At 40.4% G+C, this 61,844-nt stretch overlaps 3 protein-coding genes across 4 annotated transcripts; 1 reads left to right on the forward strand and 2 right to left on the reverse strand.

Moving 5' to 3' along the window:
• Positions 1–2,524: 2,524 nt before the first annotated feature.
• Positions 2,525–26,566, reverse strand: LOC139473178 (GMP synthase [glutamine-hydrolyzing]-like). The gene is made up of 17 exons (XM_071255694.1): positions 26,495–26,566; positions 25,208–25,305; positions 24,086–24,177; positions 23,369–23,483; positions 22,600–22,697; positions 20,965–21,068; positions 20,400–20,593; positions 18,797–18,962; positions 17,689–17,840; positions 16,346–16,406; positions 15,243–15,355; positions 14,488–14,593; positions 13,550–13,665; positions 11,976–12,101; positions 10,757–10,872; positions 9,673–9,976; positions 2,525–8,610 (listed from the first exon to the last, which is right to left on the reverse strand). The coding sequence occupies exons 1-17, from the start codon at positions 26,556–26,558 to the stop codon at positions 8,509–8,511; spliced, it is 2,127 nt and encodes a 708-aa protein (XP_071111795.1). The 5' UTR covers positions 26,559–26,566; the 3' UTR covers positions 2,525–8,508.
• Positions 26,567–28,092: 1,526 nt separating this feature from the next.
• On the forward strand, positions 28,093–39,413 carry LOC139473203 (uncharacterized). The gene is made up of 6 exons (XM_071255726.1): positions 28,093–28,200; positions 30,435–30,543; positions 31,107–31,344; positions 34,998–35,147; positions 36,444–36,648; positions 37,776–39,413. The coding sequence occupies exons 2-6, from the start codon at positions 30,445–30,447 to the stop codon at positions 37,810–37,812; spliced, it is 729 nt and encodes a 242-aa protein (XP_071111827.1). The 5' UTR covers positions 28,093–28,200; positions 30,435–30,444; the 3' UTR covers positions 37,813–39,413.
• A 2,450-nt stretch (positions 39,414–41,863) lies between these two features.
• LOC139473103 (inhibitor of growth protein 4-like) lies at positions 41,864–59,886 on the reverse strand. 2 transcript variants are annotated; one of them, XM_071255627.1, is made up of 7 exons: positions 59,830–59,886; positions 57,859–57,930; positions 54,228–54,394; positions 52,796–52,907; positions 51,967–52,045; positions 51,553–51,703; positions 41,864–49,882 (listed from the first exon to the last, which is right to left on the reverse strand). In XM_071255627.1, exons 1-7 carry the CDS (start codon positions 59,864–59,866, stop codon positions 49,781–49,783), a joined length of 720 nt encoding a protein of 239 aa, XP_071111728.1. In that variant the 5' UTR covers positions 59,867–59,886; the 3' UTR covers positions 41,864–49,780. The 2 variants fall into 2 exon arrangements, with proteins under 2 accessions (XP_071111728.1, XP_071111727.1); XM_071255626.1 differs by having other exon boundaries at positions 51,967–52,051.
• Between the last annotated feature and the right edge of the window lie 1,958 nt (positions 59,887–61,844).

A 61,844-nucleotide genomic window follows, 5' to 3' on the forward strand; every position in this document is an offset into this window, starting at 1 on the left:
GATGTCAATCACTGCATTGTCTGGTCCAGGCTTGATTATTTACAGACCGCCATCATATAGCTGAGTGCGGCGTTACACAACAAACAAACCAACCAACCAGTGATTCAAGAGGTCACTTGTGTGTTAACTCCCACTGCAGAATGACTTTCATATCAATAAATAAATGACATTTATTTTTATTTTATTCCGACCAGCGGAAAAGCTGGATTATGTCCATGAAACATGAAATTAAAAAAGTGTGGCCTTATGGTGTAGTGTGGGCATTCTCATGTCTTCCTCCCTTAAGCGAGACATTTGGGTAGCCTTGTGGTTTAAACGTTCACTCGTTACACTGAAGGGCTGTGTTCGATCCCTCACATAGGTAAAATGTGTGAAGCCCATTTCTGGTGTCGCCCCATGCAGATCACAGCTAGATTTTCTTGTTAATAATATAGAAGTCTAATTTCATCGCAAGGCCATTATTTGAGTTATTACTTCTTCAGGATCATGAGGTTCAGTATCAGATTCTTGCCATTATAACACCCTATCAAGTTTGGGGTTAACCATCGGATATTCGTGGAGGAGGGACTGGGATTAAAAATAATAACAGCTCCTGAAAATGCCGAAACCAAAATTGTCCTCATGTTTGTTTACATAGAACACATTCACTAAATATTCTGGATATTCTTAAAAAACTCCATGTCGCAGAGAACATAATTTATGTTCTGACGCTCTGACTGAAAAATTGTTCTCCCCCTAAGACTATAAAATGGTCACTCCCTTGCTCATTGGAATCCTGCACCATACATCATGTTACTACGAAGGTCGTGTTGAGTAAACTAGCAGAGATTGAACACGAGGTCAAGTAATTCGGATACCCTGGAATACTGTAATCATTTGTCATTGAACACGATGCATGGTATTACGTTTTGTCATTAAGCTAAGTCTTTAGACAATGACTACTTATGCTTAAAGGGCAAGTTCACACGGAAATGAACCTTTTTTTCTTGTACTTTTTCCACATTAAAAGTGTTAACATAGAAGTGTCATAGACAAAAATATAAAAACATCATATTTAATTAACATATTTTTGCACTAAAACGATTTATATTTTTCACATTTACCAAGTGTTCTATTTCCATAACAAAAACACCATGGCTTATGTCCCTTGCAATATGACGTCATTGGTGCCAATTGATAAACATTATGACGTCATCATGCTTTGTTAGAGCCGCTTCACGTGGTGTAGGTACAGTTTTGTGATTCTAGCATCTCAGATGCCAGCCAGAATTGTGTTATGCTGAGTCACCACTGCGCCGGAGTGTGTCGTAGACAATGTTGTTTTACCGCAAACTGGTCCTTGATATCTTTTGCGTTGAGAATAGACAGGGACCCAGTTGAATTGGCACCAATTACGTCATAATCTAAGGGGGATAACTCAGGCCTATTTCGCTCGTAAAACGAAGGCCTCATAACGGCATATCACTTTCACACTATTGTGAGCTTCCTACTTTCACTGTGAAAAAAATGAGTGTATATTTTCAAACACAGATACTAACTAATTCTAAAATTGCGTTTTGTTTAGAAAAAGAAAGAAAGTGATTTTTGCGTGTACACTTCCCCTTTAAGGGGCAGTGGGGTAGCCTAGTAGTTAAAGTACTCACGGAAATGAAAAAAACCTCTTTTTCTCAATTCAAAAATCGACACAAATTGTTATGTAGCTGTAAATACGAAATAACAAAACAACTCGAAAAGTACTAGTCTGGATTTGCTAGTTTGATCTCAGTGAACAATACAAAATGTACTTTACAGGAGGTAATTTGTCGGCACTTTCAACATTCGAAAATAAAACTAAGTCCAAATTGATATAGCAGAAACAGACTATATAGGCATTACGTACCTGTTCTCACCTGTCGTCAAGGTGTCATAGGTCACCTTGATCTACTTACACCTGGTTATGCCCTGTTTCACAATAGTCTGTTTTATACACATTTTTACACACTTTTACGTGTAAAAAGGCATAAAAACATTTGATACGCTGTATTTGTGCCACGGCCCAATTAGTACTAATTTAGTTGATTGAATATTTACATATTTTGTATATTAACTGCAATAATTTAAGATCTGAGGTCGAAAAAACAGTTTTTTTTCATTTCCGTGAGTACTTTAGAGAGTTCATTTGTCATGCCGAAAGCTCAGGTTTGATCCCCCACATGGGTACAATGTGTGAAACCCATATCTGTGTTCTACAAGGTCTAAAATTCAATTGGTTTAATGATTCAGACAGACACAAGTGTTTGCGTCCCATGAAACTCACAGATAATGTTGCGTAGTATATACAAGCCCTGAATTATAGACAATAGTGCCTCGAAAATGGACCTTACCGACCATCAGTTGACGGAAGTATTGACAGTAGTGCCTCAGAAGATGGACCTTGATATCATCAGTTGATGGAAGTATTGACAGTAGTGCCTTGGAAGATGGACCTTGACGACCAATCAGCATGGAAGTATTGACAAAAGACAAATTGTTGAAATATCACCGCTGCATTTATTTCAGTTCAATCACAAATAACTTCCTCACGGTTCCTTTTCCCATGACAAGCTTGAAAGGACAAACAAACCAAGAGATGATGTATACTACTCAAAAGAAGTTAAAGAGCACCTGATTTGTTCACACTGCCATAGTTAATCTGTCATAGCTGGTGGATATCAACACACAGCTATCCAGATTCCAACTGGGGGTGTTCTTTTACTTGTTTTTAGTAGTGTATATAGTTAAAAGGTACACTTCATTCCCAATACAAAAATATTTTATATACATACTTACAGCATGGCAGTCAACTACTTGGTTCATGACCTAGGGATCTATTGGAGTGAGTGAGGATGGTTTAACGCCGCTTTTAGCAATATTCCAGCAATATTCCAGCAATATCACGGCCGGGGGGACACCAATAATGGGCTTCACACATTGTACCCATGTCGGGAATCGAACCCGGGTCTTCGGCGTGACAAGCGAACGCTTTAACCACTTGGCTACCTGACCGCCCCAGGATCTATTGGAGTGATTGAGTGAGTAGGTATGGTTTTACGCCGCTTTTAGCAATATTCCAGCAATATCACGGCGGGGGACACCAGAAATGGGCTTCACACATTGTACCCATGTCGGGAATCGAACCCGGGTCTTTGGCGTGACGAGCGAACGCTTTAACCACTAGGCTACCCGACCGCCCCGGGATCTATTGGAAATAAGGGTTTGAAGTGGCAGAGGTTAAGGAACAGATACATGCCTCCTCATCCATCTTTCCCATTTCCAACGTGAACATTGACAGACAAAAGAAGGAAATATACAGAGGCCAAAAAGTTAAACACATCTTTATTTTCATATACCCCATGTATCTTTCAGAAACATCACGACATGCATCTCAGTTTAATAAAAAAAACATCTGAAACATTACTGCACAAGTACTGTTTCTCCAAACATATATCAGATCAGGCAAAGAAGCAGGAGTAGTTCAAGAAATTAGAACTGGGCAAGATTTTTAGAAAAGCCTATTTCACATGGAAATATACATGACAAACAGTGCTTATCCTTTATCCAGCTCTATATATAGAATTCCTAATTTTCTTCAGCAACCAGTGTGAGTTGGGTTTAACGCCGCTTTCAACAGTATTCCAGTTACATCATGGCGTGTCAGCTTAATGTGGGAGGAAAGCCAGAAGTGATGCAGGTCTCAGACGTTTACCACTTCAGTGAAACCCACGAGCACAGGTATGGTGCTGACAAACCTAGAAACAATATCAGGGTGAACCAGGATTCAAACACACAATCATAGGTTTCTGGCGTGCCCAAGACACACAACTCTGCCCAGCGAATTGCAGCGACTGGGCCACCCGTGCCCCCCAACCAGTGTGAGAGACCCATCATCATGAATATATTGATCCGCAATTACTGACTTTATCTTCCTTATTCTAGCTTGTGGGCAATCATCTTTTAAATGCTCAGTTGAACATTACACAAAAGCAAATATAGTTCAGACCCATTCTGAACAAAACAAATCATATATTGTAAGTTTTTTGTGAAGACTGAGCACAACTTCATAAAAAACATCCCCCAAAATATTTCTTTTCGTTCAGCATATTTACAACACAATTTCAAAACTGCTGGCAACTATTGCAATATAATTCAAACATGACCTCATTCCATCACCTGAGATTGGTTGTCAGGTCGTTAGTGTGGAAATGGTACTTGTAAAGACTGAGCTTTGTGTCCATGAGTTTGAAGTTAATTTGCAGCAGATTATGAGTGAGTGAGTGAATTTGGTTTTACGCTGGTTTTAGCAATATTCCAGCAATATCACGGCGGGGGACACCAGAAATGGGCTTCACACATTGTACCCATGTCGGGATTCGAACCCGGGTCTTCAGCGTGACGAGCGAGCGCTTTAACCACTAGGCTACCCGACCACCCCCCGCAGCAGATTATGAAGAGTATTGACATACGACTTCAACAGCAACACCATTACCAACCTACAACTGACCTGGACCCAGCTTCATTTTTGTTTAACGCCACACTCGACAATATTCCGGCTCTGTGATGGCTCCATGTAATTAATCAAATCTGCACTAAATGAAACAACCAAAATTAAATACTGTTCAATACTGGTACAAGTGTGAATTTTAAATATCTTTTTCTTAAATAACTTGTTAATATTTGCAAAGAATTTAACTTCAAATCAACCCTGACACAAACAAATATCTTCAGAACAAGAAACAAATCTGGAATAGTTAACTGAGTGTGCCACACCTCTGCAGGAAATGGGAGACAACTCTGTCTGAATTCTAAACAAACCATCTCACTGTGTCATGTAGGATTGAGCTGTAATACTAATATAATCACCACCAAAAGAAACGCAAACCATAGAAACATGTACTTGGTTAGGTTGGTTTGTTGTTTTACGCTGCACTCAGCAATATTCCAGCTATATGACAGCTGTCTGTAAATAATCGAGTCTGGACCAGACAATCCAGTGATTGATATCATGAGCATCAATCCACACAATTGGGATCGATGACATGCTTCAACCAAGTCATCAAGCCTGACCACCCGATCCCGTTAGTCGCCTCTTACAAAAAGCAAAGTTGCCTTTTACAGCAAGTATGGGTTGCTGAAGACCTATTCTAACCCGGATCTTAGAATCATATAGAGAAGTATGTACGTTAAGAAGAGATGTTTCCAATGTGTACCGATTAATGATAAAATTAACAACCAGTCAAGGGGTACCACAGTATATCTTTGTTCTTATCACGATATGCTGCACGTGATTTCAAAACTTACACCAGTTTATTGCTAATTTTTTTTGTTACCCTTTTGTTCGTTAGTCTAGAAAATTCTGGACTGGGAACATATTATCTGGTCTGGTAACTTTGCAATGTTGCCAATCCGATCGTCTGACTGAAATTTTGGGGAATCTCATACACGGACTACACATGCTCAAACTGTGCCCAAAGATCAGTTGAGTCATCAAGCCTGAACATTATTATCTTAGCATTATCTTCAGCAGATCTTAGTGTTATTATATGACTTTTATTAGCTTTTACTAGACTTGGGCTTCGGTCTAAAGCCACATACTGCATGCTGGGCATGAGAATCAAACACCAGCTGTGCTCCAAGACAGATATATCAAGCGTATCAAGATCGAGTTGCGAGAACAGTTAGTGAATTAAAGACAAACCCCATGTCTACTACACAACTCCTCCTGTCCTGTTACATTCTCTGGTGGATCTTGAAAATCCTGTTAATTTAATGATACCCATTCCTCTCCTTCAATGACAATGTTCTCTCAACAGCTTGGTGTGATTTGGCAATACTCCCATTGCTTCATAAAGAAATTACTATCTTTTCAAATGGACCATGGTGCCATTGTATGAAGCGATCTTAGCGCTAAGGTGGTCGTCGCTCCCATACCTTACCATAGACTTACGACAGTCGTAGCGCTAAGGTTGTTTTGTACAACGGCACCCCTCAATGCTATATACATGATATACAGGATGATGTCAAAATAAATCTCTTTATTTACAAATATTCACAGAAAATAACCATTCAGCATGAACACGAGATTATTATTCAGTACTTTCATCAGTTTGCAAAATGGAATCAGTAAATGAAATATGTCAAGATTACAGACTTGGAGTTTCAAGGTCATGCAAGGTCAGCCATCAACTCCTCCCCCATCAGCAGACATGATGGACTGAAACACCCTCATCACAAACACTTCTCCCCGACAAAATACGTTAGACACCATAACATAACGTGACTCTTGTCTGATATTACCTTGCCCAAGAGCAGTATTTCATGATCAGACTGTGTGCTTACAGGAATAGGAAACTTATTTTAAAAATATCCAATTATTTAAAAAATATAAATTTACTGATTAATTTCACATTTTAGCATTAAAATGTCATGGCTGTGTCAGCCAGACGCCGGTTATAAACATTTTATAAAACCATGTTCCTCAGCTCCTGGACAAGTATATATATATACACACAGCACTAGACCGTTGGGCAGGAACACCTTTCTTCGTATTTCCTGGTGAACAGACGGTTATCACATAAAGGCCAATATGAAAATAATGACAATCTTTGAAAATATTTTAACAGTTAAAGGAGAAATAAAAAGGAAGAAGGGAATTTGTTTTTTGGAAACATGATTATAATAAAACTAATCTGTCATCAACTTACACAAAAGTCCTTGTATTGGTAAAACGAAACAATTAAATCAGTAAACCAAGTTGTTAATTAAAAAGCAATATAAAAAAAATGCAGTATCCCACACTCTACACTTGTGGCGTTGATACAAAAAGTCTAGAGTGAGACAATCTTATCAGAAAGGTGTTTCAAGATATTACGAACTAGACATACATGCATATATCTGCATTAAGTAAATATTCAGTCAGGAAAATGTAAACACCTCTTTATAAGGTTTTTAAAAAATAAAAATTGGTTCTCAGGCAATGACTTTTGACAAAATAGTATGGGCGGGCAGTGATATCTTTGTTGTTGCTTGTTCAAACTAGTATTTACCCAAATAAACAGTTGTGTACCATCAACCTGGGAAAGGGCCTCCCTACATAAAAAGCATGTCCCCAGTAACATAACACGAGATGTGCAGTTAAGTAACTGCATGCTATATTGGATTGCATTGTTTTTAAGTATTAGGATTTTGATATGTTTTTAAAAAATAATAAAATAAAAAAGAAACATGCGACAGACTTTATGATGATGCGGGCTGCGCCGGAGAACCAAGACTTATTTTCTTTAGCCTCACATGAATAAAATTCTCAAACCAGTCATGTTTCTGTAACATTTTTAATATGTTGTCTTGTTTTTGACCCTCGGAAGGAAGGTAATTCCGTGCAAACAGAATTACTTCCCTTTATTGCTGTAACAAAGCATATATGACTCACAGACTGTGTTAAATCTTGCGTTAGTTACAATACGTTGCCTTGATGGATTACTTTCTACCATATTACTTTGTGGGTTTCTACAAGACTGCAGATGGCAAACAGTGGAAGTCGGATTCCATAACGGCTCAATAATGCAACAATGAAACAAGTGCTTCCTGACCCTCAGTTGTTCAATAGAAGAAGGTAACAAGATGTGGTGAAAGGGAGACAACTCTCCATCCTAACACCAATATTCATCACAAATACATTTAACCATAAAAAAGCATCCTTGTAACATTTTTCTAATTTGTGTCTGCTGACACATATTTCCAAATGTCAGCCGATGAAATATTGAAGATAGGCACACAGTCTGTCAACCATTCGTCTAAACATGCCTTCACACAGGCAATGTGAGTGAATAAGTGAGTTGGGTTCAACACCGTTTTTAATAGTATTCCAGTTATATCACGGCATGTCAGCTTAATGTGGGAGGAAAGCCCGAAGTGATGCAGGTGTCTCAGATGTTATCATTTCGGTGACACCCACGAGCACGGTATGGTGCTGACAAACCTAGAAACATAATCTCGTCGAACAGTGATTCGAACCCACAATTTTAGGTTTCTGGCATGCCCAAGGGACGCAACTCTGCACAGCGAATCGCGGCGCCTTAGAGGACTGGACCACAAATGCCCCCGGGTATTGTAAGAACACTAAATGCTGAGTGGGGACAAAAGGGACCAAGGTTTTCAATGTGATCACCAGTTTGCTGAGAGTTATCTCCCTTCAATTGGCAGAGAGTTATCTCCCTTCAGTTTGCTGAGAGTTATCTCTCTTCAATTTGCTGAGAGTTATCTCCCTTCCGTTTGCTGAGAGTTATCTCCCTTCAGTTTGCTGAGAGTTATCTCCCTTCAGGAAGTACCTTGACTGCTGCATCAGTTCTCCTGATCAGCAAACACAAACTTGTAGACATTTGATGCTGGTTAACTATAACCCTAGTACCATAATCCCAAAGTCTGTTGTCTAGTTTAATAAAACATGATAATACAGACAGCAAGTCCACAATAAATAATGCCGACATCAGCTGATCACTCCCATTCTGTGGTCCCCGGGGGTTTGGGCGTCAGGTCGTACATGACGCGGGAGATCCCCGGCACTGTGAGTATAGACGTCACCATGTCGTCCACAACCTGCCGGAGAAGAAACATGAAGGTCAGCTAATCAGTTACATCGGAACAGGAAATCATGTGACCCACAAAGTTGAATTTCAGTGAGTGAGTGAGTGAGGTTGGGTTTAACGCTTTTAACATCATTCCAGTGAGTGAGTGAGTGTGTGAGTGAGGTTGGGTTTAACGCTGTTAACATTATTCCAGTGAGTGAGTGAGTGAGCAAGCGAGCGAGTGGAGTTTTACACTTTTAACATTATTCCAGTCATATCACATAAGAGGAAAGACCATGTGATGCAAGTCTAAGATGTTTATCACTTTGGTGAATCCCTCGATCATGGATATGGCGCTTAAAAACATAGAAACATAATCAGGGCAGACTGGGATTTAACCTCCCTATATTCGGTTTCTGGTGTGCCCAAGGGAAGTAACTCTGCACAGTGAATTGTGGCACCTGAGACGACTGGGCCACCCACAGCCCCTTCAAGTTTGAAACAGAATGTTAACGAAGGGGTAGTGCTTTTGTGCATTATTCACAGCAGCAGAGTTCATGTATTAGTCGTGAGGGACAAAATTCTGCACAGCATATTCCAGCACCTTAGATGAACAAACTCTCCATGACCTCCATACCCTCAACATGGCATAGCTAGTCCGTTCCACTTTACATGGAAGCAAGCAGACAAGAAGGCTTCAAATATTCAGTGTTCCCATTAACCCGTAATAACCAGTTGTTTACCTGTGGACCAGCCTTTAGTACCTTATAAATATTTCTTGTTGAACAAAACATTGACGATAATCCGTAAAGTAGTCTCCAACCAAAGTGAAATATTCCAGGGAAAAAGAGAAAATATTTTGATTGAACTTTGTGTGAATGACGTGTACATCTCACTCAATCACTTCAGAGATGGCATCATTGAATTTGTCAGCCATGAACATTGAACACTCAGCATTGTTGAAGATGTTGAAAGAATTGAAACAAGGTAAAAGGTGGGACTGACAAAAATTAGGGAGGGACTGGTAATTTTTCAAGAGAGTATGTTCATCATATTAGTAACTGAAAAATCACCAAAACAAGAAGACCCTCACCTTTGTTGTCAGCTGTTTTCCAGGTGTGGCTGGGACCCCTGTCATGAAATCATTTGTAACAAATGTCCGTATGACAACAGATCGCTGACATGAGGGGTGGTGTGAGGTGGGGTCCCTGTCGAAGTGCAGTGGGGTGATGATAACTGGCATCTGGCTGATAGTCCCAGTTTCCCCCGCGTCGTGAAGGGTCTTGGTTGCTAGGTGATCTACTTGTCGTAATGTACTCAAAACACCCTCGGATAAAAATGTCGGTGTGACATCTTCAATTGGGTGTTTGACGGATTCTCCAAAGGTATATACAACTCTGGAATTTAAGAAGTCATCTTAGTATTCAAGGCATTGATTAATCTCATACAGTTGTTGCGTGAGGTGAGGTGAAATAGGACATTCAAGATGCATGAAACAGTGTCTCTGCTTGCAACAGTCCCAACTAATCCCAGTTTGACAGTACTATAGCCAACTATACCATGCCTCAGTTTTAACATGGATACACCACTTAGACTTTGTAGACAACCTTCCCTTGTTTTATTCCCTGTTCAGATGTCAGCTTGTATCATCTTAGCAAGGATCACCCTTTAATACTGTGGTGAGGTTCGTAGTATCATCTTAGTAAGGTCCACCTATTAATATTGTGGTGGGTTCATAATATCTTAGCAAGGCTCACCTATTAATACTGTGGCAAATTCCTGGTATCATCTTAGCAAGGCTCACCTATCAATACTGTGGCAGATTCGTGGTATCATCTTAGCAAGGCTCACCTATTAATACTGTGGTGGGTTCATAATATCTTAGCAAGGCTCACCTATTAATACTGTGGCAGATTCGTGGTATCATCTTAGCAAGGCTCACCTATTAATACTGTGGCAGATTCGTGGTATCATCTTAGCAAGGCTCACCTATTAATACTGTGGCAGATTCGTGGTATCGTCTTAGCAAGGCTCACCTATCAATACTGTGGCAGATTCGTGGTATCATCTTAGCAAGGCTCACCTATTAATACTGTGGCAGATTCGTGGTATCATCTTAGCAAGGCTCACCTATTAATACTGTGGCAGATTTGTGGTATAATCTTAGCAAGGCTCACCTATTAATACTGTGACAGATTCGTGGTATCATCTTAGCAAGGCTCATCAAGTCCCCCCAGTCCGGCCGCGTGTCTGAGGAAATGGCTGCCACGTAACTGTACGTACGACTGTCTCCCTGCAGGAAATGTATTCATGAACATGAAAAGACAGATATCTCGAAGAACGAAATTCATTCATAAATAGACGGCTATTCATGATGTGTTCATTAATATTGAAATATCCCACTGTAAATGTTTATTAAAAGTCAAACTCACTATTAACGAATGTATTAATTGGAAGTATTCTGGTCCTGAAGATAATTCCTGACTCCAGTTGATGCCTGTCTCCAACAGTTCACCATCTGACCGCCAACTCCATGAAGAGTATATCTCATGCGCATAAGAAGTGAGCGGGTTACGTTAGACTAGTTTCTTGTTTTATACCAGTCATCAATATTGCAGTCAGATGACAGCAGTCTGCAGTTCATACAGACTTGGTCGGACAAACCAGGGAACAGGTGAGGTGTGTGCGTGCGCGCGCGTGCTTGTACTAGTCCGGACTGATGCCGATTTATAGTGCTAGCTCAATGAGATACCATGCCGCAGTTTAACATGAATACCCCACTCAGACACAGTATACTGACTCTGAGTTGACCAGTCCTTGTTTTAGCCCCTTAATGCCGAGCGCCAGACAGGGTAACAACAAGTACCATCATTTAACGTCTTTAGGTAAGACGCGGCTGGGGATCAAACCCCGGACCTTCCGCTCTCCGGGCGGACGCTCTACCCAGGGAACATGGACAAGCCAACAATGTCACTAAGCCTGACCACCATATTGAAAGTAGTCGCCTCTGATGACAAACAATAGAGAGACCTATTCCATTGTCAGTACTTCACGACTTGCCCACACCACGTTCCCCCATCTTCCATGAATACAAAGTCAAATGAGACCTATTCCTGGCGTGAACTTTCCGCAAACCCTACCGTTGCCTGATCCGACGCATTTTGAACGAGAAATATTGACGATGCAATGTGAACACTCATTGATCAGGGCATATCCTGATTTCAATAGCTGCTTCGTTGGTTAAAAATGGTGACTACATATCTTATCTTATTCTTGGGTGATCATGGAGGGACGTTGTGTTACAAACCTGCTGAGTATTGACAATGGGCCTATTCTAACCCTGGTGCCACCGAGGTGAGGTGAGGTGAGGTGAGGTGAGGTGAGGTGATGGGTTACCTGTACTCCGACAGTCTTGATGGGCAAGAGCGTGGCTGTCAGCTGGGCTTTGGCCGTGATGACCTCGAGGCGGTCCTGCTCATGCTGAACCATGCAGTTCTTCACCTTGTTCAAGAGGGAGTGGGGCTGCACAGACAACAACATTTGTATTATTATCATATTAGTACTTGTTTGTTTGTTTCTTTGTTAAACACTGCACAACACTGCAACTTTATGGCCCTAAGGCAGTGCCCGTGAGTGGTTGAGTGAGTGGTTGAGTGGTTGAGTAAGTGGTTGAGTTGTTGAGTGAGTGAGTGAGTGAGTGAGTGAGTGAGTGAGTGAGTGAGTGAGTGAGTGAGTGAGTGAGTGAGTGAGTGAGTGAGTTGACTGATTGAGTTGACTGATTGAGTGGTTGATTGAGTGGTTGAGTGAGTGGTTGAGTGAGTGAGTGAGTGGTTGACTGATTGAGTGGTTGATTGAGTGGTTGATTGAGTGGTTGAGTGAGTGAGTGGTTGACTGATTGAGTGGTTGATTGAGTGGTTGATTGAGTGGTTGAGTGAGTGAGTGAGTGAGTGAGTTGTTGACTGATTGAGTGCTTGATTGAGTGGTTGAATGAGTGGTTGAGTGAGTGAGTGAGTGAGTGAGTGCTTGAGTGAGCAATCGAGTGAGCGAGTGTGCGAGTATGGTCTTACACCACTTTTAGCAATATTCCAGGAATATTATGTCAGGGGACACCAGAAATAGGCTTCACATATTGTGCCCATGTGGGGAACCAGTGTGACAAGCAAAAGCTTTAACCATGAGGCTACCCCGCCCCTCAACAGTGGGATGTCACACCAGTACAGCATCAGTCTCATGTAGCGATATTTCAGTCATAATACAATATGTCTTGTTTGTTTGTTGTTTAATGCCTCACTCAGCAATAGGCCTATTCCAGCTATTTAACAACTGCCTGTAAATAATCAGACCAGGTCAGACCAGGTGATTGTGAGAAACAATCCCTGTGTTCGGGGAATGATGACTCCCTATCAACCACCGAGCCTCACCACCCAAGCTATCAAATCTCCTCTTACGACCAGCATATAACCCCAAATCCCCAGGGGTGAGACATGATAAGTGTAACGATACTTAATATGTGACCTTGATATGCAGAGTAAGAAATTGGCCCCAATGGAAGTGTTAAATCAATTAAGTAAGAAGAAAATGAAAATAATTTGTAAAATGACAGGGATTGATGATTAACAGGGAGTTTGCAAAAGACAAATAGCATTGTGGCGTTGTCGAAGGTTACTCTGATCATACTATTACCAAATTTATAAAAGACATTTTGGACGAAAATCAGGTCAATGTCCAAGAACCCATCTGAAACGTCATCCACACTAGAGTGTCATTAATGGTTCATTGTAGCCAGTGGTAGAAACTAACAGTCCTTATAATGATAACATATAGCGAAAACCCTAAAAATGGCAAATTTCTACTAGTCCTTATGATACCTTTACTATTGGGCAGTTTTCAAGGACTACAGGACTAGTGCCAAATTCTAACGCTATTGAAACATCATACTGCTCTATTGAATTGATGCAATCGTCACTCACTGTCTTCAGTGCAGTGGCAAAGTCCACGATGATCTTCAGCAGGATGTTGGTTTCAGCGAAGTCTTTCTCCATGTAGGGCTCGTCAGCACATATAACTCGGATGGCTAGCCCTGGACCTGGAACATCACAAAAGAATTAGTGAGTATGTTTTCACACAGAGGTTAGCAAGATTCCAGCAAGTGCATGCCAGAAATGTACTTCACTCGTTACATCTCCGCAAAGGGTAGTAATACAACAAGATAGATAGTTTGTTTGTTTGTTGTTTACGCCGCACTCAGCAACTTTCCAGCTATAAGACAGTGGTCTGTAAATAATCGAGTCTGGACCAGACAATCCAGTGATTGACATCATGAGCATCGATTCACGCAATTGGGATACAATGACATGTATCAACCAAGTCAGCGAGCCCGACCAGGTGGATCCTGCAACAAGATAGTATTCATTTACTTCAATCTCATTAAAATCAGATCCTAGTTCTCGCTATCGCTAAACAGAGATCTGAGGACATCCCATTATGGGTCACGTCAGTACGACCTTTCATCCAACCAATCAGGGCGTCGCTTACCAGATTATGAAAGTGACAGTCGGAATGTGTTTCCTAATCATGCAACCTCGAAAACATCAACATGGGGTATTCCGAACGACAGTTACGACCCGTACGACTCATTCGTCAAAATTATCGTCTATCTCTCGCTACGGTGGGATAAACATTTGAACGGAGGAGGCGTTAAACAGTATGTAGGAAGCACTGCCATACAATCCCAACCATATATTAGACATTCCGGAATGTTCGTTTGTTCAGTTTTCAAAATTTTAATCGAGAACTGTGTCAACATATTTTTCAAACGTAATCTGAAATGGAAGTCGCCAGGTTGAAACAACGGGTGTTAAGTTTGTTAAAATGCATGCAGCAGTGATCACATGACAGCCTGACTCACCGGGAAACGGATGTCTGTTGACGAGTTCATCTGGCAATCCAAGGTCTCGACCAATATTTCGCACCTCGTCTTTGTGAAAATCTTTTAAAGGCTCCACTACTCTACCCTGAAATACAACACAATACACTCACTGATAATGGAGCCATTCGCCATTGTCACACAGCAGACAGCAGTATGGGTGTGGGTGGGGCAGGAGTGGAGGGAGTGTGGGTGGGGTGGGGGTTAGTGGAGGGAGTGTGCGTTGGGGGGGTGGGGTGGGGGTGGGGGGAGGGGTGTTACACCAAGTTTACAAACAGGATATCAAGCACAATCTTCAGCATGACTCAGTCAATCATGGATGGTGGACACTGTACCTTTTTGGCATGACGATCAAACACAATAAACAGTGGGCTTACCCACGCTGGTCAGTCTTAGACCTAGGATACAGATCGATTCCGTTCAGGAGATAAACATCGAAAGAAATCACTGCATCACTTATTGGCTTGTTGTTTAATGCTTAACGCCTCATCCAGCAATATTCCAGCTATATGATAGTGGCCTGTAAACAAGTCTGGACCAGACAATCCAGTGATTGATCGCACTGATATCAAGAGCAATCTCCCAAGTCACGTACAACATCATGTAGTCAACAAGTCTCAAAGTCTGATCAACCCAAACCATTTTTGTCTCCTCTGTAGACTAGCATCAGTCATAGGGGACCTATTCTCTCCCGAATGGCAACGAGGCCATACATTCATTCATGTACAAAGACGTACCTGTTTCCTGAGTTCGCGGACTAGATCAGTATCATTGTGGTGTGTCTTGATAGCATCAGCTTTTCCACTTGCCAGCTCGGAGGCGCTTTCAATCAGGTCTGGACGTAAGGTGCCTGAACAAACGACCTGGGGTTAAATAGGATTCCAAACTTGGTGCCCTTGGTAGGTAAATTGATATGAAAAAAGGAATTATTTCAATTCTTATTTTCTGGACCTGTTTATCAACGAGATACAAGTCACCTCTGCAATGCCAAACGTTAGTTCACATTATAATTAAATAACTTGGAAACTTTTACTGACATATGCTGCAGTCTTACACCCAGAAAATGGCTTCTGAACAGGATTTCATAATTCCCTGAAACACATAGCTGACAATGCCATTAGCATGTTCAGGTGTGGAGTGAGTTGGATTTTATGCCCCTTTTAACAGTATTACAGTTATATCGTGGTGTGTCAGCTCAATGTGGGAGGAAAGCCCGAAGTGATGCAGGTCTCAGATGTTTACCACTCCGGTGAAATCCACGAGCACTAGTATAGTGCTGACAAACCTAGAAACATAATCGGGGTGAACCGAGATTCGAACCCACAATCATAGGTTTCTGGCGTACCCAAGGGACGCAACTCTGCACGGCGAATCGCGGCGCCTTAGCTGACTGGGCCACCTGTGCCCCCGTTCAGGTGTGGAAGATCAGTTAGGAGCTCTCCCAGCAGTAAACACAATGTGGGCACTTGTACAGAAAACAGACACAACACCAATGAGAAGAATCAATTCTGTGCAAACAAGGTCACTGTTGAAGTAAGACGAGTTCTATGGCTGAACAACTTCTTTATTACAATTAGTGCGACGTTTCGGTGTAGATCCTAACACCTTTATCAAGCAATGATATCATTGCTTGATAAAGGTGTTAGGATCTACATCGAAACGTAACAACTACTTTATTACAATTAGTGCGACGTTTCGGTGTAGATCCTAACACCTTTATCAAGCAATGATATCATTGCTTGATAAAGGTGTTAGGATCTACACCGAAACGTCTAACCTATATATGATGTCATTGGACACAGCTAAACAATCTTCCTAAAAAATCACAAAAACAGTTTACCTTGTCCCAAAAACACTTCTTCCGGTTTTAGTTTTAGTTCCTCTATCACCTCGTTAGCTACCTGAAGAATAAAAGGTAAGATTATTTGTTTGTTTGTTTGTTTGTTGTTTAACACCATACTCAGCATCATTCCAGCTATATGATGGTGGTTTCTAAATAATCATGTCTGGGCCGACAATCCAGTGATTGACATCATGAGCATCGATCCACACAATTGGGATACAATGACATGCATCAACCAAGTCAGCGAGCCTGACCACCCGATCCCATTAGTCGCTTCTTTTGACAAGCTAATCGCATATTATGGCAAGCATTGGTTGCTGAACTTGGGACCTGGTCTCCTGGAATCGGTCACCCACACACAACCAACATCTATGAACGTTAGGACTGTTACGATTCACTCACGCATACATCAAATGGAACCGTATCCATTCATGATTTGAATTCGTTATTCGTAGGCACTAGAATCGAAGATTTATGAACATGCAATCATGTGCATTTACATAAATATATCCATAAGAACATATTTTATGCATAGATTTCTTCAAAAGACAACACTCTTATACTATTTGATTTGACAGTATTGTGGTCACTGGTCATTGTTGCATTTGAGCAGATGCTAGCACCTGGATAAGTGCAATGTAGAAATTTATAATATATTAATAATTAACAAACCATGTAAAATATTTTGTATATATTGCTTCACTGAACATAACAAACAATACATCAAATGCTGACTTGTTATTGTATTCTTGAATTCGTATTCGTTTCCCAATATTCGTGATACACATTGTATTCGCCTCAAAGAGTACCATATTTTCTTGAGTATAGTGCGCACCCATGTATAATGCGCACCCCCCTCTAGCTGGTTCAATTTTTTGGAAAAAAAGAAATTTGAATATTATGAAAAAATTTACACCGTACCCTTTCAGCGAAGTTCGGCAAACGAACGGGTGCTGAGAAACTTCGTCAGTACAAATTCGAAATTTGAGATAAAAAATCACCAGACATGTTTATTTAATAGTTTAAATAGTATTTATTGTTCTGCTAGGCATTGTTTTATATCTAGGGATTAAGATTACCTTGTGTATTTTCTCATAAACTAAGCCGGAAACAATTGTTGACATGGTATTTCCGGTGTTTCGTGCTCACGGTAATGTCTTTCCATGGGGGAAAAAAACATCCAAACTCATAATTCGTGTAAAATGCGCATCCCCTTCTACACAGCTGTGTTTTTTTCGAAAAAAAGTGCGCACTATACACAAGAAAATATGGTAGTCGTTGCAGCCCTAATGAACGTGGTAACTGATCTAACTGGAACAGGCCACCCTGACAGAACCAACCTTCATAAAGGTATCTCCAATGATTTTTCGCTTCTCTTCGGGGTTGGTAGTGGTGTTTAGGGTGTTTGTCCGGCGCTTCCGGGAGTTGCAGTTATATTTGTCGATCGGCACTGAGGTAGTTCCATTATAAAATGTGTGTGCAGAGTGAACCACTGACGAAAAGCAAACATGCAGAGAATAACGTATTAGGCTGAAAATATAAAACAATAACTTCTCAAGTACATTAGCATCACATTTTGTTTGTTTGTTTCTTGTTTAACACCGCACTCAGCAATATTCCAGCTATATGACGGCAGTCTGCAAATGATAAGAGTCTGGACCAGACAATCCAGTGATTGACATTATGAGCATCGATCCACTCAATTGGGATAAGACGACATGCATCAACCAAGTCAGCGAGCCTGACCACCCGATCCTGTTAGTCGCCTCTTACGACAAGCATGGGTTGCTGAAGGCCTATTCTACCCCGCATCTTTGCGCGTCCATTAGCATAACAGTGCGGGCAGGCAGCGATGGTTTCATCACTCCAGTTAAGCCTCCCTTGACTCATCTCTAAAGTTCTAAATGAACAGTGAATATTTTGCAGAAAAATCACTAAATAATAGCTTAAAACACAATCACAAAAGTGAACACACGATGCATGTTGAAGAAAACCTTGACCAAAATTTTGAAAATTTCAAATTTTAAAAAATCGCTAAAACCTATTAAACATTTTAAATGTTAAATGCTAAAAACTGCTAAACAATACAAAAGATATGATCATCAGCTGATCATGTTGCGTTGGACAGAAAACCAAATGAACCATGCATCATTTACAGATGCAACAAAAAAAGATAGATGATGTTGGATTTGGACAAAATAGCTTCAGTAACCATGGTAACTGTCACATTGATTCTCCAGCATCAATACAAGCCAACTTTGGAAAACAAAAACATTACCAAGGTATAATAATAACCTGATTTGAGAAATTTCTATTCCACATATGGACCTATTTACCAAATTTTGAAGTCAGCCTGAATTGTGTATCGACCAGTAAGTCCTGATAAATCTCAGCAGTTTGTTTCAGAATCTCATATTATACTATGCACCTCACAGTTACCCCCCTTACCTCGAACTTTGAGGCCCATGCCACTCAGAGACTCTTCGACTTGACGACTTTCGTGTTTGCGCATGAATCCGTTGTCGATGTGTACAGCGATGACCTGGTCGTCCTTCAGGGCCTTGTGGAGCAGGGCGGCACACACAGTGGAGTCCACTCCCCCACTCAGCAGCATCTACACATGGCAGGGATGCAGCTTTAAACTGTGCTTCAATTATCAAGTCTTTGATAGGCAATTAGAAGTTGGGAATACATCAATACATGACACGTTTTAATGGATAGCAACTTCTTTTATTCTTTGTATGACGCTTCAGAGCTACTTCTTGTTCCTTCATCAGGTGATCTGCTAGTGAGTGCATAGAGAACTACATATATATAATAGCAACCTTTTTTAGTCTTTATATGAAGTTTCAGAGCTACTCACATATATAGTACTCCAAAATTGAGTGAGTGAGTATGGTTTTACACGTTTTTAGCAATATTCCAGCAATATCACGGCGGAGAACACCAGAAATGGGATGAAATGACCGACTCCCATAACTGCTCTTGATGCCCTGTAGGTACAATAAATATCATTGTGCTTCTGAGACCTGAATCACTTCGGGCTTTCTTCCCACATTAAGCTGACACGCCGTGATATAACTGGATTACTGTTAAAAGCGATGTGAAACCCAACTCACTCATTCACTACCGAGGGATGCAGTATATTATACTTATGCGTTTGTGCATACGGGATGCACATTTGTTCCGTTGCATAGAGAACTGCAGCATCTTAGACAGGGCCGTCTGTACCACCACACAGGGATCAACATACCATACAGAATGGACGCAAACAATATCCCTTGCAAGCAAAAGTATGTTTGTTTGTTGTTTAACCCCAAACTCAGCAATATTCCAGCTATATGACAACAGTCTGTAAATAATCAAGTCTGGACCAGACAATGCAGTGATTGAAAACATGAGCATCGATCCACACAATTGGGATACGATGACATGCATCAACCAAGTCAGCGAGTCTGACCACCCGATCCTGTTAGTCGCCTCTTACGACAAGCATAGTCGCCTTTTACAGCAAACATGGGCTGCTGAAGACCTATTCTACCCCGGATCTTCACGAGTCGCAAGCAAAAGTGTATGGATGGCATTGAATCTTGAACTTATAAACTGAAGCATATACATTATGTTCATCTAACATTTCTGTTCTCATAAGAAATACAATCAATGCACATCACGTCAGATCTTTTTTATATATACCAGGGTGAGCAATTCCACATCTAAATTCCGGGATAAATTCTTGGCCCCTCTTATTTATGAAGCCATTCAACCAACATTTATTTGTTTTACCAAGAGTGTCATCATTTAAAGGACATTTCATTATATACAGTAAAGTATGGTTTTTACGAACTCAAGGGGACTACTAATTTTAGGTCGTTATAACCGTAGTCGTTATAAGTATATATACAGCACAACTACAGCAAATAGTCGGGACCAAAAAAGTAAGTTTGTTACATCCGTCAGTTCGTTATAAGCGTGTTCGTTATCACCATAGTTTACTGTATATTCTTTGCAGGCAATGATAAGATTGTTTTAGTCCCTAGGACATGTTACTCACCAGGACTTTGTGTTCTCCCACTGTTTCCTTGATGTAGTCGACGCAGGCCTTCTCCCGGCACTTCATGGTGAAGGCGCCGTGACACTCCACCACATTAAACAGGAAGTTACGCAACATCTGTCGGCCATTTTCTGTCAGGTCAACTTCAGGATGGAACTGGACTCCATACAGCTTCATTTTCTCGTTGGCGATACCTTCAGGAGTGAGCGGGTGAGTTTATCGCTGCTTTGAACAGCTTTTCAGTTATATCTCAGGGTAGATTTAACAACAAATTTGCCTCATTTCATGGTGATTAACGAGTAAATAAAGAAGTTGTTGTACACAACATTACAAAATGGTGGCTGGCTGTCATTTTACCGAGATGAACATACACAGAGAACAGGTGAAAATTTGTCTTTCTACTTATGCCTACTATGTTTCGGCAGGCCCTTTGTAATTGAAACTGGCCACGGGCCAATCAACCCCTGAGTAATCTGTGGTATTTGCATCCAGGAACCCACTAAATTTCAAAATGTTATTGCTTTTACACACGTAATTTCAAACACTGAAGTGTAACCTGACTCACCGGCAATGACGCTGCCGGACCGGGCAATAACTTGAAAGCCTTCCGCTGTCTCAGTGAGGCTGTCTCCGTGGGTCAGAAGCACTGACTGCTGCTTCTCCAGGCCCCTGCAAACACATGGACATCAGCGACATGACCACAAGCCACATGGATGCCAACAACATCAGCCACATGGACGTCAACAATGTCATCTACATGGACGTCAACAACATGAACACCAGCCACATGGACGGCAACAACAGCAGCCACATGGACGTCAACAATGTCATCCACATGGACATCAACAACATGAACACCAGCCACATGGACATCAACAACGTCATCCACATGGACGGCAAACAACATGAACACCAGCAACATCAGCCACATGGACATCAATGTCATGAACACCAGCAACATGGATGTCAACAACGTTATCCACATGGACATCGACAACATGAACATCAGCCACATGGATGTCAACAACATCAGCCCCATGGACATCGACATGAACATCAGGCACATTGACGTCAACAACATGAACACCAGCAACATCAACCACGTCGACATCGACAACATGACTGAGTGAGTGAGTTTGGTTTTACATCGCTTTTAGCAATATTCCAGCAATATCACGGTAAGGGACACCAGAAATGGGCTTCACACATTCTACCCATGTCGGGAATCGAACCCGGGTCTTCGACGTGACGAGCGAACAATTTAACCACTAGGCTACCCGACCGCCCCTCAACAACATGAACACCAGCAACGTCATCCACATGGACGTCAAAAACATCAGCTACATGGACATCAACAACACCAGCCACATGAACGTCAAAATCATCAACATGGACATCAACAACGTCATCCACATGAATATCAACGTCATCCACATCAACCGTTAATGTCATCCACATGAACGTCAACAACATCAGCTACATGGACATCAACATCATCCACATGTATATCAACGTCATCCACATCAACTGTTAACGTCATCCACATGAACGTCAACAACATCATCAACATGGACATGAACAATATCATCCACATGTACATCAACCGTTAACGTCATCCACATGAACGTCAACAACATCATCAACATGAACTTCAACAATATCATCCACATGTACATCAACCGTTAACGTCATCCACATGAACGTCAACAACATCATCAACATGGACATCAACAATATCATCCACATGTACATCAACGTCATCCACATCAACCGTTAACGTCATCCACATGAACGTCAACAACATCATCAACATGGACATCAACAACATCATCAACATGGACATCCACAAGTACGTTAACAACGTCATCCACATGAACGTCAACAATGTCATTCACATGAACGTCAACAACATCAGCTACATGAACGTCAACAACATCAGCTACATGGACATCAACAATGTCATCCACATGAATGTCAACAACATCAGCTAGATGGACATCAACAATGTCATCCACATGAACATCAACAACATCAGCTACATGAACGTTAACAACATCAGCTACATGAACGTCAACAACATCAGCTACATGGACATCAACAATGTCATCAACATGAACGTCAACAACATCAGCTACATGCACATCAACATCATCCACGAACACCCTGGACTCAGCCTCAGAGCCATGGTGTCAAGACTTACTTGAACAAAGGGCACTTTGTTTCAACTGTGATATCAAACTGTCCATCCTCACGAAGATCTGTTTTGGTAACCTTTCCCTTGAATTCCTTATTCAGCATCTGAAACAATTCATCACATTATAATCCAGCTGAACAGGCACATATAGTTGGTTCACCCGTGCGAGGAGTAAATACAGTCCATGTTAACACTTTACAGGATAACTATCAGCTGTATGTACAGTGACTGCGAGGAGTAAATAAGTCCATGTTAACACTTTACAGGGTAACTATCAGCTGTATGTACAGTGACTGCGAGGTGTAAATACAGTCCATGTTAACACTTTACAGGATAACTATCAGCTGTATGTACAGTGACTGCGAGGAGTAAATACAGTCCATGTTAACACTTTACAGGATAACTATCAGCTGTATGTACAGTGACTGCGAGGAGTAAATACAGTCCATGTTAACACTTTACAGGGTAACTATAAGCTGTATGTACAGTGACTGCGAGGAGTAAATACAGTCCATGTTAACACTTTACAGGGTAACTATCAGCTGTATGTACAGTAACTGCGAGGAGTAAACACAGTCCATGTTAACACTTTACAGGGTAAAACATCAGCTGTATGTACAGTAACTGTGAGGAGTAAATACAGTCCATGTTAACACTTTACAGGGTAACTATCAGCTGTATGTACAGTAACTGCGAGGAGTAAACACAGTCCATGTTAACACTTTACAGGGTAACATCAGCTGTATGTACAGTAACTGTATCAAAGTATCGTCACCTGTAGGCCATAACAGATGCCCAGCACTGGCAGACCAGCATGGAAGATGTCAGGATCGTACCGAGGGGCGTCGTCATCATTCACAGAATTCGGTCCACCAGATATTATGATGGCTCTGAAAAAAAACAATCAGGATGCATCAGAAGTTGAAGAATCAGCACAAACCAAGAACTGGCAGGGTCTGATTATCTTGCCAAAAAACTCCCAAACTCGACAAATATATAACATTGGTTATAAATATAACTACATGAATTGGGAAATTTAGAATTCCAATTTGGGAATTTGTACTGCCATTGGCGCCAGACCTTAGCCTGAATATCAGCCTCTGAGCAGATAAATAAATCCCTGATAGATGACCTGTTAGCGATAGTTTTAATGACAGTTTTTGCAATAATCTCGCCATATCACTGCAAGGGACAAAAGCAGGTTCTAAACATTGTAACCATGTGGGGAAGCGAACCCAGGTTTTGGGTGTGACGAGGGAACACTTATACACTTGGGTACCCCACAACCAGTGTTATATGGGGGCCCCAAGTTTATTACTAAGAATAAAAACATCTCATGTTTATATTTGACATAGTCTGCACTGAAATATTTCATAAATAATATTTATCCATTTTTGTCATGTTTGTCAGGGTTGGCATCATAATATTCATAAAGACTCCCAGATAATGTAAGTACATTGTGTATATCATCACTAGAACAACTTCTGCTCACTTGTAGCCCTTTTCTTTAATGGAGAATGCTGGAGTATCCAGGGGAAGAATGTCAGATTCTACGTTCAACTCCCGAACTTTTCTGTCAATCACCTGGAACAAAGGTTTGATCTTCATGAAATGTTTCTTTTATGATGCAATTTTCAAGCTACAGTAAACTTTGGTTATAACGAACTAAAGAAGCACTGATATAGTTCGCTATAATCGTAGTTCGTTATAAACATATACAGCAATTGCACGGGGATCCAAAACATTACTTTACATCCGTCAATTCGTCATAAGCATAGTTTACTTTAAGTGCATGATATGATGGTAGCAAGTAAATAATCATGATATGACCAGACAATCTAGTGATCGATGTCATAAGCATGCCCTTGGTAGATTAATCAGATATCTATCCAGGATTCCATACAAAGTGCCCTTGGACGGCAATTTGGGAAACAATCCTTATTTTGCTCAAATTGGTCAGTGAAATACAAGTCACTTCTACAAAGCCATTACATTATTTATTCCTATGGAACATTAACTGGTAAATTTGTAAGTACTATCTGGGAGTTTTTACTGACATTTGCAAACACGGGGCCATATACCAGCCTGTGAGCAAGTTGGTTGGTTTGTTGGTTGGTTGGTTGTTTAACGCCGCACTCAGCAATATTCCAGCTATATGACGGCGGTCTGTAAATAATCGAGTCTTGACCAGACAATCCAGTGATTAATATCATGAGCATCGATCCACGCAATTGGGATCGATGACATGTATCAACCAAGTCAGCGAGTCTGACCACCCGATCCCGTGAGTCGCCTTTTACGACAAGCATAGTCGCCTTTACGGGAAGTATGGGTTGCTGAAGACCTATTCTACCCCGGAATCTTCACGATCATCTGAGCAAGTCTAGATAAATCCCTGTTAATGTTGTCTTTTATGACTAGCATAGGTTGCTTATGATCCGGAATCACCACAGGACCCTTATGAAATAAATAAATGGCTATAATATTACACTGTCCAGCCATAGCGGAGTGGTTTGCACTGCTTGCACCAATTGTTGTAGCCTGTTATCAACTATGTCCAGATCTTGGACACACAGGACACTTTTAATACAAAATATCAGTCAAACAGTCTCACTTTCCCATACTGTGCTCCTGCATCAAGAATGGCTATCTTCTCCGAAAGATGCACGTCTCCGTTCACATGATTTGCAGTGGACCCATTCATTGTGATGTCTGAAAATACAGAAGATACTTTGAAGAGAGTTGAACTAATATTTAAGTCCAGCAGTGTAAGAAATTTTCACTGAGCTTCTGGACCAAGACTGGAAGGACCACTTATTTCCTCCCAAAACAAAGTTATGCATAACTCCTAGCCCCAAATGTGGGGTGCTGAACAAAACAGTCATATTAATAATTGGAGAAATCGGTTGTTTTCAAAACAGCCCATAAATGTGAAAACGGACATAAACCCATTGCCAAACCAGCCACAAAAAAGTCATAATGGCCACTGTTAAAAAGTCAAAATAATAAATGAATTTAACAATAAATGACAGCCTTAGAAATTGGCACTCGTCCTGTAGTCCTTGCCTAAATGCTCAATAGTGAAGGTATCATAATGACTGGTGGAAATTTTCCATTTTAAAGGGTTTTGTTAGATGTTATCATTATAAGAACTAGTGGACTAAAACTGTTAGTTTCTACCACCGAATGAATATCCAATGTGAGCAGGATGTGTACAGAGTACATGTTAGATGTTATTATCACAATGTAATCTCTTCCAGTAGAGTTGATGTGTTGTTTTAAAGGGCCTTGTTCACAAAATGAACATATTTTTCTTGTACTTCTAAAACATGAAAAGTATTCACCAAGTAGTTTTATAGCCAAAACAAAAATATTTTCACAAATAAATTCTCTGCAAGGGCGCTGACCTGGTTGACACATGGCTGATAATGATACATACATTTACCTAAGGAAATTGTGACAGTCGCTCAGAAAATGTTGCAGTAAAGTATGGTGACTCTCGTACCACAAAAATAGGTTATTAGTCTAAAAATACCACGAAAACAGGTGACCTTCGGAACACTTCATCGCCGGTATCAGGTAATTTTTGCGTTTTCATTAATTAAGCAAAAGAAGCTATCAAATGTTTCCTTCATCTGAAATGTTCATGTTAAGAAAGTAGTAACTGCTTGCGAAGGCGATGTGAGAGCGCTGTCATCAATCATCTTGTTGACACTTAATCTGTTTAGATTTGTCGGGCACACGTTGTTTATTTTACTAGTTCGCAAATCGGTCCTGACAGTTACGGAAACGGATAACTGCCCGATCAGCAAGATACATTTACCAAAGGCGTACATGCAAACGTCGACGTACGACTTGGATCTTCGACTGTGGCCAAACAATCCACGAAATCAAAACTCACCTGTGATTTCGCCCTCTCTTTCCTTCGAGGACATGCAAGTGAAAATTTCGCGGAAAAGACACATGAAGCCTATTGCGCATGTCCGCCGGGTCGGGGAATTCCGCAAGGTTCCGGTTATTGTCATATGCTATTTTCCTCAGACATATTAAACAAAACAGTTTCCTAGGATAAAAATGGAAACGCCATTTCTCTGCCTTTTCAAACAAATGCTGTGCAAGGTATTTTGAAAGTAGTTTCTGACACTTTTGAAATTATTGTTATTTATTAGTGAGGCTTATTTTACACATATGACACAGAGAGCCGAAAATGTGTACAATAGTGAGTTATTTAGTTTGGTTTAACGTACGTTACTCTGAAAAGCCGAATGTGGGAGGAAAGCCCGAAGTGATGCAGGTCTCAGACGTTTACCACGGGAACGGTGCTGACAAACGTACAAATATAATCGGGGCGAAGCGGGCCTCGAACTCTCAACCATAGGTTTCTGGCGTGCCCAAGGGACGCAACTATGCACATCTAATTGGGGTGCCTTAGGCGACTTGGCCACCCGTTCCTCAATAATGGACAGTGTTACTGCTTTTGATAAACAATGACATCTTTTATTAGCTTTTACTTTTTTCAAGAGCTAAAAAATAATATATTTACCAAGACCGTTATGTAAAAACTGTTCCCGGCAAACCAGTGGAGAGTCTGGACCAGACAATCCAGTGATTGACATCATTAGCATTGATCCACGTAAATGGAATACAATGACATGCATCAACCAAGTCATCCAGTCTGACCCCCCGATCCCGTTAGTCGCCTCTTACGACAAGCATAGTCGCCTCTTACGACAAGCATAGTCGCCTCTTACGACAAGCATGGGTTGCTGAAGACCTGTTCTACTCCGGATCTTCGCGGGTCTCTTGGTAAAGTACAAATTCTTGTACTTTTTTCACACAGTTACTTAAAGAAAATGTGTGTGACTAGGTCAGAAAAACATACTGTTCAACTGTAGCTGAGATTAACGTATAGTAGTCCCCCCAAGAAAGTTATAGTCATAAGACGGAATCGGACGTTCTTTAAAAAAAATTAAAACATAATATATAAGAGAATGGAGATATAATACACTAGAAAATCAAAGATCAGGCTAAAATGGCACCAATATTGCCTGGCCAAAATCGTCAAAAGAGAAGTACATAAAATCATGCAATACTTACGTCACATTTCGAATCTTTATTATAGCAGACGCACAACATACAAAATACCATTTGGTCAGGCCATGGTTCCGTTTCGTCAGGCAGCGTCTCTTTAAACGGATTTTGTGCTTTTTGTATGGGTTGATTCCGTGGAGTGCTAATGCTGGAATATTGCTGACATTGCTAACTCAATCTCGTCAACAGACGATATATATTTTGATAGATATGTAAGGATATAATAGTTGTAAGGATATCATGATTTTGAGAATTTTGTAACCGAATTCCTCCCAAAATCAAATATTAATACACCTAGACATAATTAAGTACTTTCCTTATACTATATATATCATATGTTACAATGATAATTGAAAAACAAATTCGTTGCTATGGTCTTCGTATGACGGTTGTAGCAACGGTCGCCATCTTGGTTGTCACTTTTCCATTTCCTGTTCTGCAAATGTTGACAGAAGCAAAGGAGAAGATAATCTGAATTAAGCCTGGTCTCATATCTTCTGACAGTGGAACTGACAGGTGGGTCATTAATAAGATAGACATGACATGTGTAAGTGCTCGATCTCGGCAACCGTTAATTCGGATTTCGTTGGAAACGGGCACCTGCTAAACGTTAAACAATGTTGCTAGTGATCTTTAAGTATTTTACGTTTAAGAAAGGATTCTATATCCTCTTGTGCGATCTCAGCTTCAAGAATCTATTTGCTAAGTTTTAAAAATGTATATCTGTTCGGCTGACACATAAGCTAAGAGAATAATTTGACATGCGAGTGTAAAATGTATAATTTCACAAACTCGTTATTACCAATTAAAATACCGTTACGTCAATGAAATAAGGAATAAGTTATCAAAAATGCCATTAAGGCACATTTTTTATTTTTCGTGTCACAGGCCCAGCGGCCCAACTAAAAAGCAGCCAGTCCACGAAATAAATTAAACATAATAATATTTATTTTTATTATGTCTCCCATGGTACTGTATATACCCTTATGCTCTTATACAATATAACATGTTATATATAAATTCCATGTCTACATCACTATCAGTGATTCAAGAAGCCAGGTAGCAGTTTTAACTCCACTGCAGAATGGATTTCATATAAATGAATAAATAATTGACATAGCTATTTGTTTTTATTCATTTTGACCGACTTTGGGTGGAAAAGCTGGAATAAATCCTCAAAACATAAAATGAAAAAGGTGTGGCCTAAAAGAAAAATGTTAGAATGAGACTAAGCAGGTGATACAGAAAATCCACCCGAAATTAGTTATGGTTTTTTTTCAACACATTTCTTGCAAGAAAAACATTCTTTCATGAATAAGGAAATGATTGTTTGATGTTATTGATAAAAAAATAGCTTTCATGAAAGAAAACAGATGAATTATCAAAAAGTGTAAATAAAAAATACATTGAAAGTTGACCAACCAACTCATTTTTTTATATTAACCTAATTGATTACATTTGGCTGAAGCACTTAAGCTGAGGAATCAGTTTCCATGAAAGAAATATGGGTCATGCAGCATGCGACTGTTTCCAGACCCCTGGTCATGCCTACAAAGAAGTTCATGAATGTTTCATGTTTCATGGACAAGGATGAATAATTGCCTTGAAATCCTGCAAAAGTTATATAAATGTCAATAAACAAGGTTTTTGTAGTCATAGAGATGGATTTGAGGAGACATTAATCGCAACCACACACTCTAGTACATATTATTTCACCTGTAAGAAATGTAAATCACAGGAAATATCATTTTAATTTTGGTAACTCAGTAACACAATTGCATTAGTAAGAGCGTATTAATGATTTTCCGCCATTTTCAGAATTTTTTAAGTACCGTATTCGACGTAATAAGCGCCCAGGGCGCTCTCAAAATAAGAAATAAGGGGCTCTTATTAGAATATTATTTTGGTGGAAAAAAACAGAGTTGAAAGATAAATTTTGTGGTTTATGCTGACGGCCTGACTGTTTATATACGACAGATATATTTTTCCAGAATTTAATTGCCAATAATAAAGGGTGCATATAACACACGAGTGCGTATTATACACGAATAAATAAGTCTTGCGTACATTGATCAATCGGAAGGGGTGATAATTGGGATGTTCACTTGCCAATATATTAGCAAATATCGACGTGTGCGCTTATTAGAGCGGGGCGCTTATTACGTCGAATACAGTACATGTAGTATTCTCTCTCCCCACCCACCCACATTTGAAAATAATTTAATAAAATTATGAGCCGCAATCATCCCCAAAATATGTTTTTATACATTTTGTTTTTATTAAATACTGTATGTAGTGTCGACCGCTTGTCGTGGTGTTTACTTCATGCTAAGCATTCAGTGTTAACCCCAAGGCACTCCCCCCCTACTCACACACAGGCACCTGTATTTAATCGTGGCCTCCTCTGAACAGCGACATGAACAACCACCAACCAGCCAATCATCTGTCAGCTTTATTGTGTTTGTTGTCTAACACACTCTCAGCGACATTCCAGCTATATGACTGTGGTATGTATATAATTAGATCTGGGACAATCCAGTGATTGACATCATGAGCATCGATCTTCGCAATAGGGATATGATGACATGCATCAACCAAGTTAGCAAGCCTGACCACCCGATACCGTTAGTTGCCTTTTACGGCAAGCATGGGATGCTGATGACCTATTCTAACCCGGGTCTTCTCGAGGATGTTCAATTGTGGTGTGTGTGGAGTATCAAGGATGATTATTCTGGTGCTTTGTCTCACAGATACATCAACATGGCCGACTTGGGAAGTGACATGATTACTAAACGTCCTCGGACTGCGCGGGACCAGTACACAGTCCTGACAGAAACACAGATCAAAAATATAAAACAGGTAAGTAAAATATCACTTCATTATATCATAGTGAGTGAGTGAGTGAGTTGGGTTTAATGCCACTTTTAACAGTATTCCAGTTATATCACGGCGTGTCAGCTTAATGTGGGAGGAAAGCCCCAAGTGATGCAGGTCTCAGACGTTTACCACTTCGGTGAAACCCATGAGCACGGGTATGGTGCTGACAAACCAAGAAACATAATCGGGGCAAACCAGGATTCGAACCCACAATTATAGGTTTCTGGCGTGCCCAAGGCACATAACTCTGCACAGCGAATCGCGGAGCCTTACTTCACATTTTCATTTAGTGCCATGGTTTCTGGTTAAAGATGAGCAGTAGGAGAACTCAAACATGACATGTACTAAAAGATTTGTGTACAGGACTGTTCATTTAACAATGTATGTCCCTCTCTCACACATTTAATGAGAGGGAACAGTCAGCTGGAAAAACTTGTCCCCCAATCCTGTTCACTTCTTGTAAATATATTTGCATTAACAACTGTGTAGTTTATGGGTGCAAGTTAAAATTTGCAATGTTTTGACTTATGAAATAACATTTTCAGAACCCAACAGCATTTTTCCACACTAACAAAGCATCGGATCAACACACACGAAACTGGGACCCCAACAAGCGGTATGTGATTGACAGGACCGCCACCAGCACCAACCAGCACCTGTACCGGGGGATGAGCCTGTCCCACCCCGTGTGTTGGATCGGGGAGAAGTACAACCGCTTCCCCCCCGCAGACCACAACACTGCACGTCTGGGGGCGTCACTACGGTGGGGGCCGGAGAAAACAGGTAAATATTACTAGCACAGACAGAAGAGATGAGAATTTCCCTGGACTTTCCTTGAAAACAGGAAATTTAGTTTGATTAAAAAAGGGCCGACGTTTCTACCGTGAAGATCTGCTGCCAGGAGTACCTCACTCACTCACTCACTCACCACAACACCGCACGTCTGGGGGCGTCACTACGGTGGGGGCCAGAGAAAACAGGTAAATATTCCTAGTACAAACAGGAGAGATGAGAATGGCCTGGACTTTCCTTGACAACAGGAAATTTAGTTTGATTAAAACAGGCCGACGTTTCTACCGTGAAGATCTCCTGCCGGGAGTACATCACTCACTCACTCACTCACTCACTCAAAAACCCACCCACCCACTCACTCACTCACTCACTCACTCTCACTCACTCACTCACTCACTCACTCACCTAGTCACATGACTTGAACCTTTCATTTATAATTTTTTTCTTTTTTTTCAAAACATTTTGAATGACTTCAGAATTATGGCGTTGAATTGAAATTTTCAATATAATATTCTGAAATGTTTAGTTATCATTGGAGGTGTGCTGTGTTACTGACCCAAGTCAAGTATTTGTGTTTGCCCTGGATCTTTGCCCGGGTTTGATTTCTCACGTGAAATCCGCATAAAACAAGTTAGAGAGTCTGCATTACTTGACAACGCCGCATCACTTTGGGATTTGATTTGATTTGATTTGATTTCCTCAAACATCCAGCTGACAAGCCGTGATGTTACTGTAATACTGTTCAATGCAACGTTAAACCTCACTCACTCACTCACTCACTCACCATCCAGTTGACATGCTGTGATATACTGTAAATCTTGAAATTAACATGAGAATGTATGTCTCCAAAGTGACTATCAACAATAAGACGGCCTCACTGCACACTTTGGATAGCGGAAATGCCAACTTGAATATATACACAAACACAGTATATTGAGCAGCAGTTGTAACTAGTACATAACAATGTCAATTAAAGAATAGGAATTACAAAATAGACATCGGGTGAGTTATCACTGCTGGGGTCAAGAGTTCTTCCCACTCCTGTCAATCAAGGCATCATTGACCACTCCAATCAGTGAACTGTTGTTGGTTCAATTATTTTATTGCCTTTGAGCTTCCTTAATGCCAGTCAACAGAGTAAATGTATAAACTGTGTGTTGTTTTTTGGAAAACACTGTTTATTGTTATTACAGAAGTGTTTTACTCAGCGCTAATAAGCAGTGCTATTTGTGTTTGATTGGATTAAGGTAAGGATATGTATCATGTACACTGGGGATGGAGTGGAGAGAGTCGCATTGATATTGAGTCACATTTTTGGCCTGGGTTCAGCAGTCGTATTAATTTGGAGAAACATTAATTTCAAGATTTACAGTAATTGAAATAGTGTTAAAAGCTTGAACCGTTTATGGTTAACGTTAAATTCAACACATTTTTTAGACAGCTATGTGTGCATGGATGCAATATAATATATCTGCATGGCCATAACAGCTACAGTGTCAACATTAGTGAGGCCAGGACAGGTGGTAATATAATAAATGTACAACATGTATGGCCAATAATGTTACACACTTTAACTGAAGTGTACAAAATCGAGGGATAAAAGTCACATTGTTCTTCATGTTTTAAAATTTTATTCCCGTTGAGATAGTTCATTATGTCGTATTATATTACAACTATTTGATGTTAGTTTGTAGGAGGATACATTTTTAGTATTATATGAGAAATTGTTGCTAGACTAGAAAATACAGATTCATATTATCCTTACTGCTTTTCAATATTTTGCTTTTGCCCAGTTGCTAGACTCATCATAAGAATATTCAGTTGTTTGTTTGTTGTTTAACGCCGCACTCAGCAATATTCCAGCTATATGACGGCGGTCTGTAAATAATCGAGTCTGGACCAGACAATCCAGTGATTGACATCATGAGCATCGATCCGCGCAGTTGGGATCGATGACATGCATCAACCAAGTCAGAGAGCCTGACCACCCGATCCCGTTAGTCCCCTTTTACGACAAGCATAGTCGCCTTTTACGGCAAGCATGGGTTGCTGAAGACCCATTCTACCCCGGAATCTTCACGGATAACATTTTAAGTAAAAGTGCTTTTCTTTCTTTCTTTTTGCTCTTTTTTCTCTCATCCTTTTACAAGCTAGGTGGTTTAGTTGTGGTAGGTGTAGTTCTTCAGGGCTCCCATTTCAGTAAACCTACACAAACCTCTGGATCCATTCCCATCGTTCTCGCGATCTCAAATTATCCGCCTTTGACCTTCATGATCAAATTGGGGCGGTCGGGTAGCCTAGTGGTTAAAGCGTTCGCTCGTCACGCCAAAGACCCGGGTTCAAATCCCGACATGGGTGCAATGTGCGAAGCCCATTTCTGGTGTCCCCCGCCGTGATATTGCTGGAATATTGCTAAAAGCGACGTAAAACCAAATTCACTCACTCACTCACTCACTCATGATAAAATGTGATCCGCTGCTACTAGTCTAACGGACCAATCTGAATGCAAGTTGCGAACCAGCCCAAAGTTTGGTTAACGATATCAAGAACATGGCGGCCAATTCCAGTGACAATGAGACCCGTGAAGATCCGGGGTAGAATAGGTCTTCAGCAATCCATGCTTGCCGTAAAAGGCGACTATGCTTGCCGTAAGAGGCGACTAACGGGATGGGGTGGTCAGGCGCGCTGACTTAGTTGATGCATGTCATCATATCCGAATTGCGTGGATCGATGCTCTTGATATTAATCACCGGATTGTCTGGTCCAGACTCGATTTTTTACAGACCACCGTCATATACCACTCAACCACTCTCACTTACTCACTCACTCACTCAACCACACAACCACACAACCACACAACCACACAACCACTCACTCAAGGGCGGTAGAATAGGTCTTCAACAATCCATGCTTGCCGTAAAAGGCGACTATGCTTGCCGTAAGAGGCATCTAACGGGATAGCTGGAATATTGTTGAGTGCGGCGTAAAACAACAAACAAAACAAACAAGCAGTGACAACGAAATTCAAAATTGAAAAACTGGCGATACATAAAGGAAACCCTCTAAAATCTTTTTGATGGGAAGCATTTGTCTTCATGGTCATTAAAACTGGCGGTGGAAATTCCTACCATACCAATTTCCATTTTGGTCGGGTTGATGAAAGTCAAGTGCGCAAAACTTGAAATCACAAGAACCACGCGATTGGATCGAGAGGTTAGTGTGGGATTCCTGAAATGCCAGCCCCGGAGAGATAGAGCACGCATTGCTTGTGATAGGACACAACTATATTGGATTGGATTGTCAGGCTCTGTGACTTTTTTTGTTTGTTTGTTAACACTGAGCTCAGCAATATTCCAAGTGACAGCAGCCTGTAAATAACTGAGTCTGGACCAGACAATCCAGTGACTGATACTGATACTGCAGCGATCCATGTGTATGTGGTACAATAACATGCAATCAACGAAGTGTGACCATCTGATCCATTCAGTCTCCTCTGACGACCAGGTTGCTAGGGAACAGTTCTAACCCAGAATCCCCAGAAACAGTTGTTTACAGACTGATGTCATATCATTATGTTGAAACCATCATGTTAAAATTATGTTCACCTGATTACATGTCCCGGTAATTATTCAAATATATTTCAGGGTCAAGGACGTTTTCACATTTTGATGGTGAGAACTCGCAGCGCTTTGTGAAGATAGATATGTACAAGCGTCCCCCAACGAACCAGCCAGGTCAAGTCATCATGAGCTATGGGCGCCCGGGGGATGGGTACTACTCACAACGAAACCCAAGTAAGAGCATCAGGGTGAAAAATACTGAACAGTTAATGTGAGGGATTGTTAATATATTGAGGGGTATTTACTAAAATTGTATCTCAGTCTTTAATTAATAAATATATCCCCCCAAATATTTATTATCACTAATGGGGGGCTCGAGTGGCCCAGTCATCTCAGGCGCCACGATTCTCTGTGCAGAGTTGCGTCCCTTGGGCACGCCAGAAACCAATGATTGTGGGTTCGAATCCCGGTTCGCCCCAATTATGTTTCTAGGCATGTCAGCACCATACCCTTCCTCGTGGGTTTCACCGAAGTGGTAAACGTCTGAGACCTGCATCACGTCGGGCTTTCCTCCCACATTAAGCTGACACGCCATGATATAACTGGAATACTGTTAAAGTGGCATTATACCAAACTCACTCACTCACTATTATCCCTTATCTTTTTGTTAAATATATAGAGAATCTCACCATCAAGTGTTTTGATATAAAATATATCAACATGAGTCAATAAAAGTTTAAAAGTTAGAGCTTGACGAGGAGTTTTTGACTTGTGTCAACCAGTGTGGACATGTGATGTCCAAAGACTCATGGGTGAGATTCTATTTTTCTTCCAAATTATTGTTCGAACTTTTTCGTTTTTAAACAGTAAAAGCCATGTCTTGACAGTAAAAACTACAGCTGACCAGCTTGAGTGGCTTAGAGATTAGTGATGTCATTAGAATCTGTCGTCATGGTAACATCATAGCGCCATCACAGGGGTCTGTAAAGCATTGTGATGCACATTTATTGTAGCGATATCTCCTAGGAGAATCTCCTGTGGAAGCTAGTTTGGGATGATAATAATAATTTAAATCTTTTAAACCAATGTTTGAAACTATTAAAATGGAAAGTAGAAGTACTAGTTTTTCAGTTGTTTACCTGCATTGAAAAACTGAAGTGGGTGAGTGTTGTTTTACGCCGCTTTTAGCAATATTCCAGCAATATCACGGCGGGGGACACCAGAAATGGGCTTCACACATTGTACCCATGTCAGGAATCGAACCCGGGTCTTAGGCGTGACGAGCGAACACTTTAACCACTAGACTACCCGAAGCCCATTTCTGGTGTCCCCCGCCGTGATATTGCTGGAAAATTGCTAAAAGCGGCGTAAAACCATAGTCACTCACTATACTTAAATAATGCATAACAACACTATAACTGATTTGGTGATATATTTTCAACAAAATTACACAATTACTGAATACAAATTGCCAAATCGTAAAATGCAGCACTCCTTCCTTGTACGATGATGGTAAACTTTGTATTGCAGACATGACCACATGGTTCGGAGCCAGTTTTCCGTTGAACCGCAACGTCATTCTTGAGGACATTCAGCCGAAAACATCTGCGGACTACGAGATGATCCGCCAGCACAAACAGGCTCACATTTCTCGCAGGATAAACCAGTGGCCGGACTTCTCCGAATACACAGACAAATTTGCCCTGTCAACGAAAACAGAACCAAAGATCACCTCGTAAGATTTAATTTCCTCTTTGCCCGGTCGGAACGAGTAATTAGGTCAGCTGTTTCCTTCCTAAAGTCTGTATTTAACCACATAGTGGAGGTGACAGGAAGAGTGCAGGTGTTGTATCCATGTTGGGATTTGAACACAAACTTAGGCCAGATGAGCCAGCACTTTAACCAACGTGCTACCCCCTACAATCTATAGGATGCTTTTCCTTATATGTTGCAAAACCAGACACCAAAGGGTGAAGTTTTTTATTTGTTTGTTGTTTAACACCGCACTCAGATTATTAATAATTGATGTAGATAAATATATTTATATTTGATAATCTAATGTGTCACACATTTTACTGCCTGAAAAGTTGCCCTAAGTTCCAAACTAGCAGAAGATGAATGTAGGTCAGTGAGGTGTCTGACTGAATATCTTGTTTTGCCATGGTCAGCAGTATTACAGCTTTATCTTGGTAGCCAGTTATGATTAAGTCAGGCTAGACACATCAGTGTTTGACAGAGGGAGCAGGACTCACTATCATCCAGGTCACCTATTGTAACCATCTAATCGGCAATCGTCACCACGCGTCCCTTTGGTAACCTGCAAAAAGACTCATCCCCTGTTGATGAAGGTTATGTGCGAAAATACGACAAACCAATCAGAATGCTTATATGACCTCAAGTTCCTCAGTTAAAGAATCCCTCTGGAATAATATTGATTTTACATATGTCTTGCATCTAAAAATATACCCCTGCCGTGATATTGCTGGAATATTGCTAAAAGCGGCGTAAAACCATACTCACTCACTCTAAAAATATACCCAAGATACATTTAAATGTGTTCAATCATACTGTATAATACTGAAAGTCCTGATGTGTTTTCAATAGCATCTGGAATATATTTGATATATGGGGGAAGTATACATGAATCATTACGCAACGAGATGACAATTGTTCAAGCTATGCCTGTTAGCGCTTAGATGGAACCCAGTCGCAAAAATGGCCACGAAAGGGGCATGTGTCGCTATTCGGCTTGTCCCGGAATAACACGAGTTGGTCATGAATGGAGCCACTGGTTTTTGAGATTTGATATGGGGAGAGATATTTGGTGTAAGTTATTTAAATTATGTGTAATTCCTTTTTCAGATTGGAGCAAAGAAAGAGATATGTTTTACAAGCATGAGAGGGAGCTAGTTCAACATTAACAGAGACCAAAGCTGTCCACTAGCATTACGGAACCACCGTCTAGATGTGCCAGATTGTGTAGGACCCAAGATATTACCCATACGCCAGTGTCTTCATTCTTGGTAGAGTAGAGTGAAAATATGACAGCAAAGGCCTTCTGGGCCCACTTGCACAAAGCGATCTTAGCGCTACGACTATCATAAGCCTATGTTAAAGTATGGGAGTTACGATCATCTTCGCGCTACAATCGTTTTAGGGAAGTGGGCCCAGCTGATCTTGTGTGGCTAGAACATTTTTCTGCCTCGATGTCTCAATCTATTTGTATAACCGTTTCCGGTAACTGTAGCTGGTTTACATTTTGGAGGTCAAAGCTGTTTGTATTACTAAGCTGTTTAAGGTTCTTAAGGCCTCATGCTTGACTTCTTGAATAATCAGATTTCCATCCAAACCCACCTGATGATATTCTGAAGGTTGGGCATATTTTTAGAAATATTGACGACAGTCAAGACTGATTTCTATGACTTGATAAAGGCCAATGGCGCCAACAATGGCGCCATTGTTTGGTGGGAATTTTTCAGATCGAATCTATCCAAGGATTGCTTTTGCCTAGTCAGGGCTTGTACTCAAGAACTGGAACATTTACTTGTAGGCTTAGTAGAATATATTTTGGACAAGTTTTTGTATCTTAAATGTAACTTAAATCTGTTTGATTTGTACATGATTTAAGACTGTCGAAACAAATCAGCTTTAACATATTTTCTGTCTCAATGTGATGATATTTTTAAATATTATTGAGCTCCCAGTATTTATTGCACCAAAGCCAAAAGTATGGTATTGTCATCATGTGTCAAAGAGTCTCAGAATTTTAGATGTGTTTAATCATAAGATACTATATTTGCAAGTATATGGCATGTAAGAGAGTAGACATCCTTGTACATACAGCATGGAATCATGTGGAACCAAACCGGTATTTTATGGAACCAGCTGCCAGAACTAACATGGAATTGTACAGAACCAAAATGGAATCATACAGAACTGACATGGAATCTTATGGAACCATGACAGAAATGTATGGAACCACCATGTAAAGTATATGGAACCAACATGGAATCATACAGAACTGACATGGAATCTTATGGAACCATGACAGAAATGTAGGGAACCACCATGTAAAGTATATGGAACCAACATGGAATCATACAGAACTGACATGGAATCTTATGGAACCAGCACGGAAATGTAGGGAACCACCATGTAAAGTATATGGAACCAAAATGGAATCATACAGAACTGACATGGAATCTTATGGAACCAGCACGGAAATGTATGGAACCAACATGGGATCATACAGAACTAACAGAGAATACATGGAGCCAATCTTTTCTCAGTGCACTGGCAAGATTACCCAGGTTTCGTGATCCGTGATGTTGTCAATTTTGGATTTACACCGTGTGAATGCTGCAACATTTATTGCAGAACAGAAGAGATATGTTCAACAAGTATATTATAGTTGTATGTACTGTATAGTGTATATAGAGGTACAGGTATATTATAGTTGTATATAATGTATATTGTACATAGGTTCAAGGATCAACTGAATCGAAATGATGTATATTTTGTTTATTTGAAATAAATCATAGAAACAATTGAGTTTGGTCCAAGTATTTGAAGCATAGGAGATTGTCAGAAAATGTTCTGAAGCAGATAGTTCGGCAATTTCTTTCAATATGGTTTATGTGAACCAGGAAGATTATTGCCAATCTCATTATAATCAGATCTTCTTTCTATCGCTAAACAAAGATCTGAGGACATCCCATTACGGGTTGCGTCAGAACGACCTTTCATCCGACCAATCAAAGCGTCGCTTACCAGATCATGAAAGTGACAGTTGGAAGTGTGTTTTCTAATCATGCAACTTCGAAAACGTTAACACAGGGTATTCCGACAGTGACAGCCAGTTACAAAATTATCGTCTATCTCTCGCTTCCGTGGGATAAGCAGGAGGTGTTGCACAGTACATGGGGAGCACTGCCATACAATTGCAACCATATATTAGACATTCCGGAATGTTTGTATTTCATTTTTCAAAATTTTTATCGAGAACAGTGTCAACATATTTTTCAAGCCTAGTCTGAAATGGAAGTTGCCAGGTTGAAACGAGTGCCGTAAAGTTCGAGAAAGCTGTTTTCTAATTGGCTGATGTCGACTTCTTGTTAGTTGTTTCAGTGGTCGGTCAAAGTTCGCGAAAGGTCATTCTGACGTGACCTGTAATGGGATGTCCTCAGATCTTTGTTTAACGGCAGCGAGAACTTAGATCTGATTTTAATGAGATTGGATTATTGCCCATATATAATGAGATGGCGATGTACATGCACGTGTGTGTGTGTGTGTATGTGTGCACGTGTGTGTTGGTACTTGTACCAGTTTGGAATAATGCTGGTTTTAGAGTGCTAGCCCACTGAGATACCATGCCGCAGTTTAACATGAATACCCACCATACTGACTCGAGCCTACCAGTCCTTGTTTTCACCTCTTAATGGTGAGCGCCAGGCAGGGTAACAACAAGTACCATTTTTCAACACCTTTTGGTATGATGCACCTAGTGATTGAACCACCAACCATCGACTCTTTGGTCGGACACTCTATCCAATATACCACAGAGGTGGTAGGAAGAGTGAGTGAGATGGGTTTGATGAGAAAAGTCCACAAGCCAAGGTACGGAGCTGGCAAATTACAAATCATAATCAGGGTTAATTTTGAATTCAAACACACAAAGGATTCTGGAACGGCTAAATGACTCAACACTGCACAGTGAATTGGGCTCCTTAGATTGGGCCACCTATGCCCCATGTTATCTATGAGGTGAGGTGAAATGGGGTTTAACGTTGTGTCCAAAATTATTGCACTTATATATAGTGTGGCTGCTTATACTAGTCCAGGCTGATGCCGATTTAGAGTGCTAGCACACTGAGATACCATGCCGCAGTTTAACATGAATACCCCACTCAGACACAGTATACTGACTCCGAGCCGACCAGTCCTTGTTTTAGTCCCTTAATGCCGAGCGCCAGACAGGGTAACAATAAGTACCATCTTTTAATGTCTTTTGGTATGACGCGGCTGGGGATCTAACCCCGGACCTTCCGCTCTCCGGGCGGACGCTCTACCATTAGACCACAGAGGCGGTCCCATGTAATCTATGAAGGTGACAAGTCATCACTGAATCATAGTGAGAAGTAGAGTCAATATCTCTGACCAATCAGAATGCAGGATTTCCAAAAACATCATGGTGTATGGATTCTAAAACACACTGCTACGATACATAAAACACACAAGACTTGAGGTTCAATTATCAACATGTTTATACAGAGATATTTACAAATGTACAATGATTAACATTAAAATGAGAAACTGTACAATTAAAACAACCTTAGAGACACATGACAGATCAAAATAAGGATCATGAACACAGAGAGTCCTCATTACGTGTCCATCCAGGACTTCGGGACAATGGATGGACTATCTCGTCCTCGTTAACACCGCCGGACCTCTTCCACTCTTGTAAAACCTCACTTCAAAACAGTTAAAAGTTCTTGAAAGAGTGTGTGACACTTTTTATGGATAGCAACTTCTTTTCTTTGTCACAACGTCTCCAAGCCACTCCTTGCTCTTCATCACATGAATGCTTGAACGTTGTGATAAGGAATGAAAGAAGTGGCTAGCCATAAAAAACTGTCATGTATTCATGTTCCCCCAACTTCTAAATGCATATCAAAGTCTTCTTGAAAGAGGCTACACTGTCTGAGACAGATACACATGCGTTCTGAAATAAACCTGTTGAACATCTCTGTCGTGTTTCTGTCAAGGTAAGATTGTAACGGCTTCACTCATGCTGGGATGTTTACTGAATCTACATGGCACTTCGTAACAAGTCTGGAACAATATTTAAACAATAAAATTGACTTTGCTGCACCAAAGTAACAGAAGGTGAAGGGGTTTTATGTCGTGTCCAACATGGGATAAACTGTTGACAGATACTGACAGAGTACCATCCATCAGTGTCAAAGGTCCTAGCACATTCACAGACATTTATCTTCAAATTGTTGATCATTCAGCAACACCGAGACAGAAAAAATAACAATGTTAAAATTACAGATTAAAAAACACTAGGAGGAAAAGAGGCCAATATTGAAAACATGTTTCAACTTTGGTTAAAAAATAAAAAAACAAAAATTAGATCCATCCCAGTGGGAATAGATTGAGGGTCTGTTACTTCCAGGTACCTGCAACATAGCATTGTCTCTATCGGATGAAGTCAGTGTTCTGCCTTGGAATAAGTGAACCCATGAGACCAGATCCCCCTCATTGGGCTCATAACAGTTGACGAGTCCCTCCCCCCAACTGCCCGGAATATCCCGTAGCTTATGATCAACAGGCATTCCAAACGTTTTAGTTTTAGTTTAAAAATGTTACACCACCAGTCATACAGCATGTGCAGTGTCCTGACATACTGACTTGGACAAGCCTTAAAACAATAACAAATCTGGGTCCGACGTCTGCAAAGAGCAACTGATATTTTATGTAAATGGTAAGAGTTGTATTACTAAAACACTTGATGCAGATAATAAGGAGATTGCTGCCCTGGTTTAGTACAAGTGAACTATTTCAAATGCACATTTGCCCTTTTTGTTAAAAGAAACCTTTTCAAATCAGTGAAACAAATGATGAAGCACCACACATCCATGTCCAACATCTGCACCGAAAACCAACATCTGTCAGGGGCCCAAAGGGAGATAACCCAGATTTCAAAACACATTGAGAGACCGGAGTTATCCCCCCTCAGTTGAACCACACCCCTTTCTTGTCTCAGCTCATTTGTATGCCATTTTTCTCTGTCACTAATACAACTATCTTCAATAACAAAGAGTATTATCTTCTAAACAACAAAAACAATGAGCATCTTACAGAAAAATAATAATGCAACTTTCAATTTTATGTTTAATCCCTTTCATTAGAAGCATTTGACAACAATAAAAAAAAGTCTTAAAAAGTATTTCATTGTCAGGCTTAATGTCGCAGGAAGGCCCAAGTGACACAGATCAAAGACTTTTACAAATCGGTGAAGCCGAAAAAACCAGGGCATATTGACACAAGGATCAGTATGGGACTGAGACTGAGCCAACAATCACTGGATCCTGGCTTGATGAAGCAGTGGGACCGAGACTGAGCCAACAATCACCGGATCCTGGCTTGATGAACTGGACTGAGACTGAGCCTACAATCACCGGATCCTGGCTTGATGAAGGGGACTGAGACTGAGCCAACAATCACCGGATCCTGGCTTGATGAAGGGGACTGAGACTGAGCCAACAATCACCGGATCCTGGCTTGATGAAGCAGTGGGACCGAGACTGAGCCAACAATCACCGGATCCTGGCTTGATGAAGCAGTGGGACCGAGACTGAGCCAACATTCATCGGATCCTGGCTTGATGAAGCAGGGGCACTGAGACTGAGCCAACAATCACCGGATCCTGGCTTGATGAAGCAGTGGGACTGAGACTGAGCCAACAATCACCAGATCCTGGCTTGATGAAGGGGACTGAGACTGAGCCAACAATCACCGGATCCTGGCTTGATGAAGCAGTGAACTCTGCATAGACAGTTGCAGTGCCACGGCCCAGTGGGCCAACCGTCCTCCACAAACATACTGCTACAATGCAACTGTCCACATGCAACACATACCACATCCCAAATAAATGATGTTTGTAACCCTGCCAAATGGAGTTTTATAACTGGAATCCTATCCTAAAATCTAATGAGAATCAGTCTCTACATATCAAAGTGACGCAACACAAACACTGCCATTAACCAGTCGACAGATTTGTTTGTTATCCTCACATCAGGGGAAGAGATGTCCCTGTGGAGAGATAAGGCAAAATATGTGCATAATAAAAATCAAACACTATACAGTCATCAGTCAGCAACAATTGTATGTGTATCAGAACATGAAAATATCAACATATGACAAACATTTGATCTGTGATCTGCTGCCGTTTCACTTTTAGACTACGTAACTGCACTCATCTTATGAGCTGTGAAAGTGTCTTAAATAGATAAGTTAGATAACTCACTGATGTTCTAGCACTAGATACAACTGAGTTTGGAGTGTATATGGGAGGATACAGAGACAAATAAATAATGTAGTTCTCGCTACCGGTAAACAAAGATCTGAGGACATCCCATTACGGGTCACGTCAGACCGACCTTGCACGAACTTTAACCGACCAATGGAATGACGAATCAGAAGGCAGCTTTCTCGTGCTTTATGGCACTAATTTCAAATTGGCGACTGCGTTTCGAAACATATTTTGACAAATTCTTGATTACAAATTTGAAACCCTGAACAAAAGAACATTCTGGAATGGTCTAGATGGTCTACATTGTATGGATTCAGTTGTTAAACCCGTAACTATTGTTCGGAATATCCCATGTTAATGTTTTCGAGGTTGTATGATTAGAAATCACATTCCGACTGTCACTTTCATGATCTGGTAAGTGACGCTCTGATTGGTCGGATGAAAGGTCGTTCTGACGTGACCCCTAATGGGATGTCTTCAGATCTTTGTTTAGCGATAGCGAGAACTAAGGTCTGATTATAATGAGAGTGTGCACCACTGTCCTCAGCGTGACAGCATGAGCAGTGAGACACTGGAATAAAACAGGACTAGTCGTGCCAGGCTGTCTCAAGAAACCTGTATCTTGGGCTGGCTAAAAAGGTTGATAATCGGAATTATCATTGATGGGAATAACTATTTACGATTATCGATATGAAATTGTTGTCATCGATAATAACTTACATAAACTATTGTGATGAAATAAAGTTTAGATTTACTTAAACAGACATGTTATTGTGAATAATGTCAATTGTCGACGATGGAAAGCAACAGTTTTTGTTATATCTCAAATGTCCACAAAACAATCTATGTGTAAATTTGTCACCTCTCACCAGTGGCGTGAGATATGTTTATTTCTTTTGGGACTTTCTGCATACCTGCTTAAAGTTACTTCTCGGATATAAAAAAAAGAACTACCCTATACATACGAGCGAGTATGTTTGGTTTTACGCCGCTTTTAGCAATATTCCAGCAATATCACGGCGGGGGACACCAGAAATGGACTTCATACATTGTACCCATGTTGGGAATCGAACCCGGGTCTTCGGCGTGATTAGCTAACGCTTGAACCACTAGGCTACTTGACCGCCCCTCTATACATACGACCACTATCAGATTGTTAGACTGGTTGTCCACACTGAAATGGGGGAAGTCATATGCATGTTGAACACAATATGGCATCCACAAATCTCATTATTACTGAAAGCTTGGTATCACCCTGTATTAATCTTTGTATTCTATTTGCAGGCACTGCATTCAATCAACAAAGTTCTTGTGTCACAAGCTTCACATGTTCAGCTGTGTACCGTTTGCTGGTAATTACCAGTTTTTTACTGGTAAAATTAGGCTTGGACCGGTAATTCATGTGACTGCCAGTCCGTGTGGACCGGCAAATAAAGTACCTTATAAATCTTTGTTGTTAAACAAAACATTGGTGATATTCTCATAAGTACATTTTTAGAACAAAGTCAGCTTGTCTGTTACCGTCAGGGTTTCCCCTGGTCTATTTCTAGGTTAAATATCCATTTGTAGCGACCTCGTCTGGAAATATTAAAAAAAAAAGAGAAAATTGTGACTGAAGTTTGTGTGAATGACATATAGATCTAACAAAGTTACTTCAGAGATGACATCTTTGCACTGAACATGATGTTGAGTGAATTAAAACCAAATAATTTTCATACATTTTTTTCATTTGTTGAAAGTTGGGACTGGCAAAAATTAGGGGGGACTGGTAATTTTCTGGAGTTTCCAGTCCACAAGGACTGGCAGTTTCAAAAGCCAGCGGGAACACTGCTTGAAGTGGGTATTAAGAGAATTAACATTATTCTAACTTAAAATAATTTCAGTACGCCAACTTTCAGTACAGTGTAAAAAGCAAACTGTTGCTTCCTTGTGTAGTTAGAAATAATAAAACATTGTATGAACACAAATGAAATGAACACATACACCATGGTGCAGATAAAACAGTGGAAAAGAACCTCTAATGTATGTACAAGGTACTGGCTAAAAATGTTAAAACATTAACAACATTTTGAAAATTGCTCAGTCGTCAGTATGTAAATTCAACATGAAATATTAACATGAAAACTTCAACTAAAGCCATGTGCCTGGCCATTAGGCTGGAACATCCTGGTAACCATGACGCTCCCACAAACATACAGCACTCATACAACAAGCCACTTCTGTGCTGACAATAAGCAGCAAGCAGGAGTCCTGTTACCATGACAACAGTGACCTTGCACTCCCTGGAATTGACAGAAGGAAAGATGGCCAAATGGGGTCATTATTGAGAAGTGTTGCTTAGTTTTATGTGATGACATCAAATTTTTTCCTGACAAGGAAAGTTTCTGGATTTCATGTTTGGATGACATATTTGATATTGTCGCCTAAGAACCATAATGTCCTATCTCCAGTTTTACAAGTTTTGAAAAAAGGATATTTTAAAATTTGAAGTGTTGTATATTAACTTAAAAAACAATATGCATTTATTTCACATGAAACAAACAAATAAATACAAATTAATTGATATGTTTTTTAAACAAAAGTAACAATCCATCCATTTACAGATCAATGTTATTTTTATGTAAGAATATGAAGCAAGTTCGGACTTTTAGTTTCAGATCCATACTGTTCTATCTCTATTTTTAATTCATTTAGCATCTTCTGATTATTCCTGACCAAAGATTTCACAAAGAGGAGAGACCGCATACTGGAGACAGCTTATTGTAACGAAGTCATCATCTTTTATTCAGCATCAGATCACTGCATTCACTCCCAATGTTCACATTCTACAGTTGATAAATGATAACCAAATGGTTCTTTCTCCAAATGATTTGGAAGTATGTGGTCAGCGTTAGAAATTGGTACTAGTCCTGTAGTCCTTACCAAACTGCCCAATAGTAAAGGTATCCTAAGGACTAGTAGAAATTGGCCCTTTTTAAGGGTTTTGCTATATGTTATCATTATAAGGATTAGTGGACAAAAACTGTTAGTTTCTAACCCTGATGTGGTCCTATCTCCTTGTCACATGATCTGTCACATGATCTGTGTCAAGGATTTGATTGGACTCATGGACACTGACATGGACATAGAACAGTCTGGTTCTGAGTACCTTGTGGGCTTCACACATTGTACCCATGTCGGGAATCGAACCCGGGTTTTGGGCTCGACGTGCGAACGCTTCAACCACTAGGCTACCCGACCGCCCACAAAAATGTTAGGAAAGCACCCACATGAAGAGAAAATGCAAAAACATAATTATTGGTAAAAAAGCGAACATAGGACCTGGTTCTCAGGCGACGTTTGATCTACAGGAACCATGTCTGCACTGCCAAAGTAAACTGATGACACAATTCTGACAGTGCACCATCTTAGCAGCCAGACCTAAAAGAACCAAATATGCTCAATCAACAACTTCCTTTGTTTTGACCAGAAACTATATTCATTGTTTTGTAACTGTATTAAACTACAGCTTGTTTAAAATTCCGCCATCTCAGCATCCGTCAAAACCGATACCGATAATCCTACCATGGAATCCCTACAACTGTCTTGCGTATATTAAACTCTGGGAGTTCAACCAGGCACAGTGTGATGGCGCCTGGCCACCCAATAGCACTAGCAGCAGATGAAAACATAATAACACTTGTTCACAGAAACCCACCGTAACTAATATGTTATAATAATAATAATAGGCCATTTATAGTGCGCATATTTCCACACCACTCAGAGGCATGCTCAAAGCGCTGTTATTACTCCGGTTACTGAATAAGTATGCACTCAAGAAATCATTCTCAGCTCCCTGGGGAGGATACAGCCCAAGCCGCTAGAAGGGTAACAACCACATTGCAATCTCATCCTACTGGGTACCCATTCACTGCTGGGCAAACAGAGGCACATTTCGTACAAAGTCGCTTGGCCAAGGAGACGCCACGTGTGTTACATATGCTTCAGTGTGGACTGACTGGCGTAACTTCACCTTATTTGTGACCTGTGCGCTATGCACAGGACATGCCACCAAATGGAGGTTCCCAATATTCCTGGTTTGTTCTAAGTTTCTGCATTCTTGGAGACATCCGCAGACCGTCATCTTCCCGAGGCAAGTGAGTTAACTGACTAGAAAAGTCCAGTTTCCACCCTTGCCGAACTAGGCTGGTATTATGGAGTTACATTTTGGCTGGACTAACGAGTCTATGCATAGTCCAATCAAAATTGCGCACCGAAATTTGCAATCCGGTTCGTAAAGTGTCATGCAGATTTCGGTCGACTGCAGGATTTGCAAAGCATGTGCACCGCTAGCTCGTTGTCAACAGACATTTTCTAAATCTTTTCATGTTTTTAATCAAGGTACTCACGTGATTTGATGCACTTCGCGGTGAAAGACTCGTTTTATCACAATATAGATCTTGATTATCGATAAGGTCGTCTTGACTTGGCGCCACCATTTTGTTTGAAACAAATGCAAGTGATACAAGAGGTGGAATCTAATTGGTCCATAGGAGAGGCATAGAAGGAACATAACTCATAATAGCCACTGGTGGCGCTACGATCGAGCCCAGGAATTCCAGCCTAGTTCGGCAAGGGTGGAAACTGGACTTTCCAAGTCAGTTAACTCCCTTGCCTGGGGAAGATGGCAGACCGTAGAACTTTGACAACCTGCAATTGTTTAGAATGAGTAGTTGTGTACACGATGCGAAATCCATGTAAAAAATGTGTACAGGTTAATAATGTATTAGGAAAGAATGAACATGCTGCAACCCTAAATGAGACCCACACCAAATGGTGTTCTTCACTCATTCATTCATTCATTGAAAGTACAAAAATAGATTGGACTGAATAATGATATAATAGTGTGATACATCTTTCCACCTCTAGGTAGACTGTCGTTTGGTCTCTTGACGTCGTATCAACATAGACTGGCTCCAAATTGAACGCAGGCAAGAAAAAATCATTTCAAAACCTACTAAGGAGATAACAGGCACTGACAAACTTCCCAGAAGCAAACTACAGACATTGTCCTGCAGGGGAGTAGGTATTTGTTATGTTCCACATTTTGCATAATTAGAACCACTTGATATAATGCTGAGAAGAATGAGTTATCCCCCCTTACCACCTCTGCGTAGTGTCAGCTTGAAGTCAAAATGAAGAGGCGAAATAGGATAATTCAGTTAAATTTTCCTGATTAACTAACCGATCATGAACTAATCTGAACATAATCACGATGATACAGGAAAAGATTCGGTGAATATGTTAAATAACTGAATGGAATGTTTGAGTTACGATGAACAGCATGTGTCCTAGCATCAATATTACCACTGATTGTCACTATGTAATTGTTACACTACAATGCAAGGCAAACAAGACTAGAAAAAGCATCACTTCAACTGCAGCACAGCAAAGCTTGGGGCATCCATCCATCACATATGCTTTTCTCACATTGCCATGGAAACTCAAAATGCACCACAGAATCAAACTATCCATGCATTCATATCACTTCAATTCATTTCTTTCATTAAACCAAACGTCAATCAGTGAAATAAAATATCCCCTTGAACCTGAAGATAATAAAAAGAATAAATCGTGTTTTCTTTCATCTAAAATCTGTCCCCTCGTTCTGATTCTCCACTGCCCTATATCCTGGGCGAGACCAGGTCCGTGGAGAGGTTGAACAACTTGGCACACTGGTCAGCAGAGGTTTGCTTGCTCTCGACGTAATATGAAACATTAAAATCTGTGACTTAAGTAAAACAATGAAATGAACCAATGCTGTTTTCATGTGGACGAAGATCAGTGATCATTTCTTCTTTCTTTCTTCTTGACAACGGGGGCAATACCACTTCCCCTTCGGCTTGGTGGTCAGTCCAACGCAGGCAAAGTGGAACCACTCAATGGGGCACTGCAACAGAATTGACTCGGTTTTACAATGAGGCAACCTAAACAAGTGGAACCACTCAATGGGGCACTGCAACAGAATTGACTCGGTTTTACAATGAGGCAACCTAAACAAGTGGAACCACTCAAGGGTGCACTGCAACAGAATTGACTCAGTTTTACAATGAGGCAACCTAAACAAGTGGAACCACTCAATGGGGCACTGCAACAGAATTGAGTCGGTTTTACAATGAGGCAACCTAAACAAGTGGAACCACTCAAGGGTGCACTGCAACAGAATTGACTCGGTTTTACAATGAGGCAACCTAAACAAGTGGAACCACTCAATGGGGCACTGCAACAGAATTGACTCAGTTTTACAATGAGGCAACCTAAACAAGTGGAACCACTCAATGGGGCACTGCAACAGAATTGACTCGGTTTTACAATGAGGCAATCTAAACAAGTGGAACCACTCAATGGGGCACTGCAACAGAATTGACTCGGTTTTACAATGAGGCAATCTAAACAAGTCGAACCACTCAATGGGGCACTGCAACAGAATTGACTCAGTTTTACAATGAGGCAATCTAAACAAGTGGAACCACTCAATGGGGCACTGCAACAGAATTGCCTCGGTTTTACAATAAGGCAATCTAAACAAGTGGAACCACTCAATGGGGTACTGCAACAGAATTGACTCGGTTTTACAATGAGGCAATCTAAACAAGTGGAACCACTCAATGGGGCACTGCAACAGAATTGACTCAGTTTTACAATGAGGCAATCTAAACAAGTGGAACCACTCAATGGGGCACTGCAACAGAATTGACTCAGTTTTACAATGAGGCAACCTAAACAAGTGGAACCACTCAATGGGGCACTGCAACAGAATTGACTCAGTTTTACAATGAGGCAACCTAAACAAGTGGAACCACTCAATGGGGCACTGCAACAGAATTGACTCAGTTTTACAATGAGGCAACCTAAACAAGTGGAACCACTCAATGGGGCACTGCAACTCATTCTGACTGTCACTTTCATGATCTGTTAAGCGACACTTATTGGTTGGATGAAAGGTCGTTCTGACGTGACCCTTAATGGGATGTCCTCAGATCTTTGTTTAGCAATAGCGAGAACTAAGATCAGATTTTTATGAGATTGGATTGGGCAGTCAAAGTGCGCTCGTGGTTCTCCTGACATGACCTTCAAGGAATGGCTTATCAGACCTTCCTGGACAGAGGTATCGACAGTGAGTGGGCGAGTGAGTTGGGTTTAACGCCACTTTTAACATTATTCCAGTTATATCACGGCGTGTCAGCTTATTGTGGGAGGAAAGCCCGAAGTGATGCAGGTCTCAGACGTTTACCAACTCGGTGAAACCCACGAGCACGGGTATGGTGCTGACAAACCTAGAAACATAATTGGGGCGAACTGGGATTCGAACCCACAATCATAGGTTTCTGGCGTGCCCAAGGGACGCAGTGAATCGTGGCGCCTTAGACGACTGGGCCACCTAGGTATCGACAGTAAAAATCTGATTTTACAGACATATTCAAACATATGCTGTTAATATGACCATCTACTCCACCCCTAAAGTCAACAGAGTATTTGGGACGGATTCTGCCGCAGAACTCTCAGGCCACAATAACCCACCGGCATCAGTTCCTACAAAACACACAGTGATCTACTCACATCAGCGTTGTCACATCCAATCATCTCTCCGTACGACACCTGGTGACACAGGCAGTACGTGGGCTCGTTGGGGTCGACAGGCATGTCCAGGACGTCGGACGGGTGGGTGATCGATGGGAACGGAGGGAGTGGGGGATCTGCTTCAACTGGCCTGAAACCAAAACAAATCACACTACATAAATATAGTTCCTTGTCTTGTCAATGTTTGTTACAACTATCAAAATGATGGTCTTTAGGTTATAGCGCTAAATAGTTCTAAATATGAATCCCAGAGCAACATCCTTTTATTAAACTTGAAAATAAATTCCACGACACTTCTCCCATGTGTCAACAGTTGTCTCCCCTTAGCATGACCATTTTTCTGAATGTATATGTTAATGTATCATACATTTTTTCTCAAACAAATGATCTTACAATAACTGTCCCTTCTTCTTTTTCTTCTTAGGAATTTCATCCTCAAACTCTTCCTTCTTCTTCCTCTTCTTTTCTTTGTCTTTGTCTGAAAACAATATCTTTATATAAAAAGTTGCTCTCTTCAACATGATCATCAACAAGAAATAAAGACAAACCTCACAGAAACTAACTACAGGCCTCAAAGTTTAATGTTTTTCCATGCAGCCATATGGCTACAGGTATTTTTTTTCAGGTAGCAAGTGGTAAAATCCAGAAGTCAAGCAAAAATTGTAGGAAGCCAAAAGCATTTGTAATTATAATATAATATAAAATAACTAAACATAATATGTACAAGTCATAGCAATAGTCTTGGAATTGTATATTAGTGGAGTGGAACTGTACTTGATTTTTGTTATTTGTAACTTTTGTAACTTTGTAACAGAGTGAGTGAGTGAGTGAGTGAGTGAGTGAGTGAGTGAGTGATACATACATATGGTTTTACTCTGCTTTTGGCAACATTCCAGCAAAATCACACCAGAAATGGACTTCACAAATTGTACCCATGTCAGGAATCGAACCGGGTCTTCGGCGTGACGAGCAAACGCTTTAACCACTAGGCTACCCGACCGCCCCTGAGCATGTTGAGGCCTGAACTAGGCTATTTACTGACATCTACAGACATCCCACTTACTTCTACTGATAATTGACAGCACAGCAATACATGAACAACGATCTACACCATCAGGTCATCCATAAGATACACACTAAGCCCCGGTATACACTATAACCAAATTCCTATGAAATTTTACTGACGTCAAACACAAGTATCATGGGATTAGTAACTGCCTACTTTTCTTGCCCATGTCATGATCATGGCCTCGTGAGCTGGATGATGTCTTGTCCTTCAGATCTGCTTCGAATCTGGCCAGGTCAGCGTCCAGCTTCCTGATGTGCTTGTCCACCTACAAGACAGTGAGATGTCACAGGTAACAATCCGGACTATTCAGCCACAAGCATACTCCAGGTCAAACAAAGAAGAGCATCAGCTAAGCTGCCATGTGCTATGTTATGAACAACAATCACAAGGACAAGCAGCCCCTCACCCACTTTTTGTCCATCATAAAATATGTAAGAGTCAAATTCAGAGGTAGTCCCCATACAAACCCTGAGAAAATAGATCAGATACCGTATTCGACGTAATAAGCGCCCCGCTCTAATAAGCGCCCATGGCGATATTTGCTAATATATTGGCTAGTGAACAATCCCAATCAGCACCCCTTCCGATTGATAAATGTACACAAGACTTATTTATTCGTGTATAATACGCACTCGTGTGTTATATCAGCCTTAATTATGGGCAATTAAATTCTTGAAAAATATATCTGTCGTATGTAAACATTTCAGGCTGATAGCATAAACCACAAAATTTACGATCTTTCAACTCAAAATAATATTCTAATAAGCGCCCCCTATTTCTAATTTTGAGAGTGCCCTGGGCGCTTTTTACGTTGAACACTTTACTCCTATCTACAGTACTTTCTACATTTCCATAAAATTAAGATCTGCTGCTCCTTTCTAATATCTATTAAACAGAGCTTCCAATAACTTTTTGAGCAATTGAGTTTTTACTCTAGGGTTTCTATTTTAATTGGGTTATTACATTTTTCATTCGGTAACCAATATTTTTTCACTCATCTATTCATCTCTCTTTTGTTTTTTTCCTAAAATTAGTGAACATTTTAAGATTTAAAAAAATAAAATTATGTTTTCGATGTATATAACTGTTCTAAATATATAGGCTTTACTAAATTAGCTTGTAATTTTGTTTCGGAAAATAGCTCCTTTAAAAGTAGGCATGCTGGAAAAGCTTCATTGGGTATTTACGAGTGTTGTTTTTATACATTTGAGTTTTTCATTGCATGCATTTCTGTATGTAAGTTAATTGAAAGTAATTGGGTTTCGAATATTATTATTATTATTTTTATTTTTTTTGGGGGGGGGTATTTTACACAAATACGCTGCTTATCTGTAGCTCTGATTTATAGACAATTCTTTCATTTCGGAGACTAAATTCAAGTCTACTTCAGACCAGATTCAGACAGTGACCAGGGTTAGAACTTGACACTAGCCCATTAGCCCAGGGCTAGTACAAATTCTTGCGGACGAGTAAACATTTTCACATTTCCCGGGAGTGTTTTAACATTACAAGGGCATTTATCTCCCCCCGGACTGGTACTAGTAAAGCTTTTGAGTTCAGTTCTATCCCTTCAGTGACATCATACCATTTCATAGGTCTGCATGGCCAGCTGGACCTTGTCGTCCCCGAACTCCTTGCTCTTGGAGAACAGCTTGGTGATGCTGTCCAGGTGGTCCGTCCTCCTCTCAGGCACCATCCCCCGAACATTGTCCAGGTACTCTTCCGCCAGCTGGTCAATCTGCTTCAGCAGCTCTGTAACCATGGCAACAAGAATGTGCAATATACAAAAACTGAACGCACATTGGCAACCCAAGTCACTTTGTCTAATAAGGAATGTACCTGGGATTCAAACTAAAATCACCATGGCAGACAAATTGGGGGGAAATAAAAGAATTTTGTTAAGAATTGAAATTTTCTTGAAATTCCTTATTTTCGTAACATGCTTAAATTTAAGGGGTATTTAATCAGGCTAATATTCTAGTCAATGCAAAAGTCAAACTGCTCATTATACAATCTTCTTGTTTACTGGTCCTGTTATCAGTAAAATGCAAGCCGCCTCTGCAAAGCCATGACGTTAGTTATTACTAAAAAAATGTGGGGCGGAGGGGTAGCCTAGTGGTTAACGCATTTGCTTGGCACCCTGAAGGCCCGGGTTCAAATCCCAACATGGGCACAATGTGGGAAGCCCATTTCTGGGGTCCCCCGCCGTGATATTGCTGGAATATTGCTAAAAAAAAAAAACAACTCACATACTCACTCACTACAAAAATGCGACTTGGTAAATCCATAATTCTATTTATTTTTTTTAAATTGTTACTGATATTTGCTTTAGACTTCAGCCAACTATCACCCTCTGGGCAAGTCTAGATAAATCCCTGCCAATGTTAATGGTATCCTGGTCAGTGTTTGACAATATGCAAATGACGATAGACACAACATACAAGGATACCATTAAACATTTTCAACATCAGACATGTGACTAGGGCTAGAGGTCTATTGCTAAGCTGTAACCATGGAAAGCCTGAAGAATTTTGTTAGCACTGGCAGAGTGAGCCTCCCCTGTGGGCAAATAAACATGTTGACTCATCATATTGATTTTCTAATGCAGTGTACACAGTCGTTTTGTTGTTGGGATCCTGAGTCACAAACCTATCAGCCCCCCTGGATTGATTGAGGCTTCCGAACAAAGTGCCCTGACCGGCGTGTTGAGAAAAAGCGGTTATTTTATTTTGGGGGCTAAAGGTAATATTTTCCTAAATTCAATGGCATTTTAACATTTTTGAAAATTGAATTCAAACTTATAATGTAAAACTTAGCATTTACACGATAGAAACTAAAAGTTTTAGTCCACTAGTCCTCATAAGGATAACATAGAGCGAAACCCTTAAAAAGGGAAAAAGTTCTACTGGTCCTTATGATACCTTAACTATTGGGAAGTTTGGTAAGGACCATAGGACTCGTGCCCATTTCTAAAGCTGATTTAAACTTCTTCCTCTTAATTGGTCCTGAACATGTCACCTCTACAAAGCCATATAATATATTATAACTTTACTAATGGTATCAACATGATTAACTTGAAGACTTGGGGTCCAATATGCCCCGCAGAATCAGTCTAGATAGTCCCTGGTACCACCACCTCTGATATACTCTGTATGACAACAAGAGTCACCCTGCACTCTCTGTCTGTGACTTTATCCACTAGTCAGAAGAATCAGTGTGTGAGTGAGTAAGTTTGGTTTAACGCTGCTTTTAACAGTATTCCAGTTATATCACAGCGTGTCAGCTTAATCTGGGAGGAAAGCCCGAAGTGATGCAGGTCTCTGACGTTTACCACTTTGGTGAAACCTACTTGCACTACTGATTAGTGTTTAGTGGAACAGTTATTAAAACAAACATTTGAGGTCAGAATCAATCATTTTTACTTAGTGTGTGACTGTGATCGATACTTGTATCAAGAATTAAAAACAAAAATTGAAATCCACAGATGCATCAGGTTATTGTCCGACCACAACCCATGGAAAATGATAAATATATGACAGTGTTCTGTTGAAGCAGCGGTCTTGCGGTATTCTTGCAATAATTCATTGATTGGCACATGATATTTATGGTCAGTGGAACATCGGGTGCATTCATGTACAAAGATGGGTTTATTTTCTGGGTTTCTATTATTCAATGTAAATGTCATCATTTTGTTTACCTTAAGCATCTCAATTTACTATCAGCGCATTTCATTGGCTGAACATCACGAATGGTCTAATCAGAATAGAGTTTACACATTTTTGCATATACAGTGGTCATAGTCCTGATGCTGCCAAAGATGTTACTGCTTCTAATGAGCCCAGTATCGCAGAATCACTGGACACTCGTTATGTCAGCCATACACAGAATGACAGTGACAGACTGAGGAAAGACAGAAAACCTGAGAAAGGTAGAAATTTTCAAAACCTGGCTTCTTGACTACACAAGTCATGGTTGCAGCGTAACTCAGAAAAAATATTTCATGTCAGCTTTGGATAAATCATAGGAACTCTAATTCAAGGGGAGCAGTCGGGTAGCCTAATGGTTCAAGTGTTCGCTCCTCACGCCGAAGACCCAGGTTCGATTCCTGTCATGGGTACAATGTGTGAAGCCCATTTCTGGTGTCCCCTGCCGTGATATTGCTGGAATATTGCTAAAAGCGGCGTAAAACCATACTCACTCACTCATTCTAATTCAAGGACAAAGGGTCATTCCGATTCCCGACAGTTAAGGTATCAATCACAAGGACTAGTTCAAGGGTTTTGCTAATTATGTTATCATTATCAGGACTAAACATGCTAGAGGACTAATGTAAATATGTTAGTTTTGTTAGTTTCCTAATCTAGCGCTGTATCCCTGGGGTTTATCATGTTGATACACAGTTATCAGGTGACAATTCTGTTCAGTCAGTGCACCATTCAATATTTGCTTTATAATGTTTGCTTAGTGTCTTAATGAGTCAGTGTTGCATATTGTCTAACTCTGGATAGTGGACATACCACAATAGGAAACTCTGAACCCAAAAAGGAGGTGAGGTGAGGTGAAATGGGGTTTAACGTCGCGTCCAAGATTATTGCACTTATATAGCAACGTGCATGCACGTGTATATGTGTGGCTGCTTGTACTAGTCCGGACTGATGCCGGTTTAAAGTGCCAGCACACTGAGATACCATGCCGCAGTTTAACATGAATACCCCACTCAGACACAGTATACTGACTCCGAGCCGACCAGTCCTTGTTTTAGCCCATTAATGCAGAGCGCCAGACAGGGTAACAACAAGTACCATCTTTTAACGTCTTTTGGTATGACGCGGCTCGGGATCAAACCCCAGACCTTCCAGTCTCTGGGCGGACGCTCTACCATTAGACCACGGAGGCGGTTGAACCCAAAAAGGAAAAGCAGGTTCCTAACATTCAAAAGGAGAAGTGTTTGGCCAGCCTATATTACATACAATTCCCCAATGACAGCCTGCCAAAATGTGTTGAGACTACAAGTGTAGGGAATAGAACCAAACTGCAATGTGACATCATTATTGGTAGATGATAAACGAAAAATATGGTCTATTTTAAGTTAAACTTAAAGTACAAAAGTAATTATCTAAACCTTGCAGCAGAATTGACTCAAATCTGCATTGGATAAAGAAACTGGAGTAACTTGTCAAAACTTGATTAACGAAACAATCTGAAGCTCTCCTTACCTTGTGACCTCTGGTCCAGATCTCGCATAAGGTTGAAATTTCTCTGGAGCTCTGATGGTAAGGACTCCAGACCTGAAAGATGAAGAAACTGTTTGTCAAAATATCCTTTTTGTTGATGCATTGGACCTCTTAGTACTTCAGACTGATCATGACGAAAAAGAAGTGACATTTTGAGTCCAGTTTTAATGACCAAAGTATTGGAGACATTCAGAGCTCCAGATAAGCTGCGTATCTGCGTAAAATACGCATCAGACATGCAGAAATATGCAGTGAAATAAAATTCAAGCGTATCAAATATGCAACGAACATTACAGATACGCTACAAAAACAAAACTAGTGCGTATCATCAAAATATTGTGAAGTAACCCTGCGTATTCAATTAGCAAATCAGCAACTTATTTTGAAATTATATACGGAGATTCCGTCAACCTTGCCAAACTCCACGATGACAGTTACATCATGATCATTTGCCATCACACTTTCTTGTGGAAGTATCGCAGTATTTTTGAGTCCTATACAGCTCTCGAACCTACACGACAACAGTTTGCAGGGACTAGATGAATAGTGTTTTTAAATATTTAACTTAAATACCCACATGTGTAAAAACTAGTGGGTAACAGAAATTTGAATACCCAGATAGAATTACTGATACCCAATGATTTTAAAATGCATGGGTAAAATACCCACAACACCAAAAGCTTATCTGGAGCTCTGGACATTGTTTGATGTGATATTATTTGACAGGGATTGATGGCATAGTTACCTTGGAGTACTGGTTTAAAATATCAGTTACTTACTACCTTACAAATATACTACTCAAAAGAAGTTCAAGACAACCCAATTCTTTTATATTACAGGATATATTAATATTAATATGAAAGAATTGAGTGGACCTTAACTTCTTTTGAGTGGTATGTCTGGCAACAAATATTTTATTTTACAGGACCCTCATATTTCCTGAAAGAACCCTTGAAATTAATAAATGAAGGTCCCCCGTTTTGTAGGTCAAGGTAAAACCCTGGAACAGTGTTTCAGTACTGACAATATTAAACTGACCTTACCAAATATTGATAGTGCATTTTGTCAAATTATCCACCAGTTTTTATATTTGTAAGTGCAAAATAACCGACTCTCAAGATTTGTAACCTGTGCTCCAATGGCAATTCATCATGTTCATACAAAATTTCATATGAAAAATCATTTTGTATTTGAATGACATGACATCTGACCATCCCATTGAAAATCTTCTACATTAAAAATCATGCATCTAAAGGTTTTCAGGGTGTGTGAATTCTATTAAGGAATAGTTAATTATGAGTTAACTATCCAAAGCAAGAAATGTCCAGCTGTCTTACGTGGTTACAATATTTCCCATCAGCTTTGTGAAAACTGCATCAGGTTTTAGCAAAACTCCAAATAAACACTTTAAAATGATTTTACTACTTTTCTCCATTACGTTTATTTAGATTATATTCATAAGGGGGTTTAACATATCTCAAACTCAGCCCAGAACATGAACATGTGAAATCTTTTATCACTGTTCTGTCTGTAGGGTTTCACTCGCCTTACATTGTTTACACTGTTTACGACTACGACCGAGTTCCGACGTATTTGGCAGGTTTCCAAAAAGTCATAAAAATAACAGTAAATGTCATTCAATTCGGATGCAATTGAGTAATATTTCTATATGCATTTCGTGAGACGGAGAGTCAGGCCATCTAATTCTCAAACTGAAATGTTTTGTCTTTGATTTGATCTTTAATCTCGGACGATGAAAAAAGTGACATATTGCGCCAAATTTTAAGACCGACGCGGGTCCATTTAAAAAGTTTTGACACTGCTTTCCTGACAAAGACAATAGGTCTTCAGTGCACGTGGGACTAAAATGGCATATAAATTGTGTTATCATATGTTGTGTCACCATTATGCAAAATCCGAGTTAAAAATAATCGATGACAGGTGAATACTTACTGTCCAAATAATGCTCCAAATACATTGCAGTCGCCATTTTTCTGGAGCAAGTGTCAAGGTCGAGTGAAGTTTGTGATAATGTATTCCTGACGTCAACCGTTATACGGGATACCGTTATACGACCTGCTGCTGACAATATAGTGTACAGCCAAACCCACACAAACGACGCCTTTCGTGTTTGCCCCGGATTTGTAATATCGAATGATGTATTCACACTGGATATGCAATGGGAGAAAGGTGAATCGTTTCCAGATACATTCCATCTGGGAGTCTAAATAAGATTATCTCATTATATAACATTACATTGACTCCCAGCACTGTCATCTTCTAACAACGGTGATAGGTCCACATCGTTTTTGTCCCTAGAGCAAACCATCTCGGCTATAAGTATGTGAGAAAAATGCTGATCTGTAAGCTTTAAAATATATATATATATATATTTAGTTTGGTTGCATAATATATGGATGGTTGCATATCAATAATATGGATATAATGTCTTTGGCGACTTTTTGAGAGAGAAAACCCATTGAAAAATCGATATCCAGGCGTTAAACATCAGTTCAGAAACAAATTAAAAAAGAAATGCTATATATTGCATGTACTTTGTAAAACCAGATTGATTGTAAATATATATGTTAGATGTAGTTCAGGCTTATATGTGAGAATGTGTTGGGGAGGAAAGAAGATATATGCTTTTTAAAGTATCGTTTTTGTTGTTTTCCTCTGTGGAACAGATGTTCAGTGAGATTGTGTATTGGATGGTAAAATATACGATGTAAGCGTTTATGTAAACAAGCTGAGACAAGTGTTTGGTGAATGTAAACTGAGCGAGCCTTCCTTTCCCGTACTCCCTGATGTATCTTATAATATATGGCGTCGCTTTCGCTGATTTGGTGAAGTTTCGACAATAATTATCATTATATTATACATATATTTACCACAGGTATGAAGCTACTAGTATCTACTCAAATGCGACCAGTGGATCTGTTTGCATTCCAGTAATGATTCTCAACTCCCTTGGGAGTATACAACCCAAATTGCTTGGAGGTTTCTCAACATCCACCTCAGATATCGGGAACCTGTTCCCGGCTTGGTGAACAGAGGCACATAATTGTGAACTGAGTCACTTGCCCAGGGTGACACCACACGTTTTGACAAACTCAATACTATCATGTTTTAAGGACCTCACGCGTCTTCAGAAGAGTGTTTGTTTGTTTGTTTGTTTGTTGTTGAACGACGCACTTAGCAATATTCCAGCTGTATGACACCGGTCTTCAAATAATCGAGTCTGGACCAGACAATCCAGTGATTAATATCATGAGCATCGATCTACGCAAATGGGAAACGACGACATGTATCAACCAACTCAGCAAGCCTGACCACCCGATCCCGTTAGTCGCCTCTTACGACAAGCATAGTCGCCTCTTGCAACAAGCAAGGGTTACTGAAGACCTATTCTAACCCGGATCTTCCCGGTCCTCCAGAGGAGTGAGTGAGTGAGTGAGTGGGTGAGTCGGGTTTAATGCTGCTTTGATCAGTATTCCAGTTATATCTCGGGTTCTTCAGAGGAAGGACAATGAGTGAATGAGTTCGGCTGACGTCTCATGGAACAAAGTTAGAGTAATATCACAGCGTCCAACTTAACATGCGAGGTCTGCAGTAACACAGATCATATCATTTGTCACATTGGCCCAGCCCGCCTTATATAATGTTGGTCTTACAACGCGTTGTGCTGACAACAACTAACGGTTATCTGATCCTTGCACAAAAGGTGAATTATGGGTGGCCTGATTGCTGCTATACTTGGACCACATTCTGAATGAGTATGGTTTTACACCGCGTTTAGCGATGTTCCAGCCATATCACGACAGGGACACCAGAAATGAGCCTCGCACATTGTACCCATGTAGGAATCGAACCCGAGCTTTGCGTGACCAGCAAACGCTTTAACCACTCGGCTACACTCGCTCCACTGTATATAGCGATGTTCAAAGATATTGTCTGCGTGGTGTTCG

The sequence above is a fragment of the Haliotis cracherodii genome, unplaced genomic scaffold (genome assembly GCF_022045235.1).
Source record: "Haliotis cracherodii isolate W230 unplaced genomic scaffold, xgHalCrac1.p SCAF_27, whole genome shotgun sequence".
Taxonomy (NCBI): Eukaryota; Metazoa; Mollusca; class Gastropoda; order Lepetellida; family Haliotidae; genus Haliotis; species Haliotis cracherodii.

Excerpts from the sequence above, each read along its gene's own strand:
- LOC139473178 (XM_071255694.1), bottom strand. The coding sequence starts at position 26,558 with ATGTGTCTTTTCCGCGAAATTTTCACTTGCATGTCCTCGAAGGAAAGA. Across the intron at positions 23,484-24,085 it reads ATTAAAGAAAAGGGCTACAA|AGCCATCATAATATCTGGTG; the intron begins GTGAGCAGAAGT and ends GTTTTTTTTCAG. Across the intron at positions 22,698-23,368 it reads GCATCTGTTATGGCCTACAG|ATGCTGAATAAGGAATTCAA; the intron begins GTGACGATACTT and ends GAATTGTTTCAG.
- LOC139473103 (XM_071255626.1), bottom strand. The coding sequence starts at position 59,866 with ATGGCGACTGCAATGTATTTGGAGCATTATTTGGACA. Across the intron at positions 54,395-57,858 it reads TCTGGACCAGAGGTCACAAG|AGCTGCTGAAGCAGATTGAC; the intron begins GTAAGGAGAGCT and ends CCATGGTTACAG. Across the intron at positions 52,052-52,795 it reads TCATGACATGGGCAAGAAAA|ACAAAGACAAAGAAAAGAAG; the intron begins GTAGGCAGTTAC and ends TATTGTTTTCAG.
- LOC139473203 (XM_071255726.1), top strand. The coding sequence starts at position 30,445 with ATGGCCGACTTGGGAAGTGACATGATTACTAAACGTCCTCGGACTGCG. Across the intron at positions 30,544-31,106 it reads AGATCAAAAATATAAAACAG|AACCCAACAGCATTTTTCCA; the intron begins GTAAGTAAAATA and ends TAACATTTTCAG. Across the intron at positions 36,649-37,775 it reads ACAGAACCAAAGATCACCTC|ATTGGAGCAAAGAAAGAGAT; the intron begins GTAAGATTTAAT and ends TTCCTTTTTCAG.